Source organism: Salvia splendens, chromosome 7, assembly GCF_004379255.2.
Source record: "Salvia splendens isolate huo1 chromosome 7, SspV2, whole genome shotgun sequence".
Lineage (NCBI taxonomy): Eukaryota > Viridiplantae > Streptophyta > Magnoliopsida > Lamiales > Lamiaceae > Salvia > Salvia splendens.
In genome coordinates, this window is record NC_056038.1 from 6,744,019 (window position 1) to 6,807,431 (window position 63,413).

The following is a 63,413-nucleotide window of genomic DNA, read 5'->3' on the forward strand; positions in this document are numbered from 1 at the left end:
TTCAGAAATGAACCACGGAGTGAACACGACATAGCATTGTTATAACAGTAGAAAAATTACAATACATAAGAACAAGATTGTGATTTTTAAGCGTCGGAGAGTTGTTGCCATCTGACCAATTTTCACCGCCAATGCGTCACACTCTTCAGTTTTCATACCCAGTTGTAGCTTCAAGTCTTCAAACTCCACGGTTTTCAAGCGCAATTTCTCGTGCAGCACACCTTCGAGTAGAGATTTGCTTCGAAGTTCAGCTTTGAATTGGTCTCGCTCAAGTTTCACTCTCTGAAAATAACTGTCTTGACTTGGGGATAGACTCGCATCAAACCATCGAAAAAACTTGCAGTCATCGTCCTGCATAATAATTTCTCATTAATCTTTATGCCAACAAAATTAATGGACAACACGATCAAAATACATGGTTTTAACCTTCCATATAGGGCAACGATAGTAACGTCTACCCGAGTTAGCAGCCGTCCTAGATGTAACGAGCTCGGCCTCAAGATCGTGATTACACTTCACAATTTCTGGACGAGGCCAATTCCAATTGAAGCTTGAGCCGAACGATTGAGAAGAAGAAGAAGACATTGCGTAACGACCTGAATTCAATTCAGTTTGACAATACAAAAATCAAATCGACCAAGAATTGCAAAAATAATTTTCAAATGCCCGACAGTAACCATACAACCAAAAAAAATCAACCAACAATTGCAAAATAAAATTCCAACGGAAATCGCCTAAAACCCTCTTTGATACCCTAAATTTAGCAAAATCCAGATGAAATCCACTAAATTCGAGATCCCGAACGGCTGGCGAAGATATGAAATCCCCTAAATTGCCCGATGCCGAAGAAGGTAAAATCGCATATACTGTTTTGAGAGAGAAAGAAGAATTTGAGTAGAACTTGAAAGGGGTAGATGAAACGAAAATGGAGGGAAGAAATAATGAAACAGAATTGAAAAATATAAATGGAATTATGATTACACAGGTGCTTGACAAGACCACACCTGCAAATGCAGTCATAGGGGTGCAGCCTAATGCAATCAAAAGGTCTAAACTGCCCTTCACCCCATTTGGGCATTTTCGTCCGAAAAATGGCAAACTATACACGATTTGTGATTATATGTTTTGTCAGATCCCTGTGGTGGTATTTTTAAAAGTTAGGGGCCTCTGATGTTACAGGGCGAAAAGTCAGGGCCTTTTGGTGCAGTTCACTCTTTTATTAATTTATTAATTATTTGGTATGTATATTGACCAAAATATCCTATTATGGCCAACCATAATGTGGCCACATAACATTTTCCTTAAATAAAATCAGTTTCATTGCGTTTGGGTTAATTTTGAGGACTTCTTTAACTTATAAAAAATTTATTCTCATAATTTCCTTTATTTATATAAAAGTTTATTTGATGACGGACTTATTAATTTAATATATACTTCCACTGTTCCATGCAAACATATTTGATTTAAACAAAGTTTTAAGAAATGTGAAAAAAATGGATTAAGTTAATGGAAATGTGAATATCATTTATATATATTAATTTTACTCCCTTTGTCCTATAAGTGTTATATTTCATTTTATTAAAAATGGTAGTAGTAAGTAGGTCTCACGTTCCACTAACTCACTTCAATCACATTCTATTATAAAATCAATATAAACAAGTGGACCACATATTCCACTAACTTTTCTAACCCATTATTCGTTACATTTCTTAAATCCGTACACACACCAAATCTGACTCCTATTATGGAACGAATGGAGTATAATAAAATGTGCGTGAAATAAGTTGGTGGAAAGTGTGTCCTACTTACCATTTATAATAAAAGTGAAATAAATTTTTATTGTGAAATAAATGAAAATTGTAAAATAAGACTCTTATTGTGGGATCGAGGAAGTATGGTGGATGCATTTTGAAAAGTTTAGAAATCAAAAGATAGTTTACGTGGACTTGTTGAGAGAAAAAAGTAGCTAAGAGGAGTATTATTTATAGAATATAAAATCCACTTTATCAAAGATAGACTACTAACAAAAGATACTAATATTAATTTTGATAGAAAAAAAATATCCTTTCAAATGTCAAATCCTTTACCCTCAATGTTTACGAAATGTTGTACATATTTAACTCGACATGAATTTTTAAAAATATAAAAAAAATAGGTGGAAAAAATTAATAGAATATGAACTCCATATTTATACTAGTACTATTAGTTAGTGGAAAGTGGGCTCACAAAGCAATATAATTTAACGAACGGATCAAAATGATAAAGTATACAATATTTCACGGATGTAGTATAGGATTTTTGGAAGAAATAATCAAGGAATACTCGGAGACATATCTACGAAAGTTTCTTATGGAGTATTATTTATGTGGATATTAGAAAAAAATAAATAAAAAGATAGTACTAAATAAAACGGGAGAAAAATAATTTAAACGAATATTGAAGAAACAAATTGGGAGATCCCGCCGACCTTACTTAAAACTCCCGTCTCACTGAACTAGCCGAAGACAATCCCCAAACACAGTGGCCGGGCTAATTGCGCTGCCGCCGCCGCCGCCGCCGCTGAATGCTCCGGCCAATTAGGCTAAAAACCTCTCACTGAATTAATCCGTAACAATGCTTCACGAATTGCTATTGGCACTCTTAGGTTACACTGGGGATCTCATAATCGACGAGAGAGAGAGGCGGGAATCACTCTGCATTAACTTATCTCCCACGGCGCCTCTCGCCGATGAGCCCACCTTCAAGCTCGCCCCCGATCTTTCGTTCATTGAACCCAGCGATAGGTATTTACTCTTTTTTTTGCCATGTTCATTATTTTGCTTTTACTTTTTTCGCCACTAATGTTGAATTTAGTAAGCTTCCCCTTTCTCCTTCAATTTGCATTGAGATGTGGAAGATATTTTTGGGTGTATTGGTGTGGCATTGCTGGATTATGATGATTGTTAGGAAACATATCAAGATGGTGATAACACTTGGATTTTAGTACTGTTATCTGATTGTTTTATCTTAATGATTTGGATACTTGCCTCAAGTTAGTTTACTTTCTTTGTCTCTAATCCTCGAGAATCTTAAGATTTTGTTGTCACGGTGCGGCATTAGTGGGGGGCATGGGATAATTTGTTTTTCGTAGTAGCTTATGTATGTTTGGATCTATATTGGTTTGATTGTGAGGGAATTCATTGAGGAAAGTCATGCTATGGGTTCCTTTGCTCGGCACACTGTATTTAGTTGAATTCTTCGCATTGCATGTCATATGGTGTGTATATGCATATTTGTTGAACGTAGATGGATTATGTTCATGTTGTTGACTTGGTATTTGATTCTGGGTGGCAGACAGGTAATTGAGAGGGTAATTACCCTAGGTTTCTACTACAGGGAGCTAGAACGCTTTGCTGCTAATTGTCGAAATTTGAGTTGGATCAGATCTTCAAATGAGTCTCCTTTGTCAAGAGCAACAGAGAGTTTAAAAGGGAATAAGTTGAAGCCTAGTGTATATAGGAGGGCATTAGCTAATGGAATCGTTGAGGTGTTGTCCATTTACAGGTCTGCTGTTTTACAAATTGAGCAGAAATTATTGTCAGATTCGCTGCCCATCTTGGCAACTGTGACGCAAGGACTGAATAAGGTAAAGGGTTTGGTTTTAATTTTAAACTATAATCATATACTACTACTACTACTACTACTACTACTACTACTACTACTAATATTTAGGTTTAGCTCTTGTTTGTTAATAGCCTGTGCATCGCCTGCATTTTTCTTTTCTAACCTAAACTGGATAAAACAATTTCATCCTGTTGATGTGTGTGTGTATTTCCTTTTCAGAGATAATAGATGTAACTCGGAAAAATGAGTCCATTAGTTGATCATTTTTATTGATTTTTTATCAATCGTGTTTGGTATTGAAATACAAAGAGCAAAACCGTGAAGAAAAAACTGCTCCAAAATTCCATTTAGATTTGTTGAAAGTTGAAACACTATGGTTTGACTTGTATCTGTTGGATATTTGAGTTTTGACAGTTCATATGACCTTCTTTTTGAAACAATAGGCTGTAATTGTAGAGATAGTTCATCCAGATTGTTCTGCTTTCCTATTTCTTTGTCTGCACTTGCAGTAAACTAGCAGGACCGTCAACTCATGCATACTGCAAGCATAGTTTTTGTAATTGCATTCTTGATGGCCTATGGTTGGCATTATTTTGCTTTCCTGAATCATATGTATGAGCATTTACTTTAAACAAAGTTCTAATATTCTTTTCTGACATGTATGTATTGCCTAAATCTAGTTCTAACCAACTTGTAATACATTTTTTAGTTTTTTGTTTTGCTTCCACCTCTTTACGAGCTCATTTTGGAGATTGAGCATGATAATATTAGTGGAGGGAGACTTCTGAACCTCTTACATAAACGATGCCATTGTGGGGTTCCTGAGCTGCAAACATGCATTCAGCGGTATGAATTATTTGTCCAGTTTTCATATGCATTTATTTTTCAATACTATATTATGTGGTTCCAAGTCACATATCCGGTAAAGGAGCTCTGTAACATTTGGGGAGTATGCCATATAGTCAGTATTTGTTACACCAAAAACCAAAGGGTTCCTTGAACCATATTATCATAACTCAGGAAGTCCGTGGTATTGTTTCAAAATCGATTGCTGTAGCTCTTGGCTGCTTGAAGTTCAACCATTTTTTATGTCTAACAAGGTTGGGATCAGTAATGTAGTTTAAGATTCATCTGTAGAAAATATCTCAATTCGCTCACAATGAAGAATTAGCTCGTAACACTTTAGTTGGATAAGGAGTGAATTCTATTCAAAATCTATAATAGATTAGAATGGTTTATCATGGTCACCATGGAAAATTGCAAAGTTCTCTTAAGTTTGGATATTGGATATACATATCTAAACCCTGAAAACATGGTTTGTACTAGTTAAATTTTTGTCTTTATTTGGATTATGAAAGCTTGAATTTGAGATCCTTTGCATGCATTGCATAATTTTCAATTTTATGAAACAACTTACTTTCAAGCAGGCTTCTGTGGCATGGGCATCAGGTAATGTACAATCAACTTATATCATGGATGGTTTATGGGATCCTTCATGACCAGTATGGAGAATTTTTCATTAGTAGGTATGGGATTTTGTGTATTTCCTATTCACTTGTCACAATAGCTTTATAAATCTATGTTAAGGTAATTTTATCTTGTCCCAGGCAAGAGGATGCGGATTCTGAACACAACTTGCCAGCAGATACAATTGAGAAATTGGCTCGCTTGTCAACTAACGATGTAACTGATTGGCATATAGGCTTCCATATATCTCTGGTACATGGATCTTGGTTCTGGTCTCAGTTATGCTAGCTCCTGGGTTTTGTTCATCAATTGTGTAAACATAAAGAAGATATTGAAGTGTTTGTATTACTTATGTTGTTCGAATGGGATGGTTTCTCCTTTTTCAGCAACAAATTTTTGTACATGACCCCTCCCCCTCCAAAAAAAGGAATAAAAGATAAGTAAATAACCATGTAAACAACACCCAGGGGAGGAAGTTTAAGATAGAGAGAAAATATTGACACTTATATTTTTTAATTTCATTTCAGGACATGCTTCCTGAGTACATCCCAATGCACACTGCTGAATCGATACTGTTTGCTGGAAAAGCCATCAGAGTTCTACAAAATCCAAGTCCCATTGTCCAATCCCAGGGCCAGCACATACAAAAAGGATCACAAAGGGTTCAAGGATCGATAGGAAGGCTTCATCTACTGAAGGATTCCTCTCTCCAAACTATATTGGCCGGAGTCGAGTTAGTTCCACAATCTGAGGCTGACAAAATCGAGGCCATGCTTCAAAATTTGAAGGTCTAATTCCTTTTGCACATTATATCCTAAATGGTTTGTTACATTTGTTAGTGGGACTTGCTGAATATTGTTAGCACTTCATACTTTTCCACTTCATACTTTCTACTATTTCCATGTCCCAGGTATTTGTACTCATGCCATTATGAATTATGTATATTGCATAGTTATCAAACACTACTCTATTTCCTTCTAACATTTGTTATTTGGTCTGTAATGTGAAGGAGTCATCTGAGTTCCATAAGAGATCATTTGAGACTGCGGTCGACTCAATTAAAGCAATTGCAGCAAATCATCTTTGGCAGGTGTTGATTGCGTAAACTCTGTTTTTTTTTTAAATTTGGAAATCAAATTAAATTAGTTGTTTGGACGTATCTGCAGCTTGTTGTTGTGCGTGCTGACCTTAATGGCCACTTGAAAGCCCTCAAAGATTATTTCCTTCTAGCAAAAGGGGATTTTTTCCAGGTATAGAATGTTTTTTTCCTGTTGCAAGCATTTTAATCGGGAATATAAGCCAATCTTGCTTCATTTATATCTGTCAAATTCTTCCCACATTCTTTTCTTGAGCTGATCTTTTTGTGAAGTTGCAAGAACTCCTAAAACGTTAGGATTCTAAAGATATTAGCAGCAATTACAGTGAGGAATTTTGTTTTTGTTAAGACATCCTTCCATAATTGGGACTTCAAGCACAGATTCTTATTTAAGCTGTAGCAGAAGATTGCTCTCTTCAACCTTTGTAATATTATATTGAACGGTGATATTCTTATTAGAGTTTTCTTGAGGAGAGTCGGGTGCTGATGCGCTTACCACCTCGTCAATCAACTGCTGAAGCTGATCTCATGGTTCCTTTTCAACTGGTAAGTGCTCGCTCTATAGCAAAAATCGTCATAAGTTTATCAAACATTGGTAGGTATTGATATTATTGCTCAATTTATCCTATTTCATGGCACTTTTTACTTCTTGTCCTGCGCCTCTAGGAACCTGAGATGCACCAGATTCCCATTCAGCCATCTGCAACTCAAGGTTGTTTGCCTGCATGAATTTAAAAGAAATGTCAAGATAGATTATTGTGATAGGTCATTAGTTCTTGTTTGCCTATAAAGTTAGACACATAGCATCATCCCGCCTTGTGCCTGCATTTGTCAGTGTCTAGAGCCAGAGCCACTCAGTTTAGCCTACCCAAACTTTGCTTCCCCCCCCCCCCCCCGCCTGAATTTCAAGCTGTTTATCTTTTTAATACTGTACTGAACTTGGAAGGTCACCTGGTGTAGGCTGCATTAAAGACTATTGCAGAAGAGGACAAATATTTCTCTAGAGTGTCTTTACGGTATGACCTATTTAGTTTATAATGCTTAAACTAATTTGTGACTCTTTAAAAAAAATCCTCCTTAATTCCTTCGGTGACTTTCAGAGTGCCAGGAATCACATTGAAATCCTCTCATATTGAGTTGCCAAAAGCAAAACCATATTTTGATGGAGACTCAGGTATCCCGTCAGATGCTTCTGCAGAGATGTCAATTGATGGCTGGGATGGCATTGCCCTTGAATACTCAGTTGACTGGCCTTTACAGTTGTTCTTCACTCAGGAAGTGCTTTCTAAGTAAGCTTCATCAGCTTAAAGAATGCTCCTTTATTTCCATACTGAGCTGAAGTAGATAAAATAATTATTTCATCAAATGCTGGAAGTGCTATCTTTATAGTTGATTTTGTAGCACTAGCATCCTTAGAGATGAATGAGAAACTTCATCTGTGTAAACTACATGTTTTTGAACAGGTATCTTAGGATCTTTCAGTACTTACTCCGTCTAAAGCGAACCCAGATGGAATTGGAGAAGTCGTGGGCTTCTGCAATGCATCAAGATCATTGTGATTTTGCCAAACATCATGCTGGAGGTAAAACCAATTCAATATCCCAACAGAAGCGGCAGCGCTTTAGACCAATGTGGCGTGTCAGAGAACATATGGCCTTCCTGATCAGAAATCTTCAGTTTTACATACAGGTGATATACTAGAAGATATATGCTAAGTATTTGCTCGTTGTTGTTCATTTGAGTTTTGCTGAAATCAGAACTAATACATTATACATAGGACTATAGGAGAATAAATAATACTACCTCCATCCCACGTTACTTGAGTTGTTTATTTTGGGCACAGGATTTTAAAAAGTGGTGTTTAATGGTTAAGTTGAGAGAGAAGAGAGTGCAACTAGGTGAGACAAAGAGTGTAACTAGTATTTAAAAAAGTGGTGTTGTTTTTCGCCATATAAGGAAATGACTCAAGTAACGTGAGACATCCCGAAATGGAATACTCAGGCAAACTGAACTCCAGTGCATACTTGGCATTAGTGAATCTGTTGGCTCTCGGTAAATATGTTTGTCCAAAGAGTTGTGTGAATAAATATGTGAAGTAGTTTTGTGAAGAATGTGCCTGAAAAAAGATGTTATTGTGTTGGATCAAGCCTTTCAACTATTATTAATTTTATCACGAGCTAGTGAGATATGTAATGCAAGGGCTATAGTGTAAATTTGTATTTGGATTGGTGTAATGATTTTCTGAGTATTATATATATAGGATTGGTTTGTGTTTTTGGATAGCTAAATTTCATATCTAGGGGATTTTTTGTGGAATATTATCATGATCCCAAAAATTACATCCTCTAAATAAGTTTTATGTCTGGAGGTGAAAACTCTTTAATGTAGATTATGTTGCAAGCTCCCTTCATCATTTTGATGATATAAAAGTAATAAGCTACTTTTGCAGCTACAATATCTTCACATCTTATTTTCGATGTTTTTCATTGATGTACTAATTAAACTGCTGTGTTGCTAGGTGGATGTAATAGAGTCTCAGTGGAACTTCCTGCAAGCTCATATCCAAAATTCTCATGATTTTACAGAACTGGTGGGCTTCCACCAAGAGTGAGTGCAGTCATTGAATAATTTTCTCTCTTACTTTCTCTTCGTGTAGGCTATTTCATTTCTGGATATTAGACATGGACGCCCTTCTAAGGTTAATGGGCTAGAAATATGACTCTGGTGTTCGCATATGTTAGAGGTGGCTGATCATGGAATGTTGGATCTATTTTTGTGTGGGTTAGTTGCAAAAATATGCACAAACTTTGCAACAATATGCCATTGAAGTTTTGATTTGTAGTTTCATCTTCAAATTTCTTAAATATGACACGAGGAAAACGTTGTGCCATCAAACTCTCACCCAAAACTTATAACTGTCCCTCCGATGACTTGTTGAGCTCACGCATCTCAACGTGTGTATCATTTTGCAATGTGGAAAGTTTGAGCATAATCTTTCTCTTAAAAATGTTCTAGTTAAGTACGGAGTATATGTTTTCTTTTGCAAATAAACTTTTTTTTGGAGTACGCAAGATTCTTTACGACCAAACTTATGTCTTGTAGGTATTTATCTGCACTAATTTCACAGTCTTTCTTGGACATTGGTTCTGTGTCTCGTATTCTGGATGGCATAATGAAACTGTGCGTCCAGTTTTGCTGGAAGATTGAAAACCAAGAGAATAAAGAAAGCCCCGCCGAACTGGAACACATAGCTGAGGTACTACAGGCAACATGTGACTTGCTAGTCTATTGGACATTGCATGAATAAGTTGGACAATGTATATATATATATTGAAATAATTTTTTCTTCTTTTTTAATGGTCATTCTTCTGCTTGATTAATACAGGAATTTAGTAAGAAGTCAAATTCATTGTACACTATACTCCGCAGTAGCAGGATTGCTGGGAGTCAGCGAGCCCCATTTCTTAGGCGATTTCTTTTGCGACTCAACTTCAATTCCTTCTTTGAGGTAAAATTTGGGAAGAATGGTGGGCTTAAGTTCTTAAATCCGCCAAGTTTAAGACAACATATCATAATATGTGTTTGTTTGCATTGACAGACTACTGCTAGAGGGGTACTGAACGTTGTAAGACCTCGTCCATCACTTGCATCAGGAATGATTTAGGCTGCTTCATTACTTGCAACCAAATCCTTTTACATGCAAAACTAAGGTTTGTATGATACTTGTGGTGTACTTTGTACAGTAAAATTCATAGCAACAATATGTTGTAATGGATAAGCTTCTCCCTCAGGATTCGTTGGGAATTAGTTTGATTGCTTTAAGGCAATCTGTGATTGATGAATCTTCTATAATCTCGAGACTGAAAGCTACTCGCCCGATCTGGTTCTTGTCATTCAGATCCCATATCTCTTCATTCAAGCTTTGGTTTGCAAATTGAAGTCCGATAAGTGTGTGAGTTAATGTTACTTAAACCTATAGCTGTAAATTCGAGATATCTTATTGCATTTCTGACTATTAGTAGCGGTCAGAGCCGTAGACTTGGTTGTCCCCTGGCTTCCTTAATTCTATGTATTAGTATGTTAGTATAGTTGTGTTGCAATTTTTGTGATATGTTCCTTCACCTTGTAGAACCAGATTACTGGCTCCAACAGGTTCCATGTTTGATTAATTTTTTTTTAATTGTAAGTGAATTCGTACTATCTGAATGTATTGCATCTAATGAATTTAGACATTGGTTTTAGTTATATAGAATCTAGGAGGAATTGGATCGTATCATATAGTAGGGATTACATCTTGCTTATATGTTTTGTGTAGTAGGGATTAGGGAAACGGTGAACATTGAATTCTAAACATCTAATCTGAGCATAAGTTCACACCGTTTGATTATGAAATATTATTATGCTATTGTCATATACATTAGCTATCAAGATAATTAAATTTCGTTACAGAAAAAATCTTGACTTGCAAAGCTGATTCAAAGTTCAAACCAACCTCTCCTTAAGCATGTGTTAATCTGCAACATACTATTTCTTTTCATATTCCATCCACCAACCACAGATAGAGGGTCAAGCCCCACCAACCAAAATATGGAGATACGTTTCGTTTCTCTTTTGGTAGTTGAGGTCTTGAGGATTACATAATCCTTGCAAGTTGCAATAGCGTTTGGTCATTGGTGCATGGTTTTATTTGAAGTGCTAACAAATTCGATTCTTTTTTTAACCTTGTATTAGGGCATCAACAGTGGGGCACCCTAAAGCCTGCCCTATGCACCGCCACGTCAGCATTTTATCCTCCTACCCTTCCACCTGCAGTGAGGCTTTTTTTAACCTTGTATTAGGGCATCAACAGTGGGGCACCCTAAAGCCTATCCTATGCACCGTCACGTCAGCATTTTATTCCCCTACCCTTCCACCTGCAGTGGGGCGCCCTAAGGCGCGCCCTAATCATTTTCTTTTATTTGAATATTTAAATAACTACAAAAATTGGGAAAAACCTTCATTTCATTTAATACATTACAATACGAATTAAAAAAATACGCAAACTCAGCGACGGCGGTTACGGACTCACACTTCTTCAATCATGTCGTTCATGAGTTGAGCATGGTCTTGTTGGTTGCGCATTGAGGCATGTCTAGATAGAACCTCATTGAAGCCCGTCGGTAATCCTTGAGCGGAGGGCGGGGTCGCCATGCTGGAGGAGCTAGACCCACCTTCATCATCGGCCCAACCGGTGACGCTTCCACCTTCGTGTTCGACTATCATGTTGTGCAAGATTATGCATGCATACATGACATCGGCGAGGACTTCCTTGAACCAGAGACGCCCCGGCCCTTTCACTATGCCCACCGTGATCGGAGCACACCAAATACCCGCTCCACATCCTTCCGCGCCGCCTCCTGCTTTTGCGCAAATAAAACTTCCTTCTCACCCATTGGGCAGCTGATCGTCTTCAGAAAACAGGCCACCTTGGGTATATGCCATCGGCCAAGTAGTACCCCATGTGGTATTGGCGCATGTTGGCAATGAACTCGATGGTCGGGCCGTTGTCATTACATTGCTCGGTGAAGAGGGTGGATGAGTTGAGGACGTTGATGTCGTTGTTCGACCCGACTACATAGAAGTAAGCATGCCATATCCAGAGCCGATGGCTAGCGACGGCTTCGAGGATCATCGTCGGGTGGCTGCCCTTGTATCCACTAGTGAATTGGCCTCTACACGTCGCCGTAAGCCTCCACAACTCTCCTACAAAATCTCTTTAGGCACTCGCGGCCTGTTGTCTCACCGACGTGGAGGTACTTGTCGAACATGTCTGCCGTGGTGCCGTAGGCCAACTGACGGAGTGCAACTGTGCACTTCTGCAACAGCGTAAGTCCGGGTCTGCCGATGCCATCTTCCCGATACTGGAAGTATTCATCACGTGACTCCAACGTCTGGACAATACTAAGAAAAGATAAAGAGGCATTCTAAACCGGCGGTGGAAAACAGTCGGGCCCCACCGTGGTTGCTCGGTAAAATAGTCTGCAACTAGACGTTCGTGAGTTGCGGCGTGTTAGCGGAGGACAAACGTCCGACGTCGAATAGGCCTGGGGATCTGCTCCGCCGCCGCCTCCTCGCGCTGCATTTCGGCTAAGCATTCCGCCATTGCGTCTTGAACAGCTGCATTTAAGGCTTGAGTCAAGGTCAGACTACCTCCCTCTGAGGAACTCCGGTCGTCGTCGTGATTCATTTTGGTTTGTGAGAGATGGAGAAATGTGAGAGACGAGAGAAATGAGAGATGCGAGAAATGTTCGTATGAAAAATAGAATGAGAATCGATGTTTAAATAGACAAATTTCGAAAAATAAAAATAAAAAACGCGTTGCATCGTCCGCGCCCACAGTGGGCGGCCGATGGCGCGGACAATGCCCAATCGTCCGCGCTACGTCCGCGCACTAATCATAGGGTGAGGACGACGTATCGTCCATCGTCCGCGCACCCACAGTGGCGGACGATGGTGCGCCCGAGGCATCGGACGGCCTATCGTCCGCCCCACTGTGGATGCCCTTAGATGAATAAGAAAAAAATCATCAATAATGTAAATTATGTATCATGTTTTATATACTAATCTTATCAATTTTATTCACGTTTCTCGTCTTATTTATTCATGATTCATGCTTTATTCTTCCGTGACAAAAAAATACAAGTTTTTGTCAAATTTATCAAATCATATTATGCAATGACATTAAGATGAATAAATATCACCGAAATTGAAAAAGGAAAGTATTTAGAGCATCTCCAATGCCGGCGTCAAAATCGCGACGCCAATTTTTTGCCGACGCCGGTTCTGACGCCGAACCATTGGAACCGGCGTCGGCGAAATCGGCGTCAAAATCGGCGTGGCCATGCCGATTCGCGCGATGACGCCGGTTCCGACGCCGATCCTCACGGCGCCATTGTGGGTCCCGGATCGGCGTCAGATTTTATTTTTTATTCTTTTTTTCTTTTGAAAACACTATATATACGCGCTTTGAACGTCATTTTCATTCGCACCACTTGTTTTAACGAGTACTCTCTCTCTACCTTACTTTCTGTACAAGATCAATTTAAGAAATGAGTAATGCTGGTAGTGGGGATGCGGATGAGTACGAGCGTATGATGAACGAAGAGCTAGATGCCTATACGAGCCGTGAGGTTGATCGATGGATGCAGAGTTATATGCAGCAGGTGGCACCTCGCCCACGACCAGTTGTCCACCGTCGACAAGTGGTTGATCGTGATCATGAAGCTGCACATCAGCGCCTGTTCACAGATTACTTCGCAGAGGAGCCGCGTTTTAACGCCAACCATTTCAGGCGTCGTTTTAGGATGAGGCGGGACTTGTTTATGCGTATTGTTAACGCTTTGGAGCAGCGATATCTGTATTTCCGCTTCAGGCACGATGCGGCTGGCAGACCCGGCCACACCCCTATTCAAAAGTGCACTGCGGCAATCAGGCAGTTGGCCTACGACACCGCGGCAGACATGTGGGACGAATACCTCCACATCGGTGAGACGACTGCCATCGAATGTATGAAGTATTTCTGTCAGGGCGTGATCGAAGTATTCGGTGATCAGTATCTCCGAAAGCCTACCCCCGAAGATTGCCGGAATCTGCTGCGGATGCACGGGGATCAGCATGGGTTCCCGGGAATGTTAGGCAGCATAGATTGTATGCATTGGGAGTGGAAGAACTGTCCCGCTGCCTGGAAGGGGTTTTACACGACCGGCTACAAGGGAAAAAATCCCACGATGATCCTCGAGGCCGTAGCTGATTACCGGTTGTGGATTTGGCATGCGTATTTTGGGATAGCCGGTTCGAACAACGACCTAAACGTCCTCAACTCGTCGCCCCTTTTCAACGAGCAGTGCCAGAGCATCGATCCGGCCATCAATTTTGTCGCCAACGGCAACCAGCATGATATGGGCTACTACTTGGCGGATGAGATATACCCTAGGTGGCCCGTCTTTGTGAAGACGATCCGGTGCGCATCAGATGCGAAGAAGGCCTACTTTGCGACGCGGCAGGAGTCGGCGCGAAAGGACATGGAGCGCGCATTTGGTGTGCTTCAGGCTCGATGGGCTGCAGTTAAGGGACCAACGCGTTTGTGGAATGTCGACTGCATTGCTGATATAATGTACGCCTGTATTATCATGCACAACATGATTGTCGAAGATGAAGGTGTACAACTGACTAATTGGGCCAACGACGATAATGAGGCCGGTCCAAGCCACGGCGTCGCCACCGCCAACGTACGAGGTGGGGTACCTCACGATGAAGAAGCTCTCCTCCAAGCACATGCCGACATGCGTCAGACGGAGGCTCATATTCGACTCCAAAAGGATTTAGTTGAAGAGTTGTGGGCGCGGAGGATTGCAAGGCGTTAGTTTTTATGTAAATTTATGTAATTTTTTTAAATGTATTTTTTTTAAATTATTGTACTTTTTGAAATTTTAATAGTATTATTCAATTTAAATGTATTTGTCTCGTAAATTACATTCCGTATGTTGATACGAGTGTAATACATTCCGTATGTTGATACGAGTGTAAATTAAATTATATAATTGTTATTAGTGATGTGGATAGGTAGTGCTGATGATGTGGCAGTGTGAAGGCTATGTGAGGGCTATTTGACGTCCAGTCTTACTGGAGATAGCTTTTACAAGTAGCTGTTTCTTTTGTTCCTCAAACGCACCCCTATTTTTGTGTTTAAAAAAAAAAAACCCCCAAATTCCACCAACAAAGTCACCACAGAGCTCAAACAACAGAGCATTCAAGCTTATCCCATCATCTTCTTCTTCTTCATCTCAAATTTCCCCAATCCTTGAAAATGGATTCCAGAATCACCATCGACAGCAGCTCAGAATCAACGGAAGAATCCCAAGCAGAGCAATCCCAGAACCAGAATCTCCTCCCCCTCGCCTCCGCAGCCTCAATCTCCCTCTCTCTCTCCACTCTCCTCCCCTCCCATTTCCTCCCTCCCAAGCAAATCGCCGCCGCCCCCACCAAAGCCCGAATCCCCTCCCAAATATCCTCCCTCTCCACTCTCTCCCTCTCCTCCTCCCCCTCCCCAGCAAAACCCCTCTTCAAATCCACCGTTTCCGCCATCCCCCTGCACAACACCCTCACTCTCAACCCCCTCCGCCCCTCCAACCCCTCCGGCGCCGCCGCCCTCCGCCGCGCCGCCGTCGTCTGGTTCCGCAACGACCTCCGCATCCACGACAACGAGTGCCTCACTGCCGCCAACAACGATTCGGTCTCAGTCCTGCCCGTCTACTGCTTCGACCCTAGGGATTACGGCAAATCCTCATCTGGATTCGACAAAACCGGGCCGCACCGCGCCACTTTCCTGACGGAATCCGTGGCTGATCTGCGGAGGAATCTGCAGGCGCGTGGGTCGGATCTCGTGGTGAGAATTGGGCGGCCGGAGAGTGTGTTGCTGGAGGTGGCGAAGGCGGTGGGGGCGGATGCAGTGTATGTGCATAGAGAGGTCTCTCACGATGAGGTTCGGGCGGAGGAGAAGGTGGAGGAAGTGATGAAGGATGAGGGGGTGGAGGTGAAGTACTTCTGGGGAAGCACATTGTACCACTTGGATGATCTGCCGTTTAAGCTGGAGGAAATGCTGACGAATTATGGGGGTTTTAAGGAGAAGGTGAAGGGTTTGAATGTGAGGGACACGGTTGAGGCGTTGGATAGGTTGAAGGGGCTGCCGAAGAGAGGGGACGTGGAGCTTGGGGAGATTCCCACATTGATGGATTTGGGACTTAATCCCAATGCTGCAATGGGGCAGGTGCGATGTGTATTCTTGCTGATTGATTGCTTTGTAGGGATGTTGATACTGATTTGGAGTGATCTGTTTTGTGAATTGAGTTATTGCTGATTCTTGATCATGCTGCATTCTTCTCTTGCATTGTGTTTACGCTTTTTTGGTTTATGGTTGGCTGTTTTGATGTGGTTTCGGTAGTGTTTTGTGATGATTTAGGCTCTCTGTTCGTTGTCTTTATATGGTTAACTAGATCCGTATGTTTTGGTTGGTTTTAAATGTTGAGAAGTTGGATATGTGAATGCTAATACCTTTGTGATCATGCATTGCAATTTGGATATTGATTGTCTTAACAGTTGTTGATCAGGAAACCTTTTGCTCCTTGTGGAGTTAAGGTCCTCAAGTATTATTTTGACATGCTAACATTTAGTAGTACTTGATTTTTAGTGAACTGAGAATAAAGATGGAAATAAGTTCTAAATAGTGATCTAATTGCATTGGAGAATAACTGGAAGGTTTGTATGAATATTAAACTACACTTGAATACTTGTTGTATGGAAAACTGGTTGTACTTCTTCACATTCGTATGTATATGGAGAACACTGAATGAGTACTCATTACAGTTAGCTAAGACATACAGTAATTATTACTATTTCTTTTGATGAATATGTTCGCCCAACCTGCGAGTTAAGAATTTTAAGTGGCAGAATTGCATTGTATCTACTATGATAAGTAATAACCGTACTATCTGTTTCATGATAAGTGTTAATAATATTAGTATCCCACATTGGTGGTGTGACATAGTCTAGCTTAGTCTCTTGTCTTGTACTATATATATGTGGCCTATGTTGAGTAATAAAATATATCTACTTCTCTTCTCTACATGTCTATATACTTCTCCACATATATCTATATTTTATTGTTCTACAATAAGAAAATATGCTAGTTGATAGCCACATGGGACTGAGAAAAAACTTTCTTTTCTGGGTTATGAGTATAGTCATTTGCATCGTCTCTTGTAGAATGGAAAAACGGCTTCTCTTTCGGGTGGGGAGACTGAGGCCTTGCAAAGGCTCAAATCGTTTGCTGCTGAATGCCATGCAAAGCCTAAGAATCAATCTAAGGATGGAGCCAATGATAGCATATACGGTGCAAACTTCTCGTGCAAAATATCACCCTGGCTAGCCATGGGTTGCCTCTCTCCTCGCTCCATGTTTGAGGAGCTCAAGAAATCTGCTTCAAGGTCTTCCGAAAGAACCCAATCTTTCTCTTTTCTTTTGCGAATGTGTCCTTTTCCTTGTGCGTATTTGTTCCTTAGATCGTTGCCACTGTCTGCTATACTAATGCAATCCTCATGTTTGACAGTGTGATCTCTGCTGCTTCTAACAAGCCAAATGGTGGAGCAGGCGCAGGTGATACCGGAATGAACTGGTTAATGTACGAGCTTCTGTGGAGGGACTTTTTCAGGTTAGTTCTTGTGGTTTTTGTACTTCTCTCGACCCCTGTAACAAGATACAAAGGCATCCGTTGTTCTGAAACTTAATATCTTCTTGTATCAGATTCATCACCAGGAAATACAGTTCCGCAAAGCAGCCAAGCTATTCACCAGCAACAGCTTGTACAGGTATGGCTGCCTGAGCAGGAATTAGTCGAAAAGATGAATTGGCCAAGATTCTAAGAGAGGGGGAATGATCCCTTTTGTATCTTTATCATTTCTCCTTTATCTGTTAGTTCCAACTGCTGGAATGGGGGTGTCATAAAAACAAATGTCCAAGGACCGTATATTGGTTCGCTTCGCTCGAAAAACGAGCAACGAGGGTGATTGTAAGTACTACATTAGAGTTGGTTGCTTGATTGGTTCTAGGTTTTATGTTGTCATACCCTTCCAATACTCAATGAACTTGATTGATCATCACCACTTAAGATTTGTTGTCTTTTTTTGCCATGCTACCGTATACAGTAACACATATTTCAGATTATATATTTGATGTAAATGGAAGAATTCGTGCAATTTCAAACACATTACAACTCTCACTCTCTCAAGGAAAATTATGAATAAATCACAAATCTGCAGATTTGCTCAAATAAGGCCATATATATGTAAAGACGACAGCACAACAAAAATGAGCCATAGCAACATGAAATAAACACACGTTACCCATGCCCACAATCTTGGACCACCAAGCTCTGCACCCAAAGTGAGACGCCTAAATACAAGTACACCAATGCAGCCTACTGATGTAGCAAAGAATACAAGCAATGAGAAGCTGAGGTAGCCGGCGTTCTCAATCCTCAATGGCTCATTGTAGGCGAAGAAGTTGTATAGCGTGTCGATGAGCCAAGGCACACCAATTCCAATATATATGTTCACGGAGTTGCTACAGAAAAGGAATAATCGATCTGTCAATAATCCTATTGCTTGAACATGTTTTTATCACCAAATGTTTCAGCAAAGCATCTTAGTGGGTCTTCTTGTTCAGCAGTTTTAGTGTAGAAAAATAAGAACGAGGCAAATCGCTTTCGACTTAAAAAATCAGAAGAAAATAACCGAACCTGCAGGTGATATTAGCTATGGCGGAGTCAGCTGTGATCTGCCGCTCTGCTGCAATCTTGCTCGCCATTAAATCGGTCCATGATGTTCCAGCAGCCAGTGCTGTAAATGCTATAACGTAAGCATCAATACCTGCACGTTGACATGAGATGATGTCACGGTAGGAATGATGAAAGCGGCTAATGCAGTAACCTGGAAAATAGGAACCTGTGACACAGCTTATTAGATCCGTAAGATTGGTTACTATGTAAGCTATCCCGCTGATGAAAGCTAAGGAGAGAATGAACGACACCCATCCATGCGCGATCTGATATGGAGGTACGAAAGCAAACAAAAATCTCCAAGGTGCACAAAGCAACTCCCAGAATAACTTTGCTATCCGTAGGCATAAGTTATTCATTTTTCTTGATTCTCGGCTCTCCAACTGTTCAGCAACCAAAGAGGCAGCATAAAGTTATAACATGGTTTTACCAGTATTCCGACCATTACTAACGAAGAATTATCAAGCAAAAATATAGAAATACAGTACCGTCAAGGCATCAAGAAACTGTTGCTTCCAGATCGAGAGCAAGTTATCTTGATCAGGAATCGTTCTGTTGAACTGCTCCAAGGATTCAGCTACCTCGGTATCTGTCAACTTCTGATACTCATCTACAGGTTACACGTTCAAAGGAAACGTCAGAATCTGAAAACATAAAAACTATAATTAGCCTAGTAAGTGTATTACATTTTTTGTCTCAGATTAGTAGGAATCATGTCAAGACAGGGATTTAAAGGGAAACTGGAAGTTGTTCAAACTTAAGGGTCGAAAATAAACCATTCCACCTTATTGTCAATTCCGGCTAAAAGAGTAGTATTCCCATTTTTATGAACTAGAAAACGAACAAAGTTAAAATACTTTAGGATCACACTTGTCACCTAGATGGACATACAAAAGATGTCAGCTACATTCATCAAGCATTTCCCAGTACTTACCATAATCCGAGTTTCCCTTCCTGCCCGGGGGCGTTTCCACTGGTACCCATTCCTCTGGCCTCTTTGATCTTGATCTAAACAAACAATGTGAGATCAGTAGCAAGTAGAGCAACTGTTCTGGTTCTTTAAGGGAACAAGGACGAAATTATCGAGTATATCAACCAAAGGCCTACATGGGCAGAGATAAATAGGGCGAACGCTTATCTTGAACATATGCATGCAACAGCAATAGCCCATATTGCAACACTGTCAATAAAGCTTCCCAAAGAGTGATCACATTTGGTGTCCATACCTGCAAGTTTCAACTTATAAGAACCATGAAACTTTAATGAGGCATTGCCTGTTAACCGACTCAACTTGGGTATTTTTAATCGGTCGTACTAAAAATATTACCTCCAAAGTTATATAAAGCCAGATGTAAGCCCAGAAAGACCAAAAGAGTTCCACAAGCCAGACTCCTATATCCGATATCTTTTTCAGTTCACCGGCTTTAGGAACTATAACACAGACGGCATGGATGGGAAACAAATCGAAAGCAGCCGAACCAACAAGTGTACCAGGACCTAAACCTGTTAGGAAAAGGATGGTAAGACAAATTATATTCAAGTGATACAGTGTCCTAATTCATCAATACAGCATCATTCAAGATTTTTGAATTCCTAATTCACCAACAACTAAAAAACTATACTACTACACAAGTCCTTTTGTTTTGTCTTCCTTGTACTAAAAAAACAAGAGCGGTTATTATGATCATAAACTACGAAAATAATACTGCTACTATAAGCAATCAACTTCCGAAAGGGAGAAGTTGAGGCACTTCCAGCTCTTCATAATACTACCATATAAAATCCGATGAGTTTAATATTACGAATGAAGGATAAACGAACCTCCAGCGTACACTTGCCCAATATTCCTTATTGCATCAATTGTCGCTAACGAAATCTGGGGGAAGCTAGTCCCAAACGCCAACAGCGTGATGTCGGCTATGGCGTAATTCCAAACCTTTCTGTGCTTGACAACGACGGTATTGGTGCAAGGATCAATCTCTTCGACTATCCGAGTATGCTTAACAACATGCTCCATGGACCGGAAGAAACGAGCAGTTATAGCCGACAATCCAATGAAGCAGTAGGCAAGAGCCGCAAAATACAAGAAGCCCCGAACACCATTACTAAGCTCACTTTCAGAAAGGAAAAGAAAGTAGAGTTGGCATTTCTCAACCTCAATAGTATTGGAACCTCCAGCTATGTCTCCAATGGTGGCATTAGCAAGAAGGCTCATCTTGATCAACTAGTTTAAATCGCCTAAACCGTTAAAAGTCATTAAAAACAAGCAAATAATATCAAAGAGAAGTTGAAGCAGAATTAAGACAAAACAGGCTAAACATAGTAGTAGTACTCAATCAGATCAAACATACAAAACACCAATTAATCAAGTCTCCACGATTTGAATTCGTTAAATAAAAAAAAGGCATTGTGACCGGAAACAGGAGAATAATTCCCACTAAGTACTAACAAATTAACCAAACGCATTCGATCATTTTAAATAGGAAAAAACTGCTTAGAGAGAGAGAGAGAGAGTACGGGCGGCGAGATCTACGGGAACGGAGCAAATTAAAGCACCGTCACATTCTCAATATCATCGGTGGCGATGAATTTAGTTCGAGTTGATTGAATTCTGGGAGCTTTTTCCAATGAAACAGGAGACTTGGTTGGCAAACGTGATTTGCGTGGTTCCGACCTTACTACAAATATGTCGTATTCAGGCGAGTGCTGATGAGTTCTGAACATGTCAGTTAATGCTGTCCTAATTTTTTCATTAAAATATTCTACACGAAACATTATTGTAGTATTAAATAAATGAATAAATCTTGTTTATTTAATTTTAGTTTCTTTGACTAGCCACACATAGCCTAAAAATGGAAAAAGCGTCCTTCAAATCAATATTTGGGTGGTATTTGGAATCCCACATATGTCAATCCATCACAATTATTTGTCGAAGTTGAACTCATATTATTATTATCAAAATTACTAATAATAGGAATATATATATATATATATAGGGTCCTGTTAGGTTGAGATTTTTTAGCTTAATTGAGAATTGAGATGCATTTCTAGCCACTCATTTTGAAATGTCAACTCAAAGTAGATTATGTCAACTAAGGGGTATTATTGTCATTTTATTTCAATAGTCAGAATATCAAATGTCAACAACTCGTATTAAAATGCCAACAACTAAAAAAAAATTTAATTTTTTAAATTTTTTTATTTTTAATTTTTTTAAATTTTTTTTTAAAATTTTTAAGTTTCGCGCGATGTCAACTACTAAGACATTATGTCAACTATGATGCGTATCCTGCACATCAAATGTCAACAGCCTATAGTTGACATTATATGTGTATAGTTGACATGAATCGTATATGTAGTTGACATTATACATGTGTAGTTGACATGAATTGTATATGTAGTTGACATTATATGTATGTAGTTGACATGAATTGTATATAGTTGAAAAAAAATTAAAAAATAAAAAATATCGAAATTTTGTTTAAAAAAATAAAAAATAATAAAAAATCAAAAAAAATTTATTAAATAAAATGTATGATGAAATTACCATTCTGCCCTTTCACAATTAATTAATGTAAAAATATTTTCCATATGGCAAATTCTGGACCACTCATTTAATAAAAATAAGTGGTTGATAATGCATCTCAATTCTCAACCTAACAGGACCCTATATACAATAGTCTCGGTTCCATATACAATGTACTCTAAGGCCTTAATATGATATCCTTCTCAATGAGCTTGTCAAGCAACTTTACACCTATATCATATTGACCAGCCTTGCATCAGTTTTCAATCAGAACACCGTAATACCCTGCTTCCGTTATACTCAGCTTAATCATCAACTTCAACACATCAACTGCAGCATCAAAATCACCCACCTTGCATTAGCCAAGCATCAATTTCATGAAAATCGAGTTATCCTTAGGTGGACTGTGCTACTCCACCATCTCCCTCAACAAAGCCCGAGCCTCAGACATCTTCTCTGCATCACACAGGCCCGACAACAAGGTTGAATAGGTTACAACATTCAGCTTAATCGTATATCCTCTCATCTCCTCCACCAACCTTTATGCATCATCCACCCTCTCCACTGCAACACACCCTTTGATCAAAGTCGTATACGTAATCACAGTAGGCTCGATGTTCCTACCTTTCATCTCCACAAACGTCGGCCGCCGCCGCCTACGAGATGCCCGTGCTCCCCGACGACTCCGAGACAATCCATAAATTCTTCAAAGCCAATTTCTGTGAGATTTTATTAGATGCTACTAATTCAAAGCCATGAGAGACTTAATTAATGTAGCATTCAAGCATCAATACATCAAGCAAAATTTCATTTTTCATTTATTTAAGGGAGGAAATTTGGAATTAATACCTGCCACAATAATCTACAAATTCAGACAGAAAAGCTATTTGCTAGAAGAAGCTACAAAGCATTAGCTTCTTTACCCCTAAACTTGTCCAAGCAAAACAATTTCAAATCAATCCATAGTAAAACATCAGTTCTTGGACACACACACACACAATCACACTAAAATGTTAACAACTCTATTAAAATATCAACAACTAAAAAATAACACTTGTAATTCACATATCAATAGTCAGAATATCAAATGTCAACAACTAAAATATAACACTTATAATCACATATCAATAGCCAGAATATCAAATGTCAACAACTAAAAAATAACACTTATAATTCACATATCAATAGCCATAATATCAAATGTCAACAACTCGTATTAAAATATCAACAACTAAAAAAATAACACTTATAATCGAAATTATCGAAATTATGTGAATCAAAATTATGACGTGAGATATAATCGAAATTATGTGAATCAATACACAAGACATTATCCAAATTATCCAAAGCTTGCAGCAAAAAAATAGCTTACTGACTCTACATAAAGGAATCAATTAATCTAAAATACTTTATAAAAAAAACTCAAAAGTAATCGGCTGATCGAGTGACCATTATTGTCCCAATTAGTGAGAATTAGCAGCACCAATTTGATGCCATGCGTTTCCGGAGACGACACCGGTGATGCTACTAGATTTTCCGCACCCTCAGTCTCAGGAGCCGGCGACGGACTTCTGCTCAGAAAATCTTCATTTCGGTTGAGCTCCGCTGCAGTAGACGGATCCATCCAGTCCGAATATGAATCAGCTGCACCGTCGAAGGCCTCCGGAGCTGGTGCCGGACTCTCGAATTTCTCCTTGTGCGCCGGCGACGGTGCCAGAGAAGGAACTATGTGAGATTTACTCTTACCGAAAATCCTATGAATTGGATCCAGAGAAAGAGCTATGTGGTCTTCCTTTAGCAGAAACCCTAGGAATTGGGGCTGGAGAAGGGGCTAAAGCATCGACAGTTTTTTACTCAAATTACCATTTTGACCTTTTTAATTAATTAATCCTAAAATATTTTTGATGTGGCAAATTCTGGACCACTCATTTAATAAAAATGAGTGGCTAATAATGCATCTCAATTCTCAATTAGAATAAAAAATCTCAATTGATCACAACCCTCTATATATATATATATATATATATATATATATATATATATATATGAACACCTGGATACTATTTTATGTAAATAAGACTCTTTAACATATTTTATTCACATTAGTATAAAATTATAATTAAAAATAAGACTTAAATGTTACGGGTAATGATATGTTACATATTTTATGTGAGCACCACACTCAATCGAAGCACATTTAACATTATTCATTTTGATTTATATATTTAGTTTGATTATAATATATTAAAAAATATTGTTGAGATTTTTAATTTCACAAAATTTATAATTTATTTTATTTTTAAAAAATGATCAATTCTCCATTTAGTGACTCAAATCCAAACTTATTGGTTATGAAAGAGGCGTCTTACAAAGTGAGTTGCATTTCTAGCTCACTTGTCCCCTGCAGCACAACCGCAAACTGAGTTGCATTTCTAGCTCACTTGTCCCATGTAGCACAACCGCAAACGTGGCACGTACGCCATGGCCACACATGCGATTATAATGATTATTGTCTATTGACATATCTTATACTCCATATTCATTCAATCGAATTAAAGCCAAGGCAATTGCAATTATGCCATGGATAGGTGATCATAATCTGATGCAAGCTGTAAAATCTTGCAAGTATCACGTGAGTAAATTAGATCTTCTGTTTTTTCCTTTTCTTATTTCTTTTCTTTGAAAGGAGTATAAGGCCACCCGCAACGCGTTACGCGGGTGACCCTTATTTCGTTCCTCCGTGACATAACGGTGGCGGGACGCGTTGCAGCGTCTCGTCCCGATCGCCCGTCCCTCCGAGACCCGTTGCGAGACGTCTCGCCACGCGCTCCCGCGACGTGGCGAGCTCCCAGGCCATGCGTGACGCCCACTCGCCGGCCCGCGAGTGGGATTCGTCACGCTGACGCAATAAATCATTTTTTTTAAAAATTCGAATTAAAATTAAAATTAAAAATAAAAAATAAAAATTGGCAAACGATAATATTACCGTTTTATAGCCGTTTTACTTTTTTTTTTTTTTACTCTATAAATACTCCTAATTCATCATCATTTCACACACAACTACACATCTATTCTTCCCAAATCATCTCCATTTCCTCTTCAATTTTCATCTCAAATCATCTCTCTTTTATTCTTCCCTCAAATTTAATCGATCTCATGGATCCGTATGAGCAAATGCATCGAATAATGGAAGAATCACTTGAAGAAGATCGACGCCGGGAGGCGGAGGAAGCAGCGCCGCCCCAAAGACGCTCCCGGACTTACATCCATCGTAACCGGGAGGAAGCTGCCGCAAGGTTAGTCCGCGACTACTTCTGCGATAACCCGGTGTGGGGAGATACCTACTTCCGTCGCCGTTTCCGCATGCGGCGACCGCTATTTCTCCACATCGCAAATACATTGGCGGCCAGAGAAGAGTTCTTCCAAGAAAGTTTCGACGCCGTCGGCCGTCCCAGCCACACGACGCCGCAGAAATGTACTGCAGCAATCCGCCAGCTTGCGACGAATACCTCCACATTGGAGACAACACTGGGAGAATGTGCTTGCTCCAATTCTGCAAAGGCGTCCGGGCAGCCTTCACCGACGAATTTCTCCGGAAGCCAAGCACGACAGATTGTCAGTTCCTGCTCCGCCTTCACAAAGAAGTGCATGGATTCCCCGGGATGCTTGGCAGCGTCGATTGCATGCACTGGCAATGGAAGAATTGCCCGGTGGCGTGGAGGGGGTCGTACACGAGCGGCCACAAAGGCACCCACCCCACCGTTATACTCGAGGCCGTCGCCGACTACCGGCTATGGATCTGACATGCGTACTTCGAGGTCCCTGGCTCGAACAACGACATAAACGTGCTCCACCAATCCGACCTCTTCGCCGAAGTTTTGGATGGTAAAGCGCCGGTCATCAACTTCACCGCTAACAATCGGCGCTATAAAATGGGGTACTATCTTGCCGACGACATCTACCCGAAGTGGCCAACCTTCGTTAAGACGTGCACTAGGCCTGTGAACGCAAAGCATACGCTTTTTGCGCAGAAGCAAGAGGCTGCTCGGAAGGCCTGTGAACTCAAAGCAGACGTTTTTCGCGCTTCAACATTATCAAAGCCCCGGCTCGTACGTGGTTCATGGAGAGCATGGTCGACATCATGTATACGTGCATAATCTTGCACAACATGATTGTCCAAGACGAAGGACCCTAGGCGGGAAATTGGTTCGACCATGAAGCCCCCGGAAGCTCAACCGCAAGTAGTCCGTCTCGAAGTGAAGTGCATCCGTCTATACAAAAACGATTGTCTATTAGGGCAAGGACACGTGACTCTACCGCCCACGCCCAACTTCAAGATGATCTAATGGAGCACATTTGGGCAAACTTTGGCGGAGGAAATTAAATTATGTATTTTTATTTTTTTTAGGATTTTTAATTATGTTTTAATTTTTTTTGAATTTTATGTTGTAATGTTATTTTATTTTTAATGAAGTGTGTTTTTATTAATTGAATATGTTGGAAAAAATAAAAAAAAATGAAATTGAATGAATAGTAATTTAAGGGACGGATAAGTGACGGAGGGTTGTAGGTTCCGTCCCTTAGTTAAGGGATGGAGTAAAAAAGTACAGTGGGGCCCGCAAATAGTAATGTAAGGGACACAGCGTCGTGGATGGCCTAATTTCTTTGCAAAGTACTGGGAAAGTCTCATAGAACCCAAACAAAAAAAACATTGGAAAAATCCAACAAAATTTATTCGAGTCAGATGGCAGAAAATTTTAACCGCAAACTGTAAAGTGACAAATCAGATAATAAACCATAGGAAATACTAGTGAACACTTAAGGGAGCATTTATATTAGTAATAAATAAAATAAATCAGATTGAATTATTTTTATTATTTAATTTTGTTTGAATTGGTTGTCGAATAAGATAGACTGAAATCATGACTAAAATACAAAAAAATACTAGTATTTTAAAATAAATAAATATGCAAATAGTAAATAAAGAACAAACAAAACTAATACTCATGAGCCATGAGGAATTTTGGAATGTTTTAATTATAGATTAGAAAATGATTAATAATTTCTCCAGTTTTGGAGTGAGAAATAATCATCCAATGGAATAATTAGATGTTGGTCAATAATCTGTAATACACAAAATCAAACATATTATTAAATTGAATTATTTTATCAATCAAAAAATGGAAAATAAAAAAAGCTCAAATAGTCGGGAATCAGGATGAGGATTTCATATCGAAAGATGAAAGAAAGCATTACATAGTTGAAACTAGAAAGAGTAGAAATGGAAAATGAGATGAGATGAAATTGCTAAAAACTTCATAAGCCGCACAATACACATACTCCAGAAAGCACTAAGCATCTTGGCAATAAAGCAATACCAAAAATACACTTCTGAAAAAAGGGATCTACTGCTGCTGAATAATTATATGAAATACGAGCAACATAATAAAGCAATAAGAGAGCTAAAATCCAAGCACAAAATCTAGGGAATTGTTAATTTTTAGATGAAAGGCAAAACCAACAACTCGAACTTATCCAAAAAGTGGAGCATCGCAACCCGCCCTGATACGATCCCACATCGGTTTCACACGAAAGTGTGGAATAGCATATAATAGGGAGTCAACCCTTTACCTTTGACCATGGTTTTGGGTTAAGTTAGGGCTTCCTATCTTATATGCTTATCAATTTGGTGCGGTGAACGTGGATCCGGATGTCCTACGGAAAGGGGCTACCCGTAGGTGTGACCAAGGGGTGCCACCGAAAAAAACGTGGGCCCGAAAGGAAAAAGGGCCGTAAAGCGGATGGTGGGCCCGTGGCGTGTGCCGTCCGTGGACGTCCGGTTTAAAAGAGGGATGGATTGATACGATCCCACATCGGTTTCACACGAAAGTGTGGAATAGCATATAATAGGGAGTCAACCCTTTACCTTTGACCATGGTTTTGGGTTAAGTTAGGGCTTCCTATCTTATATGCTTATCACGCCCAAACTGCACATTTTAATCTTCTTCCTCGCCCTCCTGCTCGGCAATGTTGAAGTAGCGCAGTTCATAAACATTCCGATCTTTGTTGGAAGCGATCACCCGAAGCCAATCTCTGACGTTATGCTTCTTCAAGTATTTCTTAGTCAAATACTTGATATACCTGAAGATAAAACGACACTAAGTCTATATTGAAAATGACAATGGTTGGAGGATAAATGAGGAATAAAGACCATGAGAGAAAATATATCAATATCTATCTACGTTCAATAACCTATAACAACAACAACAATGACGATGATAATAAAATGTCAAGAATCAAGATATGACTTATGAGAATTGTTTGTTTTTACTCTTTAATTGTTAAGATTCTTACGAAATACCACTTAAATGGCAAAAACTGTATGGTATAGAAAAGTTTTACACCTCAATTTGCTTTGGACAGGGCAGTGAAAAAGATCATAGAAACTTCATCCACTTTCCATAAAGTAAAATAAACAGATGCTTATATCATACGCGGGTCATTTGATTCAGTTATTTAACAAATTGTACCAGGTAGGTTGAGCAAACCAAATCAATACTCTCGCCGTCTGCAATAGGAGCCTCATTTTGCCATTTTGGTCTATCCACCAATACGAGTCTCATCTTTCATTCCACTCACATTTATCATCAAACTAAGTGTTACTCACATTCCTAACTTTTTCAACTCACATTTCTTACAAACCATGAAAAAAAGGAGTATTTCATTAAACTAATGTACTGACATCTTAATCTATAGGTTTGATCATAAGCTAACACTACATATGGGTCAGTAATTTTTCAAAATGTTTAGTATCAGCTATTGCATAATCAAGTGGCAGATCCAAAAATTATATGGACAAGATTATATTACTCAAAATAATTAGATAGGCTTAAATCACAATCCCTTTTGAGATACTTTCAACCAGTTTAGTGCTTGCATAATCCAACAGCATATACTACTGTAGCCTCCATGAAGGTTATACTAATCAAACATACCCCTAGCGGAAACCAACATTTTTAATCCGTAGGAAAATTTCCAAAAGATTATGAAGTTCTTCCACAACATAGTTTGAATATGAGCAAGACAACAGCAAGCATTTGCAATTAGGAGTAGTTATCATGAAGAATTGGACATCATAAATGAGTCAATATATTCAAACAGATATTTGTTAAGAGTTCAATGTTCACTGGCATAACATTTATATAAACGTTATACCCACTCACAGACTCCTGCATTAAGAAAAGTAGCATACATCTCAGAGCATCCACTACGCTGTCCCCCCACCGTCCCTTAAACTACTATTTGAGGGCCTCACTGTACTTTATTCCTCCATCCCTTAACTAAGGGACGGGGGCCTCACTGTACTTTATTCCTCCATCCCTTAACTAAGGGACGGACCTTATTCCGTCCCTTAAATTACTATTCATTCAATTTCATTTTTTATTTTTTTTTCCAACCCAATTCAATTAAAACAAACACACTTTATTAAAATTAAAACAACATTAAAATTCAAAAAAATAGAAAATGGACATAATTAAAATCCTAAAAAAATAAAAAATGACATAATTTAATTTTCTCAGCCAAAGTTTTCTCAAATGTGCTCAATTAGATTCTCTAGATTCTCTTGAGTGGGCGCTAGAGTCGCGTGTCCTTGCCCGACAACTGTTCTTATTTATAGAGTAAAAAAATAAAAAAATAAAAAAATAAAAAATTAACGGTAACATTACCGTTTGAAAATATATAAAAATTTTTTTATTAAAATTCGATTTTTTTTTAAAAAAATGAATTATTACGTCATCCGTGACGACGTCCACTCGAAGGCCAGTGAGTGGGCGTCACGCATGCATCGGGGGCGCGACACGTCGCCCGGGCGCGTGACGGCGTGACGGGCAGGCGCGTCCCTTGTCTCCCGGATACGGGCTACGGGACGGGACGAACATTGAAACGCGTCCCGCGGCGGAACCGTCCCTCCGGGACGGAACGCGAGCCGCGCGTGGGACGCGTAGTGGATGCTCTCACAAGTCGTCAATACGAACTCCAACAAACTGAAAAGTAAAATTACCTCTTTGAGAAAGCGGAATCAGCAGTGACGGTGATCTTGCTTTTCTCACGAGTTACAGTGACGGAGTCCCCGAGAGCTCCGGCTTTTCCGGCGACCTTAATTCGCTCCTGCAAAAACTTTTCGAGCGAGGCGATCTCCATAATCTTATCCTCGACCGGCTTTGTGCAATCGATAACGAAGGTCGCCCCCTTCTTCTTCCCGCCTTTGGCTCCCGCCACCGCCGTGCCTTTGCTCATCTTTGCCGCCTTTCTGCAACCGAATCAACGAATTCCGATGAGAAATTTTGAAATTGAGTTCGTGCGAGCACGTAGATACCTAGCAGTAGGTGCGGAAATGGAGTGGAGCTTATTACGTCTATGGAGTCGGCCGCCAACTGCGTGATGCGTGTATAGAGAAAACGAATAAATGATAGAGAGGCTGCTGGGCTAGGGTTTTGGAATTGTAGAGTTCCCGGGTTGGTTTGATTGAACCGGTTCATTGACCAATGGGATTGGGAGGTTTCCGCTGATACGTTAGAGTGTCCACGGCCACAAAAACTTGTCCAGCTCAATAACAGTCATTTTATTGCCACAAATCACATTATTTTATAAATTGCTGATATATTTTAATTGGACTTTAATATAAATGAGAGGATTGGGTGTATTTATAGAAAATAATTAAGAAAAAATAATAATTAACCAGCGGACGACGGTCGCCACGGAACCGCCCCCGGCCGCCCCTTCCACGCCGCGCACGCGGTTGTCCCCCCCGCCCCAGCTCCCCTCGTCCAGCAGTGGGCCACCGGGGTGGCTCCACTGTGGACACTCTTATGAATGGGTGTTACCGTGCTCTTCCGAGCCAATTTTTTATTAGTATCTCACTCGTGTGATGCATGATCCATATTATTTCCTCCAAATAATATGAACTACTTTGTTTTGATACATCCCATATAATTATAAAATTTCTAAGTACATTATAAAATTTTCTCTCTCTAATGAGATAGAATACATTCTCCACTAATAATATTTGAGATATTAGTCTCTAAAATCATGAATTTTGGCCAAAATTTAGTATTTCCCACGAAGTTTAAATTTCGTCTAAAATATTACAAACTTTACATTTTGTTTGTTACTTTTCAACTCAAACCAAATAAGATATCTTCGGCAAAAAACTTATTATATGTGGGTAACTGTGAAATGTTATGATATTTTAGACCTATTTTTAAGTTCGTGACAAAACGGATAACAAGCCTCATAGAATACCACGTTGATTTTGTAGGGCCGGCCAAGTTGGATAAAAAATATGTTGTAAGTTAGTCGGATATGATAATTAATCTGCCACAAGAAATAACAAATAAAATACAAATTTATGATATTTTAGACCAATTTTAAAGTTTGAGGAAAATACTAAATATTTTTTGCTAAAGTTAATATTTTTGGGACCAATGTCTTATAATATTGTAATCATTTTGCATTCAACCTCTTTTATTTTATTTATTTTATTAATTCTGCATTAAAACTTGTACTCATTCAAAAGTTCATATTTTTTACGGGAAAGTATCAAACTATTACACGTCAAATATAAATAATAAAGAAATTAATTATTAAAGTCAGCCTATATATATTAATTAAACAATTTTAGAAGTCTAAATAAAATCATACAATAACAATATATGTTTAATAGTAGCATGTATAATTCATTTCATTAGTAAAAATTATTGGATCCAAATTCGACGATGTACGTATTTTCCACACACTACAACAATTTTGTCGACGAATATATAATGAAACCCGGGGGTTTATGTACTCATTTAATTACCTCGTAGTATTATATTGTCAACCACATTTTTATTAACGAAATTTTCTTAACTAAATAAATTATAAATACAAACAAAAAAATATTTCGACATTTATTATGAAATATTTAATTATTAAACGAAATAATAATTGCACTGTATTATAATTTTACGTTGTTCCAGACAATCTATAAATAGCACGCATAATTTGCATATACCTTTGCTCTATCTAGAAACTACAATGTCTAACAAGGTGTATTTTATACAATTGATTTAAAAAAATTGTTAAATTATTTTTGTGTTCTTTTATTTGGTAGGGACTAAATAATCTTCTTTTTTTAATTCATGTAACAGGTGCTTAAATTACGTGTGTCTTTGGGTGAAAAGAAATCTGTATCTATGCTTTCAAAAGTAATTGGTAAGAAACCAATTTCGAAGTCTCCTGAGGAATTAAAACAAACAGCCATTGATATTGCAAAGGATTTTCCAGGTAATAAAATTATTAATCAGTTTCATTATTTATTATTAGCTTCATTATTAATTTTAATGATAGAGTGATATTTCCCCAATCATTAGATTGTTATACAAATATAGGGGTGGGTAGGTACGGTATACCGTACCGACAGTGCCATACCGCATACCGTACCGGAAAGTACGGTATGACAAAATTCAATGCCGATACCGTACCGAATTCCGGTATACCGGAAATTCGGTATGATATTTTTTGATACCATTACCATACTGTTATTACGGTATACCGTACCGTGTTTCGGTATACCGTTTTTCGGTATACCGTTATTTCGGTATACCGTACCGAAACACGGTACGGTATACCGTAATAACGGTATGGTAACGGTAACGGTATACCGAAAAAAAACCTATTGTGTCCAAAATATTTAAAATAACAATTCAAGTGTTCAACTATTTAAAAAAACCCAAAATAATAAAACTTCATCACAATCAAATCTTGTTCATAGCATTCAAATTAATAAAACTTCAACATTCAAATCTATAACAATTTATGAAGTCATGATCAACAACATTATCTTCATTTCTTGCAACCACGTTGTCTTCATTTCTCAAAATTCCACAAAAAATCGTTGAAGATGACCCTGCATTTGATAACCTTTATTAATAGTCGAGCATAATCACAATACACAAACAACTAAACCAAAAGAAATGTATGGAGTGTAACATCCATATATCAAAACACCTAATTATTGCAACGTAAACTTGCTCCTGCAGTTATAACTCAACGGTTAATTCATATTTTCACAGATTTAAAATGCTTTTTAATTTTAAGTCTGATATTTAAATGTCAATACAATTTATTAAAATGTCAACACAAATATGTGTTGAAATTTTAATGTGATCGTATTGACATTTTTAAGAAAATGTAGCATTTAAACGCACTCTTGTGGCTATATGGGGTTAATGTGTTTGAAAAAGTATAATCCAAAGTAAGAGGATGTCGAATATTCTTTTGTTTATCATTTCACAACTTTTATTTCGCATAATGAAATAAATATGAAGAAATTAAAATGACCCGTGCATCGCACGGGCGTGACACCAGTTAGTAATTTAAATTGGACATTTATTTCTCTTTAAGAATTAAGAATGACTGATCAGTATCCTATTTATTCATCCTTCAATTTAAGTTGTATATAAAATAAGATAGCATACTATGAATTAAACACTAATTAAACGATTTGATTCATTTTCAGTTGCACATATTTTTAATTGACATTTTATGAAGTGGGACGAAGAATAAAACAAAAAATTTAATTACTTTGTATATTTGGAATATGACATTACACAAAGAATCATATACTAAATGGTGTGAGTTAATACAAATTCTGTATACCGGTATACCGTGGATTCGGTATATACCGAAGTTTTGGTATACCGTGGTATACCGCGGTATAGAAAAATTGATACCGTTACCGTACCGGAAACTGCGGTATACCGAAAAATCGATATTTTCGGTATTTTTCCGGTACGGTAAGTCCGGTATTACGGTATTTCGGTATAATTTCCCACCCCTATACAAATATATCATGTACTTGTTGTTCGACTTTTATTTAGGTTGTCTATTAAATCACTTGTCTTATCACACTTTTTAAGAATTTGAGTATTAAATCATAGAGCTTGTAAAAATTGTAATTTTCAAAATCGTTTGATTTTCAGCATAATATGTTATGAGTTATGACTAAGTTAGGATTATTATCTCTCATTCTAATTTCTAAGGGTGATACATAAATATGGTTATGTGGTAGAAATCGGTTGTCTGGTCATCACATATTTTACCGTAAAATAGATGACGAATGATTGTAAAAATGTAAACTTTGTAATTTACAATTCAGATTTTGGAAAATATGGAATGACCAAATTTGACAATCTTTTGTGATTTACAGGGTTTGTATCGTTAAGGTCTGGGAAAATATCCAAGGATGAATATGGGGAGTTATTTTGGGGATTAAGGATACCGCGCCATTCAAGCCTCTTAGCTCATGTGGCTGAGGGGTAAGGATACCGCGTCATCCTGGAGGTCACGTGTTCGACCCATGATGGCACATCTTGGGGATTAATTTCCCCTGAGGGGTTCTTGAGTCACTGGCCTGGACCCAGGCGCTGGGAGAGGTAGCCTGTTCATGGCGTCGCCTGGACCCGTGCTTGGGGGAGGTTGGTTATACAGACTCGTTCCTTCCCAACCCGACAACGAAGCGCAGCTCGGTGGTAAAACGTTTCACCTCCGACCGTTAGGCCGGGGGTCCGAGTCACTTCGGGGGTAGATGAGGGGAACCATCGTTGATCCCCTTTAAAAAAAGAAAAAAAAATATGGGGAGTTATTTGAAAAAAAAAATATGGGGAGTTATTTGTGATCCTGGAGATCACTGGAGACTTTGATCCTGTTAATCTTGGGATTGACATAAGAAGACAAGTGAGCCATGCTGATATAGTTACATGGGGAGATTAGACCTCTCATATATTTATTTATGAGTATCTATTACTTTCAAGTGTGTTATGGAGTATATATTATGTGATTAGAGTATTAATACATATCAACAATAATCTATTTTACATGGACTTGGATTTTTTTTAATGTTCAATATATTTGGGTTATTTTATTTCCCAGAAAAATGTTTCATCGTTTCATTTATGATGATTAATAACAGAGAATAAAATCTCCAATCTTGGATATTCAACATGGAATTTGGATCATAATATTGAAAGTGGGATCTTATATTAACTACTGGCGATGCACGGCGGAATATTTTTTCGTCATACAATTTTAAATTGTTCATTGATTAATTAAAATAAGAAAAAATATAACTATAATATTTAAAATATAAAAATATACTCCCTCCGTCCCAAGGAAGATGACCCCTTACTTAGGCAGCACGAGAATTTATGCAACTTTATTTTGTGTGTAAAGTGGAGAGAGTAAAGTAAGAGAGGGGGAATAAAGTAGAGAGAATGATGTTTCCATTTTTAGTAATGGTTCATCTTGGTTGGGACTAACCCAAAAGGAAAGTGAGTCATTTTCAATGGAACGAAGGGAGTACTATATAATAATAATAATTCAATAAATATATGCTCCTCAATATGTTTAAAACAATTCTTCATATTTCTCTACTAAAATTAATGTAATCACACTTTTAACAAAATAATACTCCCTCCGTCCCAACTTAATTGTCACTCTTAGAGTGGATACGAGTATTAAGAAACGTAAAGAAAAGTAGGTTGGAAAAATTAGTGGAATGTGAGACCCATTTTTTTATATTAGTTTTATAATAAAATGTGAGTAGAGTGAATTAGTGGAATGTATGACCTACTTACCATTTAGGGTAAAAATGAAGTGTGACAATTAAGTTGGGACGGACCGAAATGGAAAAAAATGACAATAAAGTTGGGACGGATGGAGTAAATCGATAACTCATAATATTCAAAACGTCAAAATTATGACCATAAAAAAATTCAAATGATAAACTACACAAAAAACATGACATTAATTGGTTGAATTAACAATATTATATTAATGAATAATGATAGCCCTTTTGAACGTTGGAACGTTTATCTTTTCCCTATCTTTATTTATTACACTTTTAAATGTGGCTTGTTGGAACATGAAACATCTATAATATTTTTTATGCTATTTTACAATTTTCAATACTGCAAATTTTCTTTTTGTAAAAAGTATACTTAATATAATACTCCTAAATATTTTACTCATCATGATCACCTATAGATAAGATAATTAGATTATCTATATAAAATCAGTTGTATCCATGAACAATTAAGTGCTAAATCCTAATTTCAACAATAGTAGTACACCAAAATTTGGTAACAAACTATTTTATTTTGTTAGAACAACTAATTGTTTAATCAACTCGATTTTGAGAGGTTTAATCATCTCACTGCAAATATACACATTATGCACCACTTATTAATTATTCATAAGTGATAAAATATTATTTTTTGTGTGACATCACTTAATATAATTATAGAGCGAGTCACAATATAAATATACAAAATAATAAATTGTGTAAAGATGAAGATAAATATTATGCATGTTTCAAGTTAAGGGTGTTACATTTCTTCCATCTCTAAGAATTGCAAGAAATATTAGGATAAAATTTTTGAATCGTATACACGTGGCACTATTGTAATCAATAAAAAACAACAAATGAAATGAAAAATACAATCAAAATTATAAAATAAACTGAACTATAAATCTAGTTGAGAAAAACCCTCTTTCCGCAAGACAAATTACATCACGGTTAGTGCTCTCGAATTGACGTATTATCCCCAAAGATGAAACGACTTCCTCCTAACGTATACAACATCTCAAGCTAGGCACCGGTGAACTCGATGGAGCTCCAAAAATTGAGCAATACAATGTTCCTAAAATATACAATAAAATGCTGAGAGCTTGAGAGCTAATGGAGAATGCTTTTGTTGGTGTGTAATTCCATTCACAACTCTATGCCTTTTATAGGCACAAAATTAGGATATGAGAGATCATGGAATTAAAACATCATAAATTATAAAATTAAGAGAATAGAGGTTACAAATTTTGTTAAATGCCCATTATCCTATTTAAATATCTGTAACCACTTACTCATTGTAGTGCTATAAAAATTAGTCAAAGAATTTAATTATGTTTATCTAGAGCATCTCCAATAGCGGCGAGCGCACCGGCTAGCCGATTCTTGGCGCTCGCCGGTCCGCTCGCTGAACCATTGCAGGCGGCGAGCGCCAAATCGGCGAGAAAAACTGCGAGCGCACGCCGATTCCCGAGCGCTCGGCGATGCACTCAGCGATCTCCTGGCCGCCATTGCAGGCTCCAGATCGGTGAGCGGGATTTTTTTTTAAATTTCCGAAACACTATATATACGCGATCTGCACGTCATTTTCGTTTGCACCACTTGTTTTAACAAGTTTTCTCTCTATCTTAATTTCTGTACAAGATCAACAACGCGAAATGGAGCACAACAACGAGCCTACTCCAGGGACGAGCGGGTCTCAAACTCCGACGGTACCCACGGGAGGTGAATGGGGTCCGATGCCCGGGTACTACTACCATTGGCAGCAGATGATGCCTGGGGTGGCATCCGGGGGTGGTATGCCGGGATGGCAGGGGATGCCGGGGGGTCCGGGCGGGCAGGGGGGACCGGGGATGCAACCCCCTATGCCGATGATGCCGGGGTGGACACCCGGGATGCAGATGACGCCAAGGTACCCGGGGATGCAGGGGACGCCGGGGGGGACAACGTCTAGAGGAGTTGGGGATAGATCTCGGGGATTGAGACTTTCTCCCTAGAGGAGTTGGGGATAGATCTCGGGGATGCGGACACTCCCGTTCAAACGAGGGGAGTAGGGCGGGGTCGGGGCGCGCCCAAGAAGAAGAAGGGGAGGAGGGTGGTCGTCGAGTCATCGCAGCCAGCTGGTGACGACAGCTCGGTACGGAGGAAGTGGACGGACGCAGAGAATGTCGCGCTGTCCAAGGCGTGGGTGAGTGTTTGTGATGATCCCCTCGCCTCGAACAATCAGAGGATCGTTAACTTGTGGGCTAAGATATCAGCTGCCTAAAAGGCATTTTCTTGGAGGGGAGGCCACGCAGCGGGGAGGAGTGCCGGAAGGGGTGGAACCGAATCCGGCAAGGGGTCTCCCGATTTTCGGGCTTGTACACAACGCCCTCCGAATGCAGTCCAGTGGCCAAACTGACGAGGACTGCAGGAGGATGGCGGAGAAAGAGTTCCCCGTGCCCGGGCTTTACAAGGAGTTCACCTACTGGAACTGCTACCTGGTGCTAATGGACTCCGAGAGGTTTCGGGCAGGAGTCGATGCTGGCTGGCCGAAGAAGCAGCGCCTGAACTATACCTGTGATTACGCCGGCGGCAACAACGGCGGTTCCCACGACCTCCCCGAAGATGCTCAGGAGACCCCGTCCCCTCCCGTGTTTACTCGCCGCACTCGCCCGGTTGGTCAAAGGCGGGTGCAACGGGCTCGCCAGAGGTCCGAGGAGGTCCAGTCGCCATCCCCCACTGTTGGCAGCCCGACAGCCGACCTCGTCTTCTTGGCCCGTCAACAAACGCTGGCTCAGATGTACAAGGTCATATCTGACTAGAAGAATGCCACTGACCCCGAGGAAAAGAGTTTTTTTCACGCACTGCTCGTGAGTATGCGAGCCGATTTGACTGCCGCCGCGGCACAGGTGGGGGGCTCAGATGCCGCAGATTTGGGGGTCCCGGATAGCGGCGACGATGGCGACGACGATGGCGAGGCGTGAGGCAGAGGCGGGGGGCTCGTGCGTGGAGTAGGATTTTTTTTTAATTAATGTAATTTTTTTTGTTAATGTACTTTTTTTAATTAATGTACTTTATAAAATTTTAATATTATTATTGAATTTTCCCGTATATGTGTCGTAAATTTAATTCCGTATTTTGTGTGATTGTTAATTATTTATTTTTAATAATTTTGTTTATTGTGGCTGGGCTATGGCTGAGCTATTGCTTGTCCAGTTGCTTGTCCTGATGATGTGACAGGATGAGTTATAGTGCTGATGATGTGGCAGGAGGAGTTTGGGGTTGGACTATGGCTGGACTATTCTTATTGGAGATGCTCTGATTGCATATATATCTCTTGCATAAAATAATTATTCAAATCCTCCTAAAACTTGCATTTTATATATGTATGTATAGATAGATAGATGGATGTAGACATTTATAGTCTCTTTTATCTCATAATTTAAGTTTTCAAATATAAATGTTTAGAATAAAGACTAGTGGTATAATTTAAACATCATAAAAAATATTCACTTCAAACACGATTTAATATAGTACTCCCTCCGTCCCGGGCTACTCGCTCATTTCCTTTTTGGCTCGGAGATTAAGGAATGAATGTATAGGAAAGTCAAAAATGACGGCTGTAGGTGAAATTTTTTACTAAAAATGGAAAGAGTACAAGTAACTTGGGACGCCCAAAAAGGAAATAAGTGTGAGTAGTGCGGGACGGAGAGAGTATAAAACTGTGGCATTTAAACACCCTATAGAGATTCCTTTCCACCCAGTATACATACAACGCTTATTAAAATTTTTGATTATTTTAAACTTCTGGCAATACCGATATCAAATGATAGAAAAATTCCACACAACCAAATATCGACATTTTAAAATGTAGATTTATCGACATTCAAAAATCATAAAAGATTTACTTTCACCCGTTATTGTACTCTGCAAATTTGATTGTTCGAGCTTTTGGTGACGCCGACACCAACATCGTAAAATACCCAACAACTATTAAAGTGGTTTAGCCCGCAGCTACTATAAATTAACTCTTGCCACTAAACATAAGTATTACATGATCATGAAAGCGATTAAAATTAAAATTAAAATTAAAATTAAAATTAAAATTAAAATTAAAATTAAAATTAAAATTAAAATTAAAATTAAAATTAAAATTAAAATTAAAATTAAAATTAAAATTAAAATTAAAATTAAAATTAAAATTAAAATTAAAATTAAAATTAAAATTAAAATTAAAATTAAAATTAAAATTAAAATTAAAATTAAAATTAAAAATCACTACAGAGATTGAACTTTGGTCACCATGAAGCCACATTTGAGCCTTAAGGAGTAAATTTGTTTAGTTAAAATCAAACCTTAATGTTCATATGATTTATATTAGCTTTAAATTGTTTTTTTTATGAAACAAGCTCTAACTGGGTTTGAATTTTTTTACCGAAAATATCTGGAATGCATTAAGGTTATGCTGAATTATGAAGTGCTAACTTTTTCTCACTGAAAATCTCCCATTTCATAGAATTGAACAAGAAATTTAATTTTAAATTTCCAATAAATGCTATAATCCATAAATATGAGTACATCTGCAATCGGTACCTCTGCACAAATTTAATGCAATTTGACGTACAAAAATCACTATTCATAAATAAATATCAATCTCTTGTCTACTTTATGGTTACATAAAAAAAACTCTAGTTTCTTTATTATTTTTTTCTTTTTCTCTTGTTTGTCTTTTTTTACTTAGGACCCACCTAATGCCAGAAAGAGAAACGTCTTACCCTTAAACCCTGAAAGAGAAACGTCTTACCATAACTAAAATGGGCTTCATTGCCACCTAATGCTTAGTTATGTAAGCAGCTGAATTGTTCAAAGCTACAAATACACCCTTAATTATAATTAATTTATTAATAAGGTCTGTCATCAAATACGTACGCCTTTATTATTATATGTAAAAACGTAGGTAAACTCTACGAAATTACCTTTTCGCCGAATTATTAAATATTTCTAACCACTTGCTGTACTAGTTCCACTTTGTCTAAATCGTTCCAACCTTTCTCTTCGAATATGGTAAATACTAGTATATGGCTACATGGGTAACCAATATGCAGGGGCGGATCTACTAAGAGCTTAAGAGGAGCATTTGCCACACCTCATATTTTCCACTTCATATCAATGAATAAAATATGTAGAGTTCTAGGTTCTACACTTAAGAATGGTTCTATCTTTAACGCAACCCTATATATATATATATATATATATATATATATATATTGTCTATTATGAATTTTATTTATTTTTAATTTTTCATTAAATGCCCCTCTTCAAATACTTAATTTTCTTCTTAGATAAATTTGCCCCTCTCCTTACAAATTATTGGCTCTGCCCCTGCCAATATCTATCGATAACTTAGGAGTTTCTATTGATGGTTATACGATAACATCTACAATTAGAACAAAGATAAATATGCATAAAATGTACTTGTACATAATATCCTCAAATTTTATATTTAGATGAATTATATTTTAAATTAGTTTTGTTTTTAGTTATGCTACTATTATTCTATAATAATATGAAAGAAGTGATATGGAAATTTATAACAAATTTTCACACAATTTTGAACTTGATTCAAAATAATATACAATATTTCATGGAGTAGTTAATTACCTTTTTCTTAAATTTATAGATATTTAATTTTAAAATTTTACACTTTCCTCAATTGTTAGAGAAGGATTAGCATGTAATTTATATTTATAAATTAATATAAAATATTTAAAATGTTCAATTATGCATGTATTAAAATTCATGTACATTTATCACTACCCCTACAATATTTTATTCACACGGAATAATTCAAAACGTGCATTTTGTAATTAAATTAGATAATAGAGTACTAGCTGAATAATCAACAATAATGGGATTTATTATAGAGGCACAATTCGAAATAATTAAAATGGTAAGTAGAAATTAATTGTTAGCAACCAACTTAGTTTTGATAAAATATGGAGTACTACTGTACTAGTACATTTTTATATTTTTAGACAAAAATGTCTTGCTCAAATACATGATCGATCGATCATTTATCATTTATCATTTTACGGTGTCTTAATTTTTTGGCAATCCCTACAATATATCCTTCCCTCAAATGAGAGGAAAATACTGCATAGATTTGGTGGATCCAGTAGCAAATGTGGTGGCATATCTAGTTGCTCGCCTACCACAATTGATCGATCCGCGAATTTCTGATGTTAGTAAAAGCTGGTAGAGAATGAAAACTACAACACACAGAATTTACGTGGTTCGATTTACTGAAGTAAATCTACGTCCACGGGAAGAAGGGAGGGCAAGATTGTATTGCTTGATCTGGGATTACAGCTTACAACACAGACTTGTTATATAATTTTATCTCTAGAGAGCTTAACCTTCTTCTATCTGATCTAAGTTCTATTTATATCTTGAACTAAGATCGTGGCTTGCATCACCACCCTAAGTCGTGGATGTCGTGTAGGTCATGGCCTAAGATCGTGGATGTAGCGTAGGTCATGGCCTACGATCGTGGCCTGAGTTGACACCACGTGGTAGTGGGTGTGTTGGACATCCTGTATGGGTCCACTAACTCCTTGTTCGGTCGAATACTGAGACCGAACTGCTTTGGTTGCCGATCTGAGAGTAGAGCTTGATGCCGACCTGAGAGCAGAGCTTGATTGGATGGCTTTTACCGAGCTGTAGGCTGAGGCCGAACTCTTTGGTAATGCCGAACTCATACTCCTGCTTTGGTTGCCGATCTGAGAGTAGAGCTTGATGCCGACCTGTGAGCAGAGCTTGATAGGTTGGCTTTTACCGAGCTGTAGGCTGAGGCCGAACTCTTTGGTAATGCCGAACTCATACTCTTCCTTGGGCTTTGGGCTGATGGGCCGTCATTGCTGTTGGGCTTGTTTAGTACGCACCCCATCACTACCCCCCCCGAAAAGCGAAGTGAATCACTTCGGCGAAGCGAGTCACTTCGGCATTCTGGAAAAGGGTACGGGGGAGGCTGAAGTCAGGGGACGTGCCCTGCGCGTGACTGCATTAAATGCGGCATTAAATGCGACAGTAAAATCCGGCCGTCGAATCCTGAAAAGGTGGAATATGAAACGGTGCGATGATTTGAAATCTTTTCCAAATCTGATAAATACCGCCTTTCTTCATCATTTGAACACCTTTGCTATTGGCTTCTTCTGCACTCTCTATCTTTTGCGTGAAAAATTTCCTTCCGCTTTCAAAAATTTCCTCAGGATTTCTTCAAACTTTCAAAGAGTAAGAACCATGTCTGCTTCTTCTTCGTCTGAGTCTGGTAGCGGTAGAAAAGGGGGTAAGGGGTCTTCTAGCCGGAAAGAATCCGGGGAGAAGACCGTAGAGTATTTTCACAGTATCTTGAGTAAGGATACTGTGATATCCCTTTACGAAAAATACTCTTTTCCTGGGGGGAAGGCGGTGGTTCCCGACGATGATCATAGGGCTAACGACCCGCCGGAGGGTTATGCCACCGTTTACGAAGCCTGCTTAGAATGCGGGCTTCGTTTCCCTCTTCCCCCACCTTTTGTAGAGCTTCTTGATTTTTTTCAACTCCCTTTAGGTCAGGTGACTCCGAATTCTTGGAGGCACTTGTCGGCTTTTGCTGCCGAACTCCGTAGGTTAGATAAGGATCTGTCTCTGCGGGCAATCCTTAATTTTTTCCAATTTAAAAGGAAGGGATCTTGGTTTTACTTGATCCCTTTACAGCCTTTTAGGGCATTCTGCAAAACCAAGTGGCCGAAATGGCAAAACCGCTTCTTTTTTTATAATAGGACAGCGGCTCCGGGCTTCCCCTGGAGAGGGCCGAAGTCCGTGATTCCTCATCCTCGGTTAGAACCATTGGCCGAGCTCGATGGCGAGCTCAACAAGATTCCCATAGTTAGGAAACACTACACGGAGTCTGAGCTCGTCAAGGGCGACGTCGTGTTCGACATCTCGTCTTCGGACGAAGAGGCCGAGGGTGAGGATTTCTCTTTACCTTTATGTTCTACTGCTTTAACGAAGAAAACTAACCTTGCTTTCTTGCTTTTTGGCAGTGTACATGCTGAACAAGGCTACCCGAAAATCTTCGGAGTCCAAGGAGCCGGAGAGGCCGAAAACCACCAGCTCGGCGTCTGATGCCGAGAGGACTCCGAAAAGGCAAAAAACCTCTTCGGATCCGAAGAAGCCGGAGTCAACTTCGGCAAAGGGGAGGGGGAAGGCCCAGAAGCCCCCGAGAGCGCCAGAGAAAGACGTGGTCTTGGCGCCTCCTTCGGAACATATCTGTGAGCCGTTTTTATGGCCTACGGACTTCGCCGAGGTGAATTCTCTTCTTGATTTTCTGGCCTTGCTTTTTTCCTGTATTTGTTGTGGTCCCTTTGTTGACTTTTTTCTTTATTCATTTTCAGAGGAACGATATGCTCTCCAAGCTCGTCGCCGTCGAACTCTCCAAAGCGTCCAATGACTATGCTGAGATGCAGAGGAAGTTGGCGGCTGCTTGTCATCGGGCCGAACAGGCTGAGGCTAACTTTGAGAAGGCCAGAGCTGCTAGGATTTCGGCCCAGGATGAAGCTCAGTTTGCCAAAAACCAGCTCGTCATCCAGCGGGAGCAGACGAAACGGAGGGATGCTGCTGCCGTGGTTGCCCAAGGGGAGGCTCTCCGTGTTTACACGGAGAAACTCTTTTTGAGCAGCCAGTTCTCGGCCTTTGTCGGTAGTCTGGTAAGGCTAATTGCCGATAAGGGCGAGCAGGGGGCCGATGTCGTGCTGCCTCTGTACAGCCGAGAGATAGCGGCTCGGCTTCAGAATCTGCCGCTCCTTGAGGAGCTCGCTTCATCTTCGGTCCTGCTTTCTGCAGACCAAGTCCGGAGTTGTCGAGCTGATCGGGACGAGAACCTGGAGGCTATCTTTGCCTCCGTGGGACCCGTTTCACCCGCTTCGACTTACAACGGAGAGGGTGAGGCCGAGCCGCTGGAGCGGGAGGCCGAAGTCGATCAGGCCGGGCATCCGGAGAAGGAAGCCGATCAGGAGGCGGAGGCGAGGCCGGCAGGAGGCGAGGCTGAGGCTGAGGTAGCCCAGGAGAAAGAAGCTGTACCAGACCGAGGAGCCGGAGACGAAGCTGGCGGAGTATGATTTCGTCTCCCTTCTCTTAGTCTAGTTTCTTCCTTGTAAAATGGCCTTGAAGCCCTAGTGTAAAAAATTTTCCTTGTGAATGAAAAATTCTCTACACTTGTCTTCGTATAGCTTTTCGTACTTGCCTTTGTTCCTGTTGTATTTTACTATCTGCTCGGTACAGCTGCCGAACTAATATAGCTGCTTTGTACCCAAGGAGATGGAGATACTTCACTGGAAACGGCTGTACTCTTCGGCTTTGGACGAAGCTGAGAGAAGAGCTATAGCCGATCAGACGAAGAATGACGAGCTTCTGGCTCGTTTAGTGAAGCTGGAGGCCGATATCAAGGACTTAGAGTCCGATAAGAAAGATCTGGAGGCCGAGCTGAATACGGCCATTGCTGAGAGGACTGCGTATGAGGATTACATCCGTGTGCGCGGGGGAATGACCATATCAGATGTTCAGAGTCGAGTTGACGAACTGTGGGAGGAATATCATGTACTCCGTATGAACAATGTGCTGGAGAGCCCGGCTTGCCAACAAGTTGTGACATCACTGCGGCGTTGGGCTTCTCGGTACAGCATTGTTCTTTCTCGGCGCCCCTCCATAGAAAGATTCCTTCGGCATATCGCGCCAACAGATGCTCGCACTCCAGATCAAACCTCTGGTTCCCTTGTTCAAAATCCTACTCCCAGCCAACAACGAACTCCGGAACAGCCGGAAACGTCAAGACGAGAACGGGCTCAGGAGCAACCGGAATCGTCAAGACAGGGACGGACTGAAATTCGCCGAGGAGTTGTGACTATGAGCGAGCAAGATCAGCAGATGCTTATTGCAGAGACTCTTCATCGCCGAGGTGTTAGGACTTCTCGGGCTCGGGGAAGAGGCGTTGGGTCGAGGATAGCATCTCGTCGACCTGCTTATTCTTCATCTGCTCGGAACAACCGAACTCGGCTTCCAGAGGATTTTGCAGATAGGTGGCTTAACTTCAGCAACCCTGGACAGTAGAATAGTCCTTTGTAATAGCGTAACGCCATTTTGTAGGGTAGCTAAGTTGTATGCCGAACAAGATTTGAAAAATGAAATTTTGTTTTCGCTTCTAACACTGTATTTACAGCTTAGCGAAAAAATTTCATCGTACTCGTCCTCGGTCTTATGAAGTAAACTTCTTTGACCGGACTTGGGCCTTGGTCTTATGAAGTAAACTTCTTTGACCGGACTTGGTCCTTGGTCTGATGAAATAAACATCTTTGACCGGACTCGTCTTTGGTCTGATGAAATAAACATCTTTGACCGGACTCGTCTTTGGTCTGATGAAATAAACATCTTTGACCGGACTCGTCTTTGGTCTGATGAAATAAACATCTTTGACCGGACTCGTCTTTGGTCTGATGAAATAAACATCTTTGACCGGACTTGGTTTGTGTTCTAATTTGGCGATTTTTGTCGCCGGGATCGAACTTTCCCTTGTCCTAATTCGGCGAGTTTTATCGCGTGGATCGGACTTTCCCTGTTAACCGAAGTGGTCTTATGCAGTAAACCTCTTTGACTAGACATGGTCGTCCCCGGTCTTATGAGGTAAACTTCTTTGACCGAACTTGGTCGTCCTAATTCGGCGAGGTTTATCGCGTGGATCGGACTTTCCCTTATTGCAGTTCGTTTCAGACGAAGTGCTTGTTAAGCTGAATCGCGGTCTTGTATCCTCCTTGGAAGCTTGGACTCACAATCGTTGGCTTATTGCAGTTCGTTTCAGACGGACTGCTTGTTAAGCTGAATTGTGGTCCTATATCCTCCGTAGAAGCTTGGACTCACAATAGTCTTTAATAATCGATCTAAAAAGGAGATCAGTCTTTAAAGAACGATATACCTTGGTACCATTTGTAAGAGACGACAAGCACATAGAGACAAAACACATAGAGAAAAAATGAAAAGGACGAAGGAAAAAAACTTTAAACCCCTTTTTTTTTTTTTTTAAAAAACGACAAGTAAAAGGTACAAGTAAAAAACAAACAAATAAAAACACATACCCCTATGACCGAACTATACACGAGACGGACTGACCGGACTTTTGTCTCTTACAAGTGGAACTTCTTGAGGTTGGAGACGTGCCATGTTCGGGGTACTTGTTCTCCTGACATGTGAGTCAATTTATAAGACCCTTTGCCGAGGACTTCTGACACCCGATATGGACCCTCCCATGTGGGTTCGAGTTTGCCCAGCTTTTCTGCTCGGCTTACTTCGTTGTTTCTCAAGACGAGATCTCCCACTTGAAATTGAAGCTTTTTCACCCTTTGGTTATAATACCGGGCTACTTGCTCCTTGTACTTGGCTGCTTTTATGCACGCCAATTCTCTTCTTTCTTCGGCGAGATCTAGTTCTGCTCTCAGTCCGTCGTCATTCATTTCTGAGGAGAAATTTAGAGTTCGGGGACTGGGTACGCCGATCTCCACCGGAATTACGGCTTCAGTGCCGTACACCAGACTATACGGAGTTTCACCGTTGGAGGTTTTGGGTGTAGTTCGGTAGGACCATAGGACTTGAGGGAGATTTTCTACCCATTGTCCTTTGGCTTGTTCTAACCGGGCTTTTAACCCTTTCACCAGAATCCGGTTCGTTACTTCCGTTTGTCCGTTTGCTTGGGGATGGGAGACCGAAGTGAACCGCTGTTGAATGTTCAGCTCTTGGCACCAATTCTTGAACGTCTTGTCGGTGAACTGAGTCCCATTATCCGAGATGAGGATGTGGGGTATGCCAAATCGGCACACTATGTTCTTCCAGACGAAGTCCAATGCCTTTGAGCTCGTTATTGTAGCTAATGGTTCAGCCTCCACCCACTTCGTGAAGTAGTCCACGGCAACGATAAGGAATTTCATTTGCCGAGGAGCTTGAGGAAGTGGTCCCACTATGTCTATGCCCCATTGCATGAAAGGCCAAGGGCTTTGCATAGTGTATAGATCGGTCTGCGGCATCCTTGGGACATTTGCATGAATTTGGCACTTCGTACACTTCTTGACGAGCTGCACTGCCTCTCGTACCATGGTTGGCCAATAATATCCCCATCTCAGAACTTTTTTAGCTAAAGCTCTGGCTCCGATGTGGCTACCGCACGATCCTTCATGAACTTCCCTGAGGATGTAGTCCGTCTCTTCTGGTCCTACGCACCGCAATAACGGCTGGAGGTAAGACTTTCTAAAGAGGACTCCTTCATGAAGTTCGTACCGAAGTGCTCGGCACGTAATCTTCCGAGCTTCTCTCTTATCCTCGGGCAATTGTCCTTGATCCAGATACTGCAAGATCGGCGTCATCCAGTTCGGCGAGCTGGATACTGAATGTACCTCGGCTTCATCAATGCTTCGATGCATTAATTCTTCCGCCTTTGAGCTCGGATCTGAGGCCAACTTACTTAAGGTATCTGCTCGGCTATTTTCCGCTCTGGGAATACGGATTATCCGAAAATAGGAGAAACTTCGGCTGATGCTTTGCGCTTTGTCCAAATACTTCTTCATTCTCTCGTCACGGGCTTCACTTGTACCCAACATGTGATTTACTATGACTTGTGAATCACAATGGACTTTGAGAGATTTGACGAGCAGACTTTGCGCTAACTGGAGTCCGGCCAGGAGGGCTTCGTACTCGGCTTCATTATTAGTAGTGGGGAATAGGAACCGAAGTGAGTAGGTTACCTCGTGTCCGTCGGGAGCGACAAGTAAAATTCCAGCTCCACTTCCCATTTTGTTTGAAGCTCCATCTACGAATCCGCTCCAGCAGTCCGGCGGCTCTACTTCGGATTCCAAGGGCTGTGCTAGCTCGGCATTGGCAGAATTCTTCTGTTCGGCAATAACAGGAATTGCTTGATCGAACTTTGCTTCTGCAAGAAAATCTGCCAAGGCTTGTCCCTTGATGGCTTTCCGAGGTAGATATTCAATTGTGTGCTCTCCCAACTCTATAGCCCACTTGGCGATTCTGCCTGATGCTTCTGGTTTGGTCAACACTTGCCGAAGTGGTAGATCAGTTAAGACGCATACCTTGTGAGCATAGAAGTATGGCCGCAGTCTCCTTGCTGCATTTACTAATGCTAGAGCAATCTTTTCCAGAGGTTGATACCTGGTTTCTGGACCTCTTAATGCTCGGCTTGTAAAATAGATGGGAAGCTGCTTTAGGCCTTCTTCTCGTACAAGCACCGCGCTGATGGTTTGATCCGATGCCGCTAAGTATAAGAATATTACTTCGGCTTCGGTTGGAGCAGAGAGAATAGGAAGCTCGGCTAGATAACTTTTGAGCTCGTCAAAGGCCCTTTTCTGCTCGGCTCCCCACTCGAACTTTGGTGCCTTTTTCAACACCTTGAAGAACGGCAGTTGCTTTTCGGCTGCTTGGGAAAAGAATCGATTCAGTGCGGCTAGACATCCGGTTAGCCTTTGCACGTCATGTATGGACTTCGGCATTGCCATGTTCTGAACGACTTGAACTTTTGAGGGGTTTGCCTTGAGTCCGTCCTTTGAAACCCAACAACCCAGAAACTTTCCCGAATCTACCAAAAAGGTACACTTTTGGGGATTAAGTTTGAGGTTGGCTTTCTTGAGCACGTTGAGAGTGGACTTGAGGTTGTGCTCGTACTCCGAGGTGCTTTTGCTCTTGACGACTATATCGTCAACATACACTTCGACCTCCTTTCCAATCAGGTGCCGAAAAAGCTTGTCTACCATCCTTTGATAAGTGGCTCCGGCATTCTTTAAACCGAATGGCATCTTTTTATAAGCGAAAATGCCGAAATCAGTAATGAAGGCCGTTTTTGAAGCGTCAATCTCATCCATTAAAACCTGATGGTATCCTTTGTATAGATCAAGAAAACAAAAAATTTCAAAGCCTATCAGAGCTTCTACTTTTTTATCTATGTTCGGAAGGGGATAGCAATCTTTGGGACAGTGCTTATTTAGATCGGTGAAATCTATGCACATCCGCCATCCTCCTTCCTTTTTCTTGATCATGACAGGATTGGCCACCCACGAAGGATACTTCACTTCGAATAACACATCCGCCTTCAATAATTGACGGACTTCGTCATGGATGACTTGACTTCGTTCTGCCGCAAAGAGTCTTTGCTTCTGTTTTATCGGCCGGACCGAAGGATCAATATTTAAACGATGAGTGATTACCTCGGGGGGCACTCCGGTCATGTCCAACGGAGACCATGCAAAGACGTCTTTGTACTCCTTGAGGAGCTGGATGGTTTTTTCCCGAAGTAGAGGCGTTCCCGCGAAGCCGATCTTAACCGTTCTGGATGGATCGTCTTCGTACAGCTGAACTGTCATCGAAATCGGCTCCGGTATGACTTCGGTCATTGCCTCTGACTCCGGCTGCTGTGATTGCTATGCTTGGTGGTGCCGATCTGACTGCTCGGCACTTCTAAGCGCAATTTGCAGACATTCCTTTGCTCTCTTTTGGTCACCTCGGATGACCGCTATCCCTCCCTTAGTAGGGATCTTGATGGTGAGGTGATAAGTGGAGCAAATGGCCCGAACTGTGTTGAGCCAGTCTCTTCCCAGGATGACGTTGTACGGGGACCGAGCTTTCACCACGAAAAACTCAATCATCGTACTGGAGCTAGTAGGCGCTTTCCCCACCGTGATCGGAAGGCTGATAATACCTTCAGGGCGGGTGTCCTCCTGGGCGAAGCTCTTCAGGGGAAGCGGAGCCGGGCTGAGCCGAGCTGGGTCCACTTCTAGTTTGTCGAAGCACTCTTTAAAAAGAATGCTGACTGACGCTCCTGTATCCACAAACACCCTGTGGATCAGTTTGTTTGCCACTCCGGCTTGGATGACAATGGCGTCTTGGTGAGGAGAGATGGCCGGGACGGGATCAGCATCCGAGAACGTAATCACTTCGTCCTGCTTCAGCCTTTTATGCGTTGGCTCTTCTCGATTGGAGCCTCTGCGCTCTGACTTCAGGGACGACTTGGTCTTCCCGGCAGGGAGAGCGTCAATAGTCAGGATTACTCCATCATATTGCGGCTCGTCATCGTCTTCGGGATCCGGCTGCCTTTTCGGATCCTGAGGAGCGCAGTTCGCACCTCTCTGCTTCTTATTCTTCTTTGACTGCCTGCTTTGGTATTTTTTCAATGTCCCTGCCCTCACAAGAACATCGATACCTGCAGCCAAGTTTCTGCACTCCTCGGTATCGTGACCGTGGTCTTGATGGTAGGAGCAGTAGTTATCCTGGGGTCGGCGCGCGGCAGATTTCGTCATCCGCTTTGGCTTTTCGAATAGGTCAGAGTGTAGTTCGAAAATTTCCGCTCTCGGCTTGTTCAGCGGTACGAACTGAGCGGGCGGCTTCTCGGGATTGAGACGGGGTCCCAATCTGTCTTGCACCGGAGTCCTTTGAATCCTTTCAAAAGGAGTTCGGCGAGGATGTCCCTGATCGCCAAAAGGAGTTCGGCGAGGATGTCCCTGATCGCTATGATCGGGCTTCCTCCTGTCTCCTCGGGACGATGAGCTGTCTAACGACCGTTTGCGACGGTCTGCCTCATCGGCCCGGGAGTACTGGTCCGCAATGTCCCACATTTCCTGAGCTGTCTGCGGACCGCACTCGACGAGCTTCCTGTAGAGAGCTCCGGGCAGGATTCCATTTTGGAATGCCGAGATGACAAGCAGATCGTTGAGATCGTCTACTTGCAGGCATTCCTTGTGGAATCTTGTCATAAAGTCGCTGATTTTTTCGTCGCGACCTTGACGAATGGAAAGCAGCTGAGCCGAAGTGATTCGGGCTTCCGCTTTCTGAAAGAACCTCCTGTGGAAGGCATCCATTAGATCTCGGTAAGATCTGATGCTGCCCTGGGGGAGGCTATCGAACCACCTTCTTGCGTTCCCGATGAGCAGCTCGGGAAACAGCTTGCACATGTGGACCTCGTTGAGACCCTGGTTCGCCATGTTATACTGATAGCGCCCCAAGAAATCGTGAGGGTCCACGAGCCCGTCGTAAGTCATCGACGGAGTTCGGTAGTTCTGTGGTAGGGGAGTTCGGGTGATGACGTCCGAGAACGGAGTCTTCAGTGCTCCGTACACGGCGAATCCGGTATCTCGTCGGTATGGTGGAGATTGAGTTCTCCTGTGATTCCGGTACCGAGGAAGAACAGGAATATGTCGGGGTTGAGGATTCTTCTTCCTGGAAGACACGGCACTACTGCGGTAGTGACTTTCATGTCTGGATGAGGAAGGAGAATCCTCCGCTTTCGTCTTCGGCTCTTGGCTCTTTTGCAGGAAGGCTAAGAACTCATCCTGCTTCTTAGCCAAGAACAGCTTGACAGCCTCATTCAAATCAGGCTGCTGGGAAGACTCAGTGGGACGATTTTTGGAGCGGCCTGTTCCTTCGCCATGAGAACTGGTGGTGGATTTATCCCTAGGCTGTTTTCCAGACCTATGGGATGGATTGGCTTCCTCCTGGTTCTCACGGGCAGGAATACGGGTACTCTGCGATCTGGTATGCATTTTTTGGGTGGAAAAAAATGGATCAAAAATTCGCTTTATCACAAATTTTGTTCTCTGCTTCCCACAGACGGCGCCAGTGATCGATCCGCGAATTTCTGATGTTAGTAAAAGCTGGTAGAGAATGAAAACTACAACACACAGAATTTACGTGGTTCGATTTACTGAAGTAAATCTACGTCCACGGGAAGAAGGGAGGGCAAGATTGTATTGCTTGATCTGGGATTACAGCTTACAACACAGACTTGTTATATAATTTTATCTCTAGAGAGCTTAACCTTCTTCTATCTGATCTAAGTTCTATTTATATCTTGAACTAAGATCGTGGCTTGCATCACCACCCTAAGTCGTGGATGTCGTGTAGGTCATGGCCTAAGATCGTGGATGTAGCGTAGGTCATGGCCTACGATCGTGGCCTGAGTTGACACCACGTGGTAGTGGGTGTGTTGGACATCCTGTATGGGTCCACTAACTCCTTGTTCGGTCGAATACTGAGACCGAACTGCTTTGGTTGCCGATCTGAGAGTAGAGCTTGATGCCGACCTGAGAGCAGAGCTTGATTGGATGGCTTTTACCGAGCTGTAGGCTGAGGCCGAACTCTTTGGTAATGCCGAACTCATACTCCTGCTTTGGTTGCCGATCTGAGAGTAGAGCTTGATGCCGACCTGTGAGCAGAGCTTGATAGGTTGGCTTTTACCGAGCTGTAGGCTGAGGCCGAACTCTTTGGTAATGCCGAACTCATACTCTTCCTTGGGCTTTGGGCTGATGGGCCGTCATTGCTGTTGGGCTTGTTTAGTACGCACCCCATCAACAATGAAAGCAATTCTAATTTCTAAGTACTAACACATGAGGGAAATTGTTTGAAGGCACCGAAGTTATATGAATAAATAGTTACAGAGGTTATTAATATGATGAATTAAATAAGTGAAATTATGGGTGAAATTGAGTTATTAGTATTGTGATGAAATATGAAATATGAAAAAAATTAGTCGAGTTTTGAGTTGTGGATTGGTGGAAGTGAGAGGTGTGGTGTGGGGGGCGTTGGGTTCGGCTAGTAAAACAGGTGTAGGTGAAAAAATAATTGCAGCCCACCCGCCAATAATAAATCCATTTTGACAATCCACCAATTATATTGACACGTATGCTACCAAAATATGCTCTTATTATTATAGTATTATTACTATAACTCCAAGATGAAATGCTTCCCCTTTTTTAGAGACTACATATATATATATATAGAGAGAGATAGATGTGATGCTATGCATAATGTGAAACATTGGCTTTGCTTTTATCTTTTCTTGAAAACTGCATATATATTTGATATTTAGCTGAATTGTGGTGGCCATGATTTGATGCTGTTTTGTGAGAGCCGTGTCTGAGAATCAAGCATGGATGTTCAGTATCATGAGGTTGCTGAATTCTTCTCTCTCTTCCTCTTTTTTTTTCTTTCTTTTTTTCTTTTTTTGGGGTGATATTTGGAGTATATATACATCATACATGGCACTTCTCCTGTTCTTGGATTTGTGAAATATTAAGTTGAATGTTGTTATGATATTTCCCCCCTTGTTTTAGGAGTATGTAAAGAACTCCAGAGGTGTGCAGCTTTTCACTTGCAGATGGCTGCCTTTGTCTTCTCCTAAAGCTCTGGTTTTTCTCTGCCATGGTCTCTCTCTCTCTCTCTATGTGTGTGTGTGTGTGTGTGTGTCACGTGTTTGGTGTAAAGTGTGGAAACTTTATTTGGGTTTGCTTGTTGTAAAAATTAAATGGCATTGATGAGTGCTGTTGCAGGTTATGGCATGGAGTGTAGTAATTTCATGAAAGGTAAGCCCCATACTATATAGCAATTTCATTTCTTATTTCTTATTTTACTATTTAAGACAATAATAGCTTCTGCATTTCAGTTTTTTACTCTTGCTCATATCTAAGATTTATCACTGTAATAAAACTGGATTTTAGTCATGATTTCCACTACTAACCGACACCAACCTTCAATAATGATCACCTCTACTTTTTCAATAGTATGAGTATTATTTTCCCTTAATTGTGTGATTTCTTGCTTACAACTATTTCCTAAGTGCATAAGAAAACATGAAATTAAGGTATGTGATCAGAGTTTGGTGGCTTACTTTGGTTGATTAGGTTAGCTAGCAGTTATATGTAAGCATCAAATGTCACTTCTTCACACCTTAAATTCAAACATACATTAAAAAATGGAATTTTGAACTATGAACCAACTAATGCTTATAAGCATATAAAACTTCAAATTCTGATACTGTTCAACACAAATTTGATGATTTAGGTGTAGGGGAGAAGCTTGCGAGCCATGGATATGCCGTGTTTGGAATTGACTACGAGGGCCATGGCCGGTCAATGGGCGCTCGTTGCTACATCAAGAGGTTTGACAACATTGTACATGATTGTAGCAACCATTTCAAGTCAATATGTGGTAAGTTACCAAACTCTCCCACCTTAATTTTTTTTATAATCATAACTACAACTATTTTAATTTGAGTGAATGGAGGAAATGCAAGTTGTTTTTTTTGAAAAAAATCCTAATCAATTCCAGTAGTTAAAAGTTTACCAAGGCCATTTTCTTGGAATCTTGTTTTTCAGCACAGGAAGAGTATAGGGAGCATAGAAGATTCTTATATGGGGAGTCGATGGGCGGGGCAGTGGCGCTGCTGACTCACAAGAAGGATCCTAGTTTCTGGCACGGCGCTGTTCTTGTTGCTCCTATGTGTAAGGTCATACCCACCACAACTTGCTTCCTCTGTTTTAAGCCTTTTGATTTGTACTAGGTTTGTCGTCTCATCCTTGTTTGCACGTTTTTCGCCTCTCTAGATCTCGGAGAAGGTAAAGCCACACCCTATAGTTATCAGTATGCTAACCCAAGTTGAAGATGTGATACCTAAGTGGAAGATAGTCCCAACCAAAGATGTGATCAATGCAGCCTTCAAGGACCCTACAAAGCGCGAAGAGGTCAGTTGAAGACATCTCGTTGTTGTTGTTGTTGCTGCTGCTGTTGCATTTTATCTATTTTCGTCGTGCTGCTGCAGATTCGTTGCAACAAGCTGATATATCAGCAGAAGCCTAGGCTGAAGACCGCGTTGGAAATGCTCCGGACTAGCATGGATCTTGAAGATAGCTTGAATGAGGTATATATATGTTAATATGCATGATCAATTTCATGAAATTGAAGAAAAATGATGGATATGTTACCTTGTGTTGTGTTTAGGTGACACTGCCATTTTTCGTGCTGCACGGGGAGGCGGACACAGTGACTGACCCGGAGGTGAGCCGGGCGCTGTACCAGCGGGCCAGCAGCACGGACAAGACCATGAAGCTTTACCCGGGGATGTGGCACGGCCTCACAGCAGGGGAGCCAGACGACAACATTGAGGTGGTTTTCTCGGACATCATATCATGGCTCGATAGGCACGTTGATGCGCCCCTTGCACCCCCGAGCGCCAAGGCTGTGGTGGCGGTCAAGGTGCAGAAGAAGGCGCCTAAAGCGCGGTCGCGGATGAGGTATCTATGTGGCTTGAAGGGCCGGAGTTTGTGCCACCATTCATCCACCTAGTTTCTTGTATTAGGGGAGAATCCAGAGATCAATGTGTATTTTGTTTCGGATCTACAACTTATCAATCACCCTAGTATTAAAATTGTCCCAATTAATACTAAATCATTATGATTAATATCTTAATTTCTGCAATTAATGCATTAAATGGTGGAGTGCATGATGCGCTACACCATAATTTGCTATTTGAAAATGAGACCATTAAGTGAACCAGCAAAACTATCCCTGTATCATGTATGATTCAGTTAGTCGGACCAGTTTAACTACTAGTCGACCATAATAATATACTTCATCTGTCCCATAAGAATATGCACTTTTGGTTTGACGTGAATTTTAATGAATAATTGAAAAAGTAAGAGAAAGTTAAAAAAAGTAATTAAAGTATTATTAGTAGATAATTAATTTCACCTCATTAGAGAGAAAAGAGTTTCCAAAATAAAAGTTGCATATCTATCTATCTATACATATATAAAAGGTGAGTTTTGGCCTAAATTGTAAATATTTGATTTTTAGGTGTAAATTTAAATTTTTATAAATTTTGGGCTAGATTTTTAATAAATCTGTATATTTGTAGTAACTGCTATAAATATTTATGTGTAGTAAATGCCATCAATATTTAAATTTTAAAATTAGGCTATAAATTGCAGTTACCTAATTAATTGACCAATATGCCATTACTATTTAATATGGCTATGTTGCATTGTCGTTACTCCTTCTATACATATATATATTAATATCGCAAATTCTATTGGAAAAGTGAAATATTTGGAATTTATATGGCTGATTAAGTTCTTTAAACTCAAATAAAAATATTTTAATATATGACATTGGAATTTATTATGTCTATGATGCCGTCACTCCTTCAACATAGTGTCCATTGGAAATAATTAACATAACACGTTAGAGTATTCCACTTTGCCAACGAGGTAATAGCCTATAAAAATTTGTGAAGTTTGGGAAAAAATTTAAATATTTATAAGTTTTAGGTATGAATTTGAATATTTATAAGTAGCTTTATGAATATTTATTTAGATATTTTAATGAACACTTTAACTAATTCTTAAAGCACTACAATGAGTAACCGACGGTTACAAATTTTAATGAGCACTTTGACTAATTCTTAAAGCATGAGTAACCGACCGTTACAAATCTTTAAACAGAATAATGAGCATTTAACAAATTTTGTAACCTATATTGTCTTAATTTTTAATTTATAATGTTTTAATTCCATGATCTCTCATGTCCTAATTTTGTGCCCATAAAATGTATGGAGTTGTGGATGAATTACACACCAACAAATATATTTTAGGAACATTGTATTGCTCGATTTTTGGAGCCCATCAAGTTCATAGTGTCTAGCAAGTTTGAGATGTTATATACATTAGGAGGAAGTCGTTTCATCTTTGGGGATATTACGTCAATCCGAGAGCACTAACTGTGATGTAATTTGTCTTGTGGAAAGAGGGTTTTTCTTGACTAATTTTCATTGTAATTTCCAATTCATTTAATTTTTTTTTCTTTGATTAAAATAGTTAGAGTACCGTGTGTATATGGTTCGAGAATTTTATCTCAATCTTACAATTCTTAGAGAGGGAAGAATTGTATATTTTTACAAAAAGAAAATTTGTAGTAGTATTGAGAATTGTAAAGTAGCATAAAAAATAGTATAGATGTTTCATGTTCCAACAAGCCACGTTTAAAAGTGCAATAAATAAGGATAAACGCTCCAATATTCAAAAGTTAATGTAATAATGTTAATTCAACCAATTAATGTAAATTTTGTTTTGTTAGTTTATCATTTGAATTTTTTAATGGTCATAATTTTGATGTTTTGAATATTATGAGTTACGATTCATTATTTTGTTAAAAGTGAGCATTTTTACATTATTTTTAGTAGAGAACTATGAAGGATTGTTTTAAACATATTTTTCAAAAATGTCAACACTTGATATAGTCTCTTCATCATTGTCGAAATAATCGTGTTTGTCTTGATTCCATTTTAAATATGTTTAATTTAATGTCTTTAGGTGTAAAATGAATTGAGGAGTATATATTTATTGAATTGTTATTATATAGTATATTTTCTAGCTTAAATCTTATATAGTTATATTATTTCTCATTTTAATTAATCAATTAACAATTTAAAATCGTATGATGAAAAAATATTCCGCCATGCATCGCACGTGAGTTAAAACTAGTTATTATAGAACACACGTCCTGAATCATAGTAGTAACATGAAATGCAACAAATTTAAAATTTACAGATAAGGTAAAACATCATAGAGATATTGGCGCCTAATATCACGAAACTTTTCAAAAATATGTTTTTTTCTTATGAACTTTGAACTTGCCATGCAATATCACAAACACGAACTTAAATAGTTGTTGAATTTTTTCAACCAACAACAAAATCAAACTACATTTAAATGAGAAAAATAATCATATCTTGCTTTTAGAGATTTTGTAATCACACCATTATTATCTTCTAGTGGTAACCATAAATTATGTGCTGTAATAATAAATGAAATGTAGATGGATTTTGTTGCTCGTGGAAAAAATTCAATAACTATGTAAGTTCGTAATATTATATGTCAAGTTTAACGTTTGTGGAAAAAAATTTGAAAAGTTTCTTAATACTATTAGTCACCAATATCCAATACAATAAAAAGAACGATCAAGGACATTTTTTAGTGATATTAAGGACGCTAATTTTTGTATCTAATTATACCACTATCGCTTTACAAATTGTCTTTATTGTTGGTGTCTCAACTAAAATTAGGAGACACAAATTGAAGTGTCCTAAAAAATAAAAAGATTAAGATAATTTGTTGTCAACTTAGAAGCATTTTCTTTTACATTCTAAATTATGATTGTTTTTTAAAAAAATTAAACGCTGAGTAATTTCTTCTAAATTTTTGTCTTCTTAAAAGATAAATATTCTATAGTTATCCTAATATCATATACTAACAAACAAATCAATTACTCCTGTTTGTAAATTAAGAGTCAATGTCACTCAAATTAACAAAATCATCGTTGATATATTGTAGTACTAAATTTATTTTTTCAAATAATAAAAAACTAGTTTGACCGTCTAATGATTCGTCCGATTTTTAAAATACTAGAACAATTGCTTTCGAAAATTTACAAAAACTATTTTTTTAATATTTTAGGTCCGTCCAAAATGGGGCACTTTTCAATCTATGGCCTAGCCCATAAAAAACTGTGGCCAATTCTGCAATTCATTCGGTTTAAAAACGTGTTGCTTAAGCCATCTAAAACTATTTATATTAAATTTAAACTTATTTTTCGATATATGTCGGCACTAAATATAATTTTATTTTTAAAATTTCCATATCACTTACATTTTGTACTTTTCAATTATCTCTATAAATTTATTTAAATTACACATTAATTCAACAATTTTTCATCAATAATTTTAATTAAATTAAATAGAATTTTCTTAATAATATATTTATGTAGTAAATATATTTTATGTTCAAAAATATTACACTAACTTGAAAATTAAAATAAACTTCACATGCTTTAATAAAATTGAATATATTTTGAAAATATCATAATTACAAAAAAAAATATACCACAATACACATATAAAATAGCAAAAATTCAAGACTCAAAATTTAGTGTATTGTTCCCTCGAATATATAAAATACTCCATGAAAATTCAAAACAATTACGTAAATCACTTGACATCCAGAAAAGGAAATAAAAGAATGTATGAAAAATTAAAGCACAGTATATCTGTAACGGACTAGCTTGGATCTTGAAGATAGTTTGAATGAGGTATCTATATGTATGATCAATTTCATGAAATTAAAAAAATAGACTAATTTTACCACTTTAGACCGTTCATCAAAATTAAAATAATTTTAAATATGAAAAGTTTTAAATAAATATTTACCCTACATATCATTCTAATTGTGGACCTCACAATTCATTAATATTACTTCCACTGCTCTTGCACTTCCTCTTTATTATTTTACCAATTGCATATTAAAATACGTGTCATTTATAATTTTGTTTATTTTTTTGGACGGGGTTAATATTAAAAACATAATATATATTCTATACAAAACATAAAAATTTAGTGAATGGTAAAAAAAGACGTTTCAAAAACAAACGTCCTGAATCATAATAACATGAAATGCAACAAATCTAAAAGTATACAAATAAAGTCAAATATATAAACAATTTTTTTGTGTCAAATTATCAATCATGACAGTTTGAAAGTTACAAACTCAAAAGGTTATGTTCAATAATGAGTAATTAATGTTATACTAGTATTCTTTTTACTCCTATTTGTAACTTAAAAGTTAATGTCACTCAAATAGATTTATTCTTTTAAAAGTTAAAGCAAATAATTTAGACGAGTTTGACTACCGATTCTCCTGAAACAGATGATTCGTCCAATTTTTAAAATAGTAGGACGATTGATATTGAAATTAAAAATACTACTTCATCCGTCCACAAAATTTGTCTCATTTTATCATTTTCGTCCGTCCTACATTCCTCAATCTTTTCAATGTGAGATCCTTATTCCACTACACACCTTCATGTAATACAAAGTCAAACAATTTATTAAAACTCGCGCGAGTCAAATTGGAATAATCTTTATGAAACGAAAGAAATATTATTTTAATAGTTTGGGTCCAACTTAATTGGGGTACTTTTCAATAAATGGCCACGCCCATAAAAATCGAGTCAGGTCGGGCTATGCTGGGCGAATAAATCAACATGAAAAGTAAATAAAGATAATATTGACTTAGTTGTTATGAAAATGTTAACTACTTTTTAACATGATAACTTTGATAATTCGTCAATTCTGTATATAAAAAAATATCAAAACAATGACATGAGTATGTCAATTATGGTTTTTGTATTGACGTTTGTATATTTATTTAAGTGTCAACACAAAAACATACTCATATCATTGTGTTGACTTTGAGTTGACGATTTATCACATTAAACTAGTTATCATCCTAACACGAATTATATGGACTTAAAAAAATCTGTGGCCAATTCTGCAATTTTACTCGGTTTAGAAACATGTTGCTTAGCCAAATCATGGTATAATTAACTTTTTTCCTAATTGTTGCTGCAATCCACGAGAAAATATTCCCTAGACCGGACATACCACGTGTCAAGATGAGTTGGTATGTCTAACTATTAATATTTTGACAAATGGATCCACAAAGGATCACTTGGATATGGAAATTCAAGTAAATATAGAAATTTTTACTAAAATTGTGATCCTCACTAATATTTATACAAATACGTACAAATTTAAACATATATTTAGCATAATTAAAAAACAAAAGCCATACACAATATCATGACATACTTTAATTTTTCCTCTTTTATATTTGATGCATATATACATGAAATATACTAGTAATAATTATAAAGTAGTAGGTTATATCTTAAATTTTATTTATATATTAATCAATAATATTAAATTTTAATATAATTTTTTTAGCATACCAAAAATTTAATAAAATATTTAAAAAATATAAAATGGATTATTCATACATTCTGTAAACATAATACTACTGGACAAACAATTTATCTTTAAATAAAGTAGAGTTGTTAAGATTGATAGCATGATTAATTTGATTAATAATAATAACACTTATAAAATTTAAAATATAATCTATTAAATTAGTGTTTTCGTATATGTATACATAGATATAAAACAGGAAAAATTATGCTAAATATATGTTTAAATTTGTACGTATTTGTATAAATATTAGTGAGGATCACAATTTTAGTAAAAATGTCTATATTTACTTGAATTTCCATATGAAAGTGACCCTTTGTGGATCCATTTGTCAAAATATTAATGATGAGGCATACCAACTCATCTTGACATGTGGTATATCCGGTCTAGGGAATATTTTCTCGCAATCCATATCTCTAATTCACTATTTCCTTTTCTTTCCTTTTTAAAAAAAGAAAATACTCCAACAATATTTAACCCCATTTGCCTAACTTGATGGTGATTAATTTCCTTCTAATTAAATTCTAGCACCAAATTACTTGTGGTCCCGCGAGACTGCAGGGCTGGCCGGTGTGATGCTAATAATATCATTATTACTATTATTATAGTAGTAGTAGTAATACTTTGGATAATCGCTTATTTGTTACCAATACAATTTAATATATATCGAAAATTCATAAACCGATATGTTCATATAAAAGCAAAATTTTCCTGCAATTAATTATTCTGTATCACCAGTAATAATAATTAACTCAATTAGTTCAATTTGGAATTGCATTAATATGTAATTAATGTGTTATATGCATATGTAACTGGCTTAAATAATAGTGACGTAACTTTAACATTGTATTCATTTTATTGAAAAAAATTTAGTACATCTCTATATATTTGTGATATGATCATATATTTTATATTAGGTTTTTTTAATAATATATACTTTTTTTAAAGTATAAAATACTCTATTAGAATAGTTACGCTATAAAGGTAAAAATCAAATTCTTCAAATATTATCTCTATTAGAATAGTTATGTTAAAAGGTAAAAATTAGTCAAGCGATAGTGTATATTTTCATTCCAAATCAAAATCATTGATTCAATGTAGTATAATATCAAACTGAACAAAAGATAGGTTATACTACCAAACATATTATTATAATTTTAATTATTTGCTAATTACAAAGTATTAACAATAATCAGAAGTAACTGAATAAAGGTGTATGCCGTAGCCGTAGCTTGCTTCAATTCACTTGGTTCACTTGCTCCAAATTCATCACTGCAAGTATCGACATTGGTTAGAGCTGCAGAGCCTATGGTTTGGAGTGTGCTGATGCTAGGCCTATCTAGCTTCGGTATCAAGGGCTTGGCCTCTTGCAAGTTGTCCACGGCATCACCAAATGTCTCGATACATGTGTCGATTATCCCTTTGTTGCCCGGGTTGGACACTGACTTCGCCACGTTGATGAGGCTTGTGTGGTGGACAAGGAATTGTCAAGCGCGATCACAGCCAAGCCTCGAGCATTAGCACCCTGTGATCGAGGATCGGATCTTAGGGCTTGGTTGCATAGGGATGGATTGTTGGATTTGGTGCACAAATCACCTACCAAATTAGCATGGCATTGGCTTAACGAGGCTACAGACAAAATGATTATGGTAGAATAAGACATCTTTTTTTGCTCTTTACTATTGCTCTTTTGTATATGAGATTCGATTTGTGTGTATTGTTTGATTTAATTGGGTCTATTTATAATTGAGAAATCAACATAATAAATGGTGTATTATTTGAATTTACATAATGCTAGTAATATATTGGAATTATGTTAATAGGATCCTTTTCTGAAGGAAATTAAATATTAATGCTATTTAGATTGAAATATGCTCCCTCCGTCTGTGAAAATTTATCACATATTGTCATTTTCGTTCGTCCCACAAAATTTGTCACACTTCACTTTGTACCATTTTTTTAATGGACCACGCATTCCACTAACTTTTTTAACTCACT

At 38.9% G+C, this 63,413-nt stretch overlaps 5 protein-coding genes across 8 annotated transcripts; 3 read left to right on the forward strand and 2 right to left on the reverse strand.

The window, feature by feature from the left end:
- Positions 1–2,457: 2,457 nt before the first annotated feature.
- On the forward strand, positions 2,458–10,407 carry LOC121811093 (gamma-tubulin complex component 4 homolog). Its single transcript, XM_042211888.1, has 17 exons — positions 2,458–2,783; positions 3,334–3,625; positions 4,313–4,449; positions 5,031–5,129; positions 5,211–5,322; positions 5,598–5,858; positions 6,080–6,160; positions 6,237–6,320; positions 6,626–6,712; positions 7,127–7,182; positions 7,267–7,455; positions 7,630–7,855; positions 8,685–8,773; positions 9,269–9,422; positions 9,552–9,674; positions 9,765–9,876; positions 9,958–10,407. The coding sequence occupies exons 1-16, from the start codon at positions 2,614–2,616 to the stop codon at positions 9,828–9,830; spliced, it is 2,226 nt and encodes a 741-aa protein (XP_042067822.1). The 5' UTR covers positions 2,458–2,613; the 3' UTR covers positions 9,831–9,876; positions 9,958–10,407.
- Positions 10,408–14,898: 4,491 nt separating this feature from the next.
- Positions 14,899–17,867, forward strand: LOC121741732 (blue-light photoreceptor PHR2-like). The gene is made up of 4 exons (XM_042134616.1): positions 14,899–15,971; positions 16,967–17,187; positions 17,310–17,411; positions 17,504–17,867. The coding sequence occupies exons 1-4, from the start codon at positions 15,012–15,014 to the stop codon at positions 17,580–17,582; spliced, it is 1,362 nt and encodes a 453-aa protein (XP_041990550.1). The 5' UTR covers positions 14,899–15,011; the 3' UTR covers positions 17,583–17,867.
- A 116-nt stretch (positions 17,868–17,983) lies between these two features.
- On the reverse strand, positions 17,984–21,247 carry LOC121741731 (magnesium/proton exchanger-like). Its single transcript, XM_042134615.1, has 9 exons — positions 21,054–21,247; positions 20,358–20,774; positions 19,864–20,039; positions 19,644–19,762; positions 19,471–19,544; positions 19,025–19,146; positions 18,703–18,919; positions 18,498–18,627; positions 17,984–18,322 (listed from the first exon to the last, which is right to left on the reverse strand). The coding sequence occupies exons 2-9, from the start codon at positions 20,749–20,751 to the stop codon at positions 18,025–18,027; spliced, it is 1,530 nt and encodes a 509-aa protein (XP_041990549.1). The 5' UTR covers positions 20,752–20,774; positions 21,054–21,247; the 3' UTR covers positions 17,984–18,024.
- A 6,018-nt stretch (positions 21,248–27,265) lies between these two features.
- Positions 27,266–30,548, reverse strand: LOC121742583 (60S ribosomal protein L22-2-like). Of its 4 annotated transcripts, XM_042135766.1 has the most exons (4): positions 30,440–30,548; positions 30,125–30,373; positions 28,046–28,203; positions 27,266–27,624 (listed from the first exon to the last, which is right to left on the reverse strand). In XM_042135766.1, the coding sequence occupies exons 2-3, from the start codon at positions 30,358–30,360 to the stop codon at positions 28,059–28,061; spliced, it is 381 nt and encodes a 126-aa protein (XP_041991700.1). In that variant the 5' UTR covers positions 30,361–30,373; positions 30,440–30,548; the 3' UTR covers positions 27,266–27,624; positions 28,046–28,058. The 4 variants fall into 4 exon arrangements, with proteins under 4 accessions (XP_041991700.1, XP_041991699.1, XP_041991702.1 ...); XM_042135765.1 differs by having other exon boundaries at positions 27,266–28,203; XM_042135768.1 differs by having other exon boundaries at positions 27,266–28,203; positions 30,477–30,541.
- Positions 30,549–53,537: 22,989 nt separating this feature from the next.
- LOC121810249 (caffeoylshikimate esterase-like) lies at positions 53,538–56,085 on the forward strand. The gene is made up of 8 exons (XM_042211018.1): positions 53,538–53,732; positions 53,896–53,986; positions 54,112–54,144; positions 54,623–54,769; positions 54,937–55,067; positions 55,165–55,302; positions 55,380–55,478; positions 55,559–56,085. Exons 1-8 carry the CDS (start codon positions 53,712–53,714, stop codon positions 55,901–55,903), a joined length of 1,005 nt encoding a protein of 334 aa, XP_042066952.1. The 5' UTR covers positions 53,538–53,711; the 3' UTR covers positions 55,904–56,085.
- Positions 56,086–63,413: the final 7,328 nt, after the last annotated feature.

What these genes read in the sequence shown, in the direction of transcription:
- LOC121741731 (XM_042134615.1), bottom strand. Translation starts at nt 20,751, where the DNA reads ATGAGCCTTCTTGCTAATGCCACCATTGGAGACATAGCTGGAGGTTCC. An exon ending in CCCTATTTATCTCTGCCCAT is followed by an intron (nt 19,545 to 19,643) that starts GTAGGCCTTTGG and finishes TTGTTTGTTTAG; the next exon opens with ATCAAGATCAAAGAGGCCAG. An exon ending in ATAGCTAATATCACCTGCAG is followed by an intron (nt 18,323 to 18,497) that starts GTTCGGTTATTT and finishes CCTTTTCTGTAG; the next exon opens with CAACTCCGTGAACATATATA.
- LOC121741732 (XM_042134616.1), top strand. Translation starts at nt 15,012, where the DNA reads ATGGATTCCAGAATCACCATCGACAGCAGCTCAGAATCAACGGAAGAA. An exon ending in CCAATGCTGCAATGGGGCAG is followed by an intron (nt 15,972 to 16,966) that starts GTGCGATGTGTA and finishes CGTCTCTTGTAG; the next exon opens with AATGGAAAAACGGCTTCTCT. An exon ending in CTGTGGAGGGACTTTTTCAG is followed by an intron (nt 17,412 to 17,503) that starts GTTAGTTCTTGT and finishes TTCTTGTATCAG; the next exon opens with ATTCATCACCAGGAAATACA.
- LOC121742583 (XM_042135766.1), bottom strand. Translation starts at nt 30,360, where the DNA reads ATGAGCAAAGGCACGGCGGTGGCGGGAGCCAAAGGCGGGAAGAAGAAG. An exon ending in GATTCCGCTTTCTCAAAGAG is followed by an intron (nt 28,204 to 30,124) that starts GTAATTTTACTT and finishes TTTTATCTTCAG; the next exon opens with GTATATCAAGTATTTGACTA.
- LOC121811093 (XM_042211888.1), top strand. Translation starts at nt 2,614, where the DNA reads ATGCTTCACGAATTGCTATTGGCACTCTTAGGTTACACTGGGGATCTC. An exon ending in ATCTTCAGTTTTACATACAG is followed by an intron (nt 7,856 to 8,684) that starts GTGATATACTAG and finishes CTGTGTTGCTAG; the next exon opens with GTGGATGTAATAGAGTCTCA. An exon ending in AACTGGAACACATAGCTGAG is followed by an intron (nt 9,423 to 9,551) that starts GTACTACAGGCA and finishes TGATTAATACAG; the next exon opens with GAATTTAGTAAGAAGTCAAA.
- LOC121810249 (XM_042211018.1), top strand. Translation starts at nt 53,712, where the DNA reads ATGGATGTTCAGTATCATGAG. An exon ending in TGGATGTTCAGTATCATGAG is followed by an intron (nt 53,733 to 53,895) that starts GTTGCTGAATTC and finishes CCCTTGTTTTAG; the next exon opens with GAGTATGTAAAGAACTCCAG. An exon ending in GTGTAGTAATTTCATGAAAG is followed by an intron (nt 54,145 to 54,622) that starts GTAAGCCCCATA and finishes TTGATGATTTAG; the next exon opens with GTGTAGGGGAGAAGCTTGCG.